We start from the raw sequence: 72,089 nt of genomic DNA, 5'->3' as shown, positions 1-72,089 counted from the left end.
AGGGATGGAATCTATTTGCATGGTGAGCATGAGAGAGCCCGCATTGACTAATACCTTTTGATCACAAGATATGGGATAAGAAAAGGGTATGAACAACGATGTTTTCCAAAAAGTGTGCGATGAAGGGTATTCACCCTCATCACCTGGTGATTAGGATGATCAGGGACTCCCTGGTTTAGGGGAGGGCCTAAGGTCATGGCTCAGCTGGTTTAGGCGTGAGCAGAAGGATTGTCCTCTCGTATAAGGAACGGTTTGTCATCCTTCACTACTTGTACTCATAAAAAGTACAACCACTTGAGGCTGTGTGGGTGGTCACTCGATCTGAACTCGTACGGTCCAACCCCAGGGTTATGAAGGCTGGGGAGCACTGGGAGGATAAGGAGGGGGAATGTTTTGTCCGGTTTGGACATGGCGGTGGCCTGACTCCTTCTGGTATAACCATTAAGGTTAGGACGTGCGAGGAAGGAAAGAGATTCGGATTCGGATCTCATTGGTTGTGAGATCGCAGAGCCGGACTAGTGGGTAAAGTGTACCCCTTTGCGCAGAGTTTAAACCTATTCGAATAGTCCTTATCCACTGGTATGGACGAGTCTGGTGTGGTATGACAATTAGTGTTTCTACAACAACCGGGAACAGGGAAATATGTGTGTGTAAGTGTGTCTCTGGAAAAGAAAATGGTGCCACGGGAGCGGGAAGCTTAGTGGTGGTTAAGCAATTGTCATTTCTATTGTTTCGGGAAAACCCTAACAACAAGTATTGCCTTTCTCTGAGAAAAAGAAGAGTGACTTCAACTCCACCATATGAAGCATGTATGATATAGGTCTCTTTCTCTTTATGGGAGCCGGGTGGGCTTGTGGAATACCTAGTGTATTCACCCAGATTTATTTATGTTTTTCAGCAGCTGAAGACTTCTTTTTTGCTATGCTTGATTGAAGGGGTTGTGTCTTCACCCAGTCCTGCCTGTGGCTTGGGCTAATTTATCTTCCACTGCGTTTTATAATTCCGGCTCACTCTCGAGCTTGTACCCCCGGTATTGTAATAACATTTACTCAGACTCTGTACTATTTGAAGTAAGGAATGTGGTTACTAGCCTTCTGGGACTAGTAATTGTGTCACATTTGAGTCCCAAAGGATCGGGACGCTTCAGGTAGCAGAATCACTTATCCGAGCGCGAGTTACTTTTCGCGGAAGGTGATGAGTGAGGTATCCGTATCCCGGAGGCGTAGGAGTCCCTTGGCTCGGTCGGCTTGCCGTTCGAGGTCTCTCTTGTTCGTTTTTAGGATTCCGTTATCGATATAGTTGAAAGGCACGAAGGTCGTTTTGGTAGAAAACTTTTCCGAGGGAAATTTTGACACAGAGGGGGTTCCCCCTTCTAGCCCCCGAGGGAGGGTCGGTTTTTGCTGAGGCAAGGCCGATCCTCCCTTGATGGTTAGACTTTTTATTTATACATGTAAAGGGACCGCGATACATGAACGACTTGAAACATTTTAAGGGTAAAAGCGACATAGTTGTTCGATGTTCCAAGTGTCCTGTAGACCTCGCCTTGATCGTTGGCCAGCTTGTATGTCCCGGGCTTCAATATTTTGGCGATGATGAACGACCCTTCCTAGGGAGGAGTAAGCTTGTGGCGCCCTCGGGCGTCTTGTCATAGCCAAAGCACCAAGTCTCCCACTTGGAAGCCTCGGGGCCGAATCCTTCGGGTGTGATAGCGTCGCAGAGACTGCTGATACCACGCTCAGTGCAGTAAGGCTACGTCCCGAGCCTCTTCCAGCTAGTCCAATGAATCCTCTCGGTTGGTCTGGTTGTTTTGGTCGTCGTATGCCTTTGTCCTCGGGGAACCGTATTCTAAGTTCGTGGGTAGGATGGCCTCGGCCCCATAGACTAGGAAAAACAGCGAGAAACCCGTGGCTCGGCTCGGTGATGTCCTCAGACTCCAAACCACCGAGGGTAGTTCTTTTATCCACCGCTTGCCAAACTTGTTGAGGTCGTTGTAGATCCTCGGTTTTCGTCCCTGCAAAATCATGCCATTGGCGTGCTCCACCTACACATTTGTCATCGGGAGAGCTACGGTGGCCTAGTCCACATGGATGTGGTGGCCTTCGCAGAAGTCTAAGAACTTTTTCCCAGTGAATTGTGTGCCATTGTCGGTAATGATGGAGTTTGGGATCCCGAAGCGGTGGATGATATTTGTAAAGAACGCCACCGCCTGCTCGGACCTGATGCTGGTTAAGGGTCGGACTTCGATCCACTTGGAGAATTTGTCAATGGCGACTAGCAGGTGCGTGAAGCCCCCGGGTGCCTTCTGCAAGGGACCGACGAGGTCCAGACCCCACACAGCAAATGGCCAAGTGATAGGTATTGTCTATAGAGCCTGAGCAGGCAGGTGTGTCCGTCTCGCGTAGAATTGACACCCTCGGCAGGAGCGTACAATCCTAGTGGCGTCGGCCACCGCGGTCGGCCAGTAGAAACCTTGTCGGAAAGTGTTTCCTACGAGGGTTCGAGGTGCTGCATGGTGACCGCAAGCCCCCGAGTGTATTTCCTGTAATAGCTCTTGTCCTTAGGTGATGGATATGCATCGTTGGAGAACGCCTGAGGGGCTGTGGTGGTACAACTCTTTTTCATCACCCAGTAAAACGAACGATTTGGCGCGCCGAGCCAGTCGCCGAGCTTTGGCCTTGTCGAGGGGCAGCTCTCCTCGGAGGAGATATTCCAGGTACGGGGTCTGCCAGTTTAGGTTTGGTGTGACCCCATTCCGCTCTATCTCGACACGCACGGCCTCACCCTCGACGGCCGAGGGTACCTCGAGCTGGGCCGAGGTCCCCTCGGGTTCAGGTGCGCCGTTGAGTTTGACGGATGGTTGATATATGTCCCTGGAGAAGACATTCGGGGGAACCGTCGTTCGTCCCGAGACTATTTTAGCCAGCTCATCTGCAGTCTCGTTGTACCGTCAAGCAACATGGTTGAGTTCCAACCCATAGAACTTATCTTCCAAGTGCCAAACTTCGTCACAGTAGGCCTCCATTTTTTGATCGCGGCAGTGAGAGTTCTTCATGACTTGGTCAATAACGAGCTACCAGTCGCCACGAGCGTCGAGGCGCCGAACCCCTAACTCGATGGCGATGCGCAACCCATTCACCAAGGCCTTGTATTTGGCCACGTTGTTTGACGCCAGAAAATGGAGGCGTATTATGTAGCGCATATGTTTTCCAAGGGGTGAGATGAAGAGCAAGCCAGCGTCTGCTCCGGTTTTCATAAGCGACCCATCGAAGTACATGGTCCAAAGTTCGGCCTGGATTGGAGCTGTTGGCAATTGGGTGTCAGTCCATTCAGCCAGGAAGTCTGCCAAGACTTGGGATTTTATGGCCTTCCGAGGGGCAAATGAAAGTGTTTCCCCCATGAGTTCCACTGCCCATTTTGCTATCCTACCCGAGGCCTCTCGGCACTGGATGATCTCCCCCAGGGGGAAGGATGACACCACAGTCACCGGATTAGACTCGAAGTAGTGTCGCAGCTTTCGCCGTGTTAGAATCACTGCATACAGTAGCTTCTGGATTTGCGGGTAGCGGATTTTGGTCTCGGATAGCACCTTGCTGATGAAGTAGACTGGCCTCTGGATGAGCAGCGCATGCCCTTTTTCTCGTCTCTCGACTACGACCGCAGCGCTGACCACCTGAGTGGTTGCGGCTACGTAAATCAAGAGGGCTTCTCCCGCAGCGGGGGGGCACCAAGATGGGCGCATTAGTAAGGAGTGCTTTAAGGTTTCCGAGGGCTTGTTCAGCCTCGGGAGTCCAAGTGAAGCGTTCGGTCTTCCTTAAGAGGCGGTACAAGGGTAATCCTTTCTCGCCAAGGCGCGAGATGAAGCGGCTCAGAGCCGCAAGGCATCCCATGACCCTTTGTACTCCTTTTAAATCTTTGATGGGTCCCATGTTGGTGATGGCTTCGATTTTCTCCGGGTTGGCCTCGATGCCTCGTTCGGAGATGATGAATCCTAGGAGCATGCCTTGGGTGACTCCGAAGACACACTTCTCGTATTGAGTTTTACGCCCTTTGCTCTTAGGCACCTGAATGTTACTTCAAGGTCGGAGAGGAGGCCGAAGGCTTTCCTTGTTTTGACAACGATGTCATCGACATAAGCCTCGATCGTTCTGCCGATGTGCTCTTCGAACACATGGTTCATGCACCTTTGGTATGTTGCACCTGCATTCCTCAAGCCAAATGGCATAGTAGTATAATAATACATGCTGAAAGGTGTGATAAAAGAAGTCGCGAGCTGATCGGATTCTTTCATCTTGATTTGGTGATAGCCTGAATAGGCATCGAGGAAAGACAGGATTTCGCACCCAGCAGTGGAGTCCACAATTTGATCGATGCGAGGTATAGGGTAGGGAACTTTTGGACATGCTTTATTCAACCCAGTGTAGTCTACACACATCCTCCATTTCCCACCTTTTTCTTTACAAGTACAAGGTTAGCTAACCATTCTGGATGGAATACTTCTCTGATGAACCCTGATGGCATTAGCTTGTGGACCTCCTCGCCTATGGCCCTGCGCTTTTCTTCATCAAAACGGCGCAGGTGCTGTTTCACGGGTCGGGCACCGGCTCGGATGTCCAGTGAGTGCTCAGCGACATCCCTCGGTATGCCTGGCATGTTCGAGGGACTCCACACAAAAATCTCGGCATTTGCGCGAAGAAAGTCGACGAGCACTGCTTCCTATTTGGGGTCGAGCTCGGAGCCGATCCTGACTTGCTTGCCGGCGTCGTTGCTGGGGTCGAGAGAGACAGACTTAACTGCCTCGGCTGGCTCGAAGTTGCCGGCATGCCGCTTCGGGTCGGGCGCCTCTTTGGAGAGGCAATCCAGGTCGGCGATGAGGGCTTCAGACTTGGTGATGGCTTCGGCGTACTCCACGCATTCCACGTCGCACTCGTAAGCGTGGCGGTATGTGGATCCGACAGTGATGATTCCCCTGGGGCCTGGCATCTTGAGTTTGAGGTACGTGTAGTTGGGGACGACCATGAACTTGGTGTAGCACGGTCTTCCCAACACCATGTGATAGGTTCCTCGGAACCCGACTACCTTGAAAGTGAGGGTTTCCTTTCGGAAGTTGGAGGGAGTTCCGAAGCAGACAGGCAAATCAAGTAGCCCAAGGGGCAGGACACGTTTGTCGGGGGCAATCCCGTGAAAAGGTGATGCGCCGGCCCGGATCGTGGACCGATCGACCCCCAAGAGCCCTAGGGTCTCGGCGTAGATGATGTTGAGGTTGTTGCCTCCGTCCATGAGGACCTTGGAGAGCCTAGCGTTGCCGATGACAGTGTCGACGACGAGCGGGTACCTTCCTGGGTTTGGTACGTAGTCGGGATGGTTGTCTTGGTCGAAGGTAATGGGCTTGTCGGACCAGTCTAGGTAGACTAGCGTTGCTACCTTCACCGAGCAGACCTCCTGGCGTTCTTGCTTGCGGTGTCGAGCCGAGGCATTCCCCACTTGCCCATCGTAGATCATGAAGCAGTTGTGGACCTCCGGGAACTCTTCTTCCTTGTCGCCCTCCTTATTGTTGTTGCCTTGGTCCTTGCCATCTTCCGCCGAGGGTCTGGCCTTATTGAAGTAACGCCGGAGCATGTCGCACTCTTCAAGGGTGTGCTTGACGGGACCCTTGTGATAGGGGCACGACTCCTTGAGCATCTTGTCGAACACGTTGGCCCCTCCGGGAGGTCTCCGAGGATTCCTGCGCTCGACAGCAGTGACGAGATCTACGTCAACGGCGTTGCATTTTGCTTGCGCCTTCTTCTTGGTCTTCTTCTTTGTGCCATGCTGGACGGACGCCTCGGGGACGTCTTCCTTCTGCCTTCCCTGAGGCTGCTTGTCTTTCCAGAAGATGGCTTCGACCGCCTCCTGACCAGAGGCGAACTTGGTGGCTATGTCCATCAATTCTCTTGTCTTGGTGGGAGTCTTGCGTCCCAGTTTGCTTACCAGGTCCCGACAAGTGGTGCCGGCGAGGAATGCTCCGATGACGTCCGAGTCGGTGATGTTAGGCAATTCGGTGCACTGCTTTGAAAACCGTCGGATGTACTCTCGCAGGGATTCCCCTGGCTGCTGGCGGCAGCTCCGGAGATCCCATGAGTTCCTAGGGCGTACGTACGTACCTTGGAAATTTCCAGAGAAGGCCTTGACTAGGTCGTCCCAGTCGAAGATCTGCGCAGGAGGCAGATGCTCCAGCCAGGCTCGGGCAACGTCAGAGAGGAAGAGGTGGAGGTTGCGGATGATGAGGTTGTCGTCGTCCGTCCCTCCCAACTGGCACGCCAGCCGGTAATCTGCGAGCCATAACTCCGGCCTCGTCTCCCCTGAGTATTTGGTGATGGTAGTCGGGGCTCGGAACTGGGCTGGGAACGGCGCCCGTCGTATGACTCGGCTAAAGACTCGTGGGCCTGGTGGTTCAGGTGAGGGGCTCCGGTCCTCCTCACTGTTGTAGTGTCCTCTGCGTCTGGGGTGGTAGCCTCAGCGCACCCTTTCCTCAAGGCGGGCTCGACGGTCGCGACGGTGTCGCTCGTTGCCGAGGCGGTCCAGGGCTGCAGGTGTCCTGTCTCCTGTGTGCTCGGTATGGACCGAGGCTTCCCGCATGTGTTGGGAGGACGCGACGTGGTGCTCCTAGGGGCATCCCCGCCTTCGGGAGGCAGAGCTCTCGGCTTGTTGGACTGCGGCGTTTTCTAGGAGGCCCTTGAGTTCGCCCTAGACACGCCACCCCTCGGTGGTGGATGGCTCCGGCATTGTTCGGAGTAACATCGCCGCTGCAGCCAGGTTTTGGCCAGCCCCATTGAAGGTCGGGGGCAGCCCTGCTCTGGCGTCGTCAATAATACGATGCTGGACGTCCCGGGCTCGATGACGTGCTCCTCCGGTGAGTGCTTGGCCTGCCCACTCTTGCTCGAGGTTTTGTCGGAGCTGCATAAGTCGCCCCATTTCTTCGTCGAGCTTGGCCTGCATCTCGCGGAGTTGCTCAAGCTGTGTGCCCTGACCCCCCGCAGGGGCCCGGGCCTCAGCTAGCTCCCGCGGGATGTCGACGCGAGACGCAGGTGCGGGGGCATCATTGTCTCTTGGCATGCCGAGGTGGTTGTCTCCGTCGTGATCCTACTGATCGATGTGGAAGCACTCGCGAGTTGGGTCATAACCCTCGTCGTCAAGGCCGTGGCCATCGTCAGAGTCACCGGAGAGGCAGTGGTCACATGCGGACATGAAGTCTCGCATGGCTCCGGGATCACGGAGTTCGGAGAAATCCCGACTGAAGTCGGGGTCGTCCTCTTCCTCGGTACCCGCAGGTCCAAAGGTAGAGGCGACCGTCAGTAGGTCCCAAGTTGACCACATGTGGTACCCTGGAAGGTCAAGGTATGCCCTTGCGAAAGCGCTCGCCGAAGTGGGGTCGCTTGGCGGATCGAAGCTGAATCTAAAGGGAACAGGATGGAAAACTGATGGTACCTCCTGGTTGGTGGATGGTGGTGAAGTTGCATCGGAGATGGAATGTGTCGCTATCTCAGGCGCGAGACTAATGCCTGACAAGTCCCTCGCAAGGGTGCTAGCGTCATCAGTCCTCCTGGGGTTGGCACGTTGCTAGGAAGCGACACCCGTTGTTGTCCCTGGAGCGAGGATAACCTCCGACATGTCGCCCGCAGGGGTGCCGACGCCGTCGATTCGCTCTGGTCCGACAGCCAACGAGGTGCTGCCTCTTGCCTGGCCATGGTTGCCCCGTCTCCCCCTCCTTTGGTGAGGAGGGTGGCGGGGCAAACTCAAGTGTTCCTCTTCCGCCCCAGGGAGATGTCGTCATCGGGTTCGCCTCCGCCGGACGAGCCGACGACCGTCGTTGCTGTCGTGCTGCGGGGGGAGGAGTATCATGTCGTAGCTGCCGTCGAGGGACATGAACTTGAGACTCCCAAAGTGGAGCACTGTCCCAGGCTGAAGAGGCTGCTGAAGATTGTCCATCTGGAACTTAACAGGAAAGTATTGTCAGCACGCAGCGAGCCCCTACCTGGCGCGCCAACTGTCGGTGTTTTGGACCCGCGGGGACCCTCAACCGACTAGTGAATTTTATGCTGCATGTCCCTGCCTGGATGGATTGATGCAAGATGAAACACAAGAGGGAGGATGAGGCTTATATTATCTTGCACCGGGGTGCTTGTAGTTGGGGTTACAAGCTTTGCGAGAGAGGGAACAGATCCCAGGTCTCTTGAGAGGTCTCACGCTGTGGAGAGAAGGTTTTTTCCTTGAAGTAAGCCATCTGAGTTAGCCTTTTTAGCATGCCCTAGGAAGGCCCTGGGCATCTCCTTTTATAGATACAAGGATGTGATCCAGTTGTACATATGGGGGTGTAGCTATGTGCTAACGTGCCCGGCGGAGAAGTGCTTGAGCCCTGTAGAAGCGTAGCTGGCGGTGCGGCCCCAGGTCCTACTGACGTTTCTTTGCCTTCGTAGAGAGCTGAGGGCGGTCGACGTCATGGGTGCATGCCTAGAATCATCATTACCTGCTATTGGAGTAATTTGATGTGACACCGGTCTTGTTCCTTCGTAGCCTGAGGTGGCTAGCTAGGGGAAGGATAGTGTTGTTTTCCCGGTTCGCGTAGTTGGCTCGAGGTCGTCTCGGGCGAGGCGATGATCTCTCCCAAAGCCGAGGCCTAGGTCGAGCGAGGCGAAGATCTCCTCCCGAGGCCGAGGCTGAGGCCGAGGCCTAGGTCGGGCGAGGCGAAGACCTCCTTTCGAGGCCGAGGCTGAGGCCGAGGCCTGGGTCGGGCGTGGTAATGATTCCTTCCGAGCCCGAGGCTGGGGTCGGGCGAGGCGGAACTTCCTGCTGCGCCCGAGGCCGATCTCGGGAGAGGCGGTGACTTACTGTTGTCAGTCTTACCCCGGTGGTTGGCACAGTGGTCTGAACGGGGTGAATAGTGTCGTTATCCTGTCAGAACGATCGTAAGAAGGGTGAAGTGAATGCGGTCATTTCGACCTTGCCAACTGAGGCGCGCGTGTCAGGACAAGGTGTCACGTGATCCCTGCATTAAATGCGCACGTGATACGGTCGGTGGCAAGGCGATTTGGCCGAGGTTGCTATACAACAAAGTTCGCCCGAGCTTTGCCTCGGGCGAGCCGGGGGTGCGGCCACTGCCTGAGGGGACCCTCGGGCGAGCCGTGAATCCGTTCGGGACTACTGTTCTTGCCCGAGGCTGGGCTCAGGTGAGACGGGATCGCGTCCCTTAGTAGATGAGTCCTTAACTTTGAACCGTGCCTACCAGTCTTTATGGTTTATTTTTAGATGTTCTCCAGCCATGCTTAGGAGTACTGGGGGTACCCCTAATTATGGTACCCGACAAATCAGCCCAGAGGAAAGTGGCCAGATGAATTGATCAAAGTGGTGTGAAGCCACAACACAACAATATCAAGGTCAACAGGCTTTACACCATTCAAATTACTGTTTGGTGACGAAGCAATAACCCCAGAAGAAGCTAAGGCAGGATCAATAAGAATAGTGGCTTCGGCAGAAGACGAAGCTGATTATTCTGTGGCAAAAGATGTTATAGAAGGGATCAGGCTTCAGGCCATGGAGAACATCAATAAATATCAAGCCGAAACAATAAAATGGCGTGATAGAAAAGTTTGGCTAAAGAACATTAAGCCAGGGCATTTGGTACTTCGGAGAGTTGCCAACCCAGATACAGTAGGCAAGCTACAATTGAAGTGGGAAGGACCTTTTCTGGTGGTATCTTCGTCAAGACCTGGTTCTTACAGGTTGAAGGATATGGACGGCAACGACATTCCTAGATCTTGGAATGCGGATGAGCTTCGGCGATATTATGTATAGCTTGATGAAATCTTTTTATTTTTCCTACGGCACCCTTTTCCTTTCTAAAGGGGAGAAAGGTTTTTAATGGGGCCATAGCATGTAATTTCTCTTTTTCTTATTTCAGCTCTACAAGAGCAAAATCCCCCAAATATGTAAATGTAAAAACTGAGCATGCACCATCGAGTACAGCGAAAAAGGAAAAAACAGGGAGAAGCTCGAAAGTCGTCCCTAAGGGGATGCAGAGCACGACGAAGCTACAAAAAGCCGTTCCTAAGGGAGAGCAGCGTAAGTTTTCTGCTCAAAAGTCGTTCCCAAGGGAATGCAGAGCTTACAGCAAAAATTCAACGCTGATACCGTCGAAATATAAGGCGCAGCGCGAAAAGTCAACGTGATACCACCAAAATAGAAGGCGAAGAAGTTCAAAAGACATTCATAAGGGGATGCAGAACTTACAGCGAAAAGTCAGCGCTGATACACCGAAAAATAAGTGGTGAAGCCGGAAAATAAGCGGCAAAGAGACTTCGGCCATTCCCAAGGGAATGAAGGCTTTGGTTGTGGATTCGTATGTGTGTGTTTGGACATTCATTTGCACGACACATTACATCATACATTTGCATTCATAAACATTCATTTAGACATACATAGGATCATCATCATCATAACATAGGCAGATGCTTCGGCTCTAAAGATAAGGCTTCAGCAAAAAGAGATAAGAAACAGTTTCATGTTTCATTGTGTACGAAAAGAAGGGAAGGTGTTTTTCTCCTTCGACTCAAAAAAATGTTAGTTTCGTTCACATCGAAGTACTTCATACGTTGATGGAAAGGTAAAAATATATTACAAGGTATGGACAAAATTTACAGAGTAAAATCTAATTCTTAAATTACAATATTCTTTACAAAGGTTATTACAAGAGTTCTTAGAGTTTTTTCCACAGCTATCTATTCAAGCTTCATCATTGTCTATTAAGCTTCGGCTTTGTGCTCTTCAGCTTCGTCATCTTGCTCCTCAGCTTCGTCATCATGTACATATTAAAGTATTATAAGGAAAATTCAAGTTTAAAGGAAAGGGTAAGCACAAGGTATGATTTTGTTACCGGCTTAAGATGACTTCGAGCTTCGTCACCAGCTATGCTTCGTCCACCCTTCGTCCATACTAGTTTTATAAATCTGTTTCCTATGCTTCGGGCAAGACTGGGAATATCAACCAGATCTGCTGGTGATAAACTAAAGTTGGGTCTATTGACAATCTTTCCATGTGTGCAACCAGATTTCAGGAAGGCGACAGCTGTGCCCCGAGAAGCTACCAGGGCACAGAAATCACCATGTCCGGTTATAATTTCATCAAGGGCATCAACTTCACCCTCGATATGTTTGAAGGCCCCTGGCAGGTCTTCAGTCGAAGGACTAAATTTTTCACAGCTGGCTCCAACCGAACTGAAGATCTGCTTCAGTCGTTGTACACATCGGCTACTGAACTCCAAACATTTGTTTTGAAGCTCTGTTAATGATTTTTGCAAATTTGAACTTTTCTCGACCTCAGTCTCAAATTTTGCATTAAACTTCTGCTTTTCCTGTTCGAAGCTTTCTGACTTTGAGAGAAGCTCCGTATTTAACTTTGCAATTTTAGCTTCAGCTTCTGCCAATAAACCTTCTGTTGTCTGTAGCTCGAAATCCTTCTTTTCAAGAGCAGCTGCTTGATCTTTTATTTTGCTTTCTAAACCCTCAATTATAACTTTATGTTTTTTATCTTCAACATCTTGTTGCATTCTCAAAGCTTTACTCAACAGCATACTCTGTGCACAAGCAACCTTCGTTAGAAAACACATTCGTTGTTAAAGACAATAAAAAGTTGAAGAAAAGTTTTTTACCTTGAAATTGGAATAGAATAAACTACCGACGATGTGCTGTCGTCGGTAGCGGCTAATGTCTGTCTCAAGCTTCGGGAAACCAATACTCTTTGATAGAGTACCGATAACCTTCGCTCCGGTTTGATCTCGAACGCAGCCTAACTTTTCATCGTCAACACCACCGAAGAGTAGTGCCCCTGGTTGATATCCACAGGATATGGCATATTCTTTTAACTATTCTTTCTCAGCCTTCGTCAACTCTTGTACAACTAAGTTTTGAAAATTGAAAATTTCCTCTTCCGAAGCATCTTCAGCTATTTCCTTCTCCTTCTCAGGTACTGTAGCCATGGCTTCTTCAGCAGCTGCGGCAACTTCTTATGTGGCCATGTCCAGAAGTATCTTATCAATGTTAGAAAGTGTGCTTTCTAAATGTACATCTTCGGCTGTGGTAGCTTCGGCAGCTGCAGCTTCGGTAGCTGTTGTGCTCTCAACAGCTGGTGCCTTTGAAGCCGAAGCTGACAGTGGTGTCCCTTCAATTACTTCTGTCGCAGTAATAATTCTTCATTTTTTCGGCTCAGCTGCCTTCTTCGTTATCGAGGGCTCCTTTTCCTTCTGAAAAAACTTCGTCAGATGCGGCCCCAGTGGACTTAGCTTGATAGGCAAAGATTCAGTCATTACCTTTAAGATTTCCTCCACGTCGGTGGCAGAAGGTGTTCGAGCAGTTTCTTCTTCTATATCAGTTGCCTTCTGTTTCGGAGCCGCAGCTTTTCTTTTCTTCGAAGCATCTGTCTTCAGCTCAGCTTCAGTTTTCTCTTTTTTAGTTTTTCTTCATCATCTTTCACCAATTTAGCAGCTTCTTTGTTCAGGACGCTAGCAACTCTCTTTCTCTTCTGTCCTTCGGCACCTCTGTCCAGTCGCTCATAGTCAGGATACTCAAAGTTCAGAGCATCCATCACCTGGTTTAACCTTCGCTTCAGACGAGTGCCGAAGGCTGCAGTCATTAATTGATCTTCTTTTTTGGAATAATTACCAAGAATCTCGTTGCACATAACTTCAATCGTGTCTAACCATTCTTGGCAAGGTTCATTGAAGTGTTTCTTGAATTTATAATAATAAGACAACCGAACAAGTTCCTTCTCTTTCTTTTTCCCTTTGAGCTTTGGCATGTCCCATTCTTTCAAATTCGGGAATACTCTGAAAGCTAAGAATTCTTGCACCAGATCTCTAGTACCAATGTGCTCCGCAACAACTCGAAATTCGCCTAGTGCAATCTGGCATGGACTCTCCGGTGACATGTTGCATTGGGGCCTAGTCTCTCCGAAGATTAATTCTAATGGACTTTGAACCAGCTTCTCCTTTTTTCATCAACTTTGACATAAAACCATTCAGTCTTCCAGCCAGTTGGCCATTTGGTACGATAGCTGATAACTGGAGACTTCGCATCTTTGCGATAAGCAAAATTATAACATCCGAAGTTCTCGTGCAGCCCATCTTCTCTAGCTTTTGTCTGATAATGAAGCTCATGTGCCCGGCAGAAGCCTTCGACAAGCGGTTCTGCCCCTTGGCTTCGGAGAGCCTAGATGTAAACGCTAAGCCTAACGATGGCATTAGGAGTTAGCTGATGGAGATAAATCCCAAACTTCCCCAAAACATCTGCAATCATCTCATTCAAAGGAAATCTTAATCCTGCTTTAAAGAAGCTTTTAAAGACTACCACCTCATCCTTTTCCGGCTTCGGAGTAATTTCCTCTCCGCCAAAGCGAATTAGCTCCTTTTTGGCCTCACTGAAATAGCCTAACTTCATCAACTTAGGCATATCATCTTCGGTAACGGTGGACCTCCCAAACTCCAGGTGGCTGGGTTTAGACGGCACGACACTATAATCATCTTCAGATTAACCTTCCTCAGCACCAACCTGCTCAGCCTCAGCGGCAGGTGCACCTTCGTCAGAACTTCCGACACTACTAGCCCCGACCGTTTCATCACTTCAGAAATCGGAGCGGTTTCAGCAGCTTCGGCTTCTTCTCCGTCGCGTATAACCCTGGCAGTGGAACGTACCCTTGCCATTTGATGATGGATTTCTCACAGTTTTTGATGAAGCTGTTGACTTTGTTAATTTTTAATTTTCCCGAAGCTCTTCCTCTTGTGACGAAGCAAAATCGACAGCAGTGCTTCAAATGAGTGCGATGGATAAGCTTCGGCTATGGTCAAATTTTTGGCAGCAAGACAGTGCAATAGCAATGAATGCTGTGGTAACTTCACAACTACCCGTCTGTTTATATAGTGCCGCAGGTGGGAAGGTGAATCGCCAAGTCTTCCGCACCGGACGAACAGTCGCCCGCACCCACTGAACGGTGGGCCACAGGACCCGAGAAGGTGAATCGCCAGGACACGTGTACCCGCTGCATGGTAGGGCCACCCCACATTCGGAATATTTTAATCGTTTCTTGGCAACGAGCTCAGGGAAGGTGTTTTTCGGACCTTTGGCATTCTGAAGCCTAGGAGACTTTTTCACGGATCAAGCTCGTTACGAAAAACGATCTAGCACCGCGAAGGGCTACTGTTGGGGGTATGCTTCGTCGTCGAAGATCCTGTAAGAAGAAACACCTTCGGCAGATCCTCTCAAAAGCAGCGCCGAAGCTATCATCCATAAAAGCTTCGGCATAGTGGCATGTCTCAAGACGAAGGAGTAAACCGACTTAAAGATGAAAAGACCAATTGACCTGTGATAACTTGTATTATGATTGCAAGCATTTGTAAAGGACATTAATGTAATTTCTCAAAGGTTGTGTCCTGTGCCTATAAATAGATGAACGGTACCCATGTACTGTTCACGCCATTTTGTAATCACTTGCACGCGACATTCGGATCATAGTCTTCTGTCAAGCCGAAGGTATAAATGTAATTAAATATTATGTTCTAATATTTAAGTTTGTATTATGAAATATACAAATAAGTTTATGTATTTAAATGTATTATCTTTCATGTTTCGTATTTTATATACTTTATCTTTCATTATTTCATAACTCTAGTCATGAAGGTATAACCTTCGTGACCTTTGCTCATGGCCTTCGTCCGAAGATCATTATACCCTTGGGAGATAATGTTTCAATGGACGAAGGGCATTAACATTTAACATTTTATGTTGCCTTGTTCTTAATTCGAAGCATTTGAGAAAAGTCCCAACAGGAGGGAAGAAACTATCCACATGACTTCATTGGAGACCCGATAAGAAATCCTAATGTGTATTTCTGTATGTGATTTGTGAGAGTGTGAGACTATTACTAAGTTAAAATATATGTGACTTATGAGTTATGATTGTATTATAAAGTTGTTAGTTGTTTCAGATTTATTTTGTCATGTTCTCTTTTGATAATTGATATATTTGTAATTGTTATCATGTAGTGAATATTTTTTGTTACAACATTCCTACATGGCCCCAAATAGAGAACGGGGATCCGCAAGATGGGGATGAGGATGAGTTTGTCCGTGTTAAGCTAAATAGGGTGATAACGAGGAATGGGTTTTGGGGAACGAGGTGTGGATGGGGGCTAGTCCCGCCCAACCTCATTGTCATCCCTAAATAGCTCCCTAGTAGCCCAAAGACTCATTCCCTTTAGGGTGCATTTGGTTCAGCTACGAGTTGTCTGTTGTGTAAAAGTTGTTGTGAGAAAAAAAATTGAAAGTCATTTAGTTTAAATTGCTATGAGTTGTCCACTATAACAAACTATATATTGTTTATATGCACTTTGTGACTATATCTCTTAATCAATATAGCTAATTGAAAAACCGATTTCACATCTGTGTTCCTAATATTTTTTATAATGAATCAATTTTACAACACCATTTTAATATATTTTATTTAATATTTTTATTCATTTACTATAACACTTAATTGTTTGTAGTTCTATTTTAGTTTCTATCTGGCACATATGTTTATTAATATAACAAACTTGATAAGTAATAAAAGCATGGTCCAAACCGCTTTCAAATTTGTACTATAAAAAGTTGTTTTTTAAATTAGTTAAAAAAAGCTAAACCTCTTTGATAAATTGATTCAGCTTTTGCTTTTTTTTATAAACTCAACACCGCGCTATACTATATTACTTATAAATGAATAATTATTTGTGTCAATAATGAACGAGTGTGAAACTTGATTTGGATTAGATTGGTAGATACGTGCATGTTGTATTGTTGTATGTATGTTTTTTTAGACGCGTGTATGTCGCATGTGCATATCTATACTACTCTATTAAGTTAGTAACGTCAGCGTCCACACTATCATGCCCCCGCCTGCCCTCGCCCCATCCGCGTGCCCTTCACCACCCCTCTGCGACCGCCCCTCCCCACGCCGCCGCCGCCCCTGAGATTGCTGCACGCCGTGGCTAGAGTTCCTCACCTTGCCCCCGCCTCTGTCCTCTCCCACGCCCGCACGTGGAACCTGCCCCCGCCACGGATCTTGTCCACAACCGCGCAGGCACACGCATGGACCCAGCCCCCGCCGCCGTGCCCGCGGACCGCGGATGCACCCAGCCCCCGCCCACGGATCTCGCCCACAACCGCGCACGCGCGCGCATGAACCCAGCCCCCGCCGCCGTGCCTGCGGAAATCGCCTCCCTCAACCGCGCATGGACCCAACCACCGAGGCACGCCCACGGCGCCCTCGCGCTACGCGACGCCGGTTCTCCGCGCGCGCTGTCGAGGTTCTCGGCCTCCTCGCTAGGTGCCGGAAGGGGCGACAGGAGCTGTGCAGGGCCCCAGCGTTGTATCCGTGCGCGTGCAATCGAGCGGGCCGTCCTCGTCCTCAACTGGATTTGCTCCGAGAGCAACCAGCAGGCACCAGAAAAAATCAAACTATAGGCTTTCGGCCTCTGTGAGGCTCTGGTGAATGATGACAACTGCAAGATCGCCAAGAACATGCTCGAAAAAGCGTAGAATCGGATTGGGTTGTGCAGATTCATCATGGGTTTTGATTCGGCACCTACTTGATTTGTTGGGTGTTGGCCTTATTGTACGAAGGTAGCAATAGCAAATGTTAACCTTTTATCTTTTTCTCTTACTCTGTTTCATTTGCTGGTTAATGGATGGTTTCTTGTCAAAATGCTGTCGACTATGTACACCAAGCATCAGACTTTGGATTTGCCCTTTCCCTTTACTGCATGAGTGAAGCGAGTCTTCTTTGCTTTCTTGTTCTTTCCGCCAGAATCACCACCTGAGTCGTCATCACTACTATTGTCATGCTTGCCATTTGGTTTCTTCCGGGAACTTGATCCATATACGTATTCCTTGGCCTTCTGTTTGGCTCTTTCTTCAGTAAGTTCATCTTCAGTTTTTGGCTTCCATATGAAAATAGACCTACAAGGACCACCTCATGAGTTGTGGAGGGGAAAAGATATAGCACTGGATAACATTATTATATACTTATGTATCGATAGGTCTACCTTGAGCTTCCTGTAGCTAGGATGTCATCTTGCGGATGTAGCTTGTTCACTGGGCTGATTGTTATTATGTCAGGGTCCATCACCTCAGCCAGAAGCTTCCCAGAACTGGTATCTATAAAATCAATTGAATGCAGAGCAACACCATTGTAGTTCTCACTTATGTAACGGCCAATCACTGCAACTGTTTCATTGTAATCCTGCAGAAAATTAACATTCCATTTTGGAATCGGGCATAGCTATTGTACCTGAAAGAGTAAGTTGGCTTTAACATGTGGATTGTCAAGGTGATGTTGATCAACTGGATACGGGACATTTCCACTGATTATTCGATTCAGATTGTCCTAAATCAGCAAAGAGCATAAGTGCAAAAAAGATCAAAACATGACAAAAACAGATTCAGGGTGAACTAAGGTTAGAGTGCATTTTTGGAATTAGGTCTATAAATTTCAATTTCTCTCCTTAATCAATACAGTGACCTCATCTTCAGAAGAAGAAAAGTTGTTTTGACTTGAATCATATGTGAAACAGAAGTTGAATAGTGCTTGTTTTCTTCTAATAAATAAAAGGTGATGTTGTAATCCATGTCTAGGATTACAAATCTGCCAGTTTAAAAAATAGAGGTAATTCAGTTTCGAAAATAACAGTAGCAAGTTTATTTTAAACAGTAGCAAGATCACTTTAATTATGTTTGTTTTAATAGTTCAGAATGGTAATGATCTATTGTTACTTATCCTCTAAACCTTCCTTGCGCCACTTTGTAAATAACAACAAATTAGTCCTACAAACATCTTTATCATTTGGTTTTGCTGCAAAGCAATCATTATGAAGTTTCTAAAATGTGCTTCCATCCACAGGTTTGGTATGCACTTCACTCTGGTTTTGATTCGGCACCTACTTGATTTGTTGGGTGTTGGCCTTATTGTACGAAGGCAGCAATAGCAAATGTTAACCTTTTATCTTTTTCTCTTACTCTGTTTCATTTGCATGTTGTACATGTGCCCAAAGGAGAACAAAAAACTGTAGAATTTAGCTTATGTTCATATCGTTAGAACCAGACAGAGAAAGGAGTATGGTTCCTGAACTTGTCAGTTAGAACTGCTTACACGTTTCAGAGAGTCACCAGATCATCATCCAGTCTGAGATTAAGTATATCTACTTATCATTTCAATTTTTCATCAGACTTTTAACTTCACAAAAATTTTGTTAACTAAATAACATGTATTTATACTTTTATATCTACGTGTGTTGTTTCTTATATAATGACACATTATCTGCTTAAAAATTACATACAATCTTGTTCATTGAAACTGATGGTTATTCAGCTGAACTGAGAGGCTTATTTTGTAAGGCTGTGAGTTATGCTTATACTTCTAGGCTGGGTTTGGGAGCAACTAGATCATCAAAGACCACTTTCTCTGGTACCAGATCTCAATTGGATGTTTGGCCTTGCTAAATTTCTTTCTTTTATCATTAAAAATACTTTACAAGACAGTTTGCATATTAGTTTTCATGTTCTTAATTGGTTGTGACAATAATCATTCGAGAGCTGTTGCATGTGGAAGGGCTGCCGGGTCCCGTTGGTGGCGTCGTGGCGTCAGCGTGATTTGAGATGAGATTGGACCCGGCTGCGCGGTATTCGCTGTGAAGGTAGACGGCCATGACGACCAACACCAAGCGCGCCTACAAGCTCCGTATCCTCGTCGCTTCCTTTGCGCTATTTCGCTTCCTTTTTTTAATTCCTTGTCGGTGTTGCTGCATAGTGGTTTTTGTATGTCGCTGCTGTCGCGGTCGCTCAACCAGTAGGGGGGTAGATTTGGGTTGTTGCATAGTAGTTTGAGAAGGAGCTCCCGACTCTTAATTTTCTGTTTCTGTTGAGTTGTTAAATAGTTATTTGGTGGTTGCGAGATTCGGCAGGTCACATTTAGCTGTTGGTGATTATCGAGTAGTTGTTACTGATTTGTCGTTGATTATCCTAGAAATGCAATTGCTGGCATTCCAGCATGTATGTGAAAATGTCTGAAGTGCTACATTGATGCAAATAATATCAGTCATCGAGGGAGATTGGGCTGTTAAATTCACACACATTATTGGAATGCCTTGACTTGCATTTGGTGTAGAGGAGTTTGTGGCGCACTCATCCAATGTTAACTGCCTCAAGATCTCCAGGGACGCCGGCTGCTACAAGGTCATCCTCGACTGCACCCCTGAGCTGCGTGCCTACTATGCCAAGTGCGGATTCGTGGAGAAGGGTGTCCAGATGGCCGTCTACTTCTGAGTTCTGATCTAGAGGTATGCTACTTTGCATTGATATGGCTCCTCTGATTAAGTGATGGACGAAATGATGTAGTTGTTCGTTGGAAAAAACATTTAGTTTTAGTAGAGCGTCTTAGGTCGACCAAGCTTTAAGCCTACAAGATTCAAATGCATCTGATCTGAGCCAAAAGCACAAACACTCCAACTGTAAGTGCATAACATTTCTTATGTGTATAGTCAGCTTGGTTTGCTGCAGGTAGCTCTGTCTGAAAATAAAAAGGGTGTATTTGTCATGAAAATAAGCTTTAATGAACTCTGTAGCTTTCATTCAAATAGCTTAGTTCTCTTCCTTTTTGTAGAAGCATATTTTTGCTAGCAAAAAAGATCTGGTATGTTTACCCACTCTTATGCTATTTCTCTTGTACTCCTAATCTCTATGGTATTTCTGCAGCCATGGACTACAATGTTGATGAATGCAGACTATACCACTCTTGTTGATTCTATCACCACCTTGGAGTCACTACTAGAAATTTGTAACTATCAAGATGTGAACCCTTAACTGGCATTGGAGAAACAACTACAGTCAAGCTCGAGTTGTTTTTGTTTTGGGCTACTGAACATAGAAAATTATAATATGTAGAATTCACACAACAACAGTAGTTAAGCTTGAGCCATGTTTGTCTTGCCCTATGAAACACAGAAAATGATGCTTTTGTGAAAACAGAAAATGATGCCTGTGAAACCAGATCCTTTGGGACCATGAACAAATTTGTTTTTGTGCATTGTACTAGGTGATATGGCAGAGGTATAACTAGGATGGCTTGTACCTTACTACCTCCATCCCGAAAAGAATGCAGTTTTGTCTATGCACCTCGACAAGCATTCCTTTTGGGATAGTGGTAGCTACAAGTAACGTCGTTACGAGAGAGACAGAAAGAGAGCAAGAGAGATTTTATTGTGCTTCCACTATAAGGTGCACTTGTTATCCTGAGAATGGTTAAATATGAGCCACTTAAATGATCTTTTTCTTTTAGTACACTGTCTGAATAGTCGTGCCACATTCCACCAATTCCCATGGTAGTTTTTAGAGGTTGGCTTTGTTGTTGTTACAGGTAATGATACATCTAATCCATTGTTTGAATTGGTTAAGGCTTCTATTATGTTCTATACTCGTGTGCTCTTGTCTGTTTATTCTTTTGTGCTACTTTGTGCATTTTCTTTTAATCGGATATTGATGAGATAATTAAGTAAAGGAAGAAAGCTAGGATTTGCATCTCTTGCTGTTGCCAGTGTTTGTATGTTTATTTCATTTGCATGTCTTCATATTGAATTTTCATGTTTGCTTGTTGAATTATGTACATACCAAATTTTTTCTCCTAGCTAACTACACATTTAACTCTTAACTATGATATATAATTGAACATAACCTCCCTAAAGGAAAATATAATGGATATACATTGACGTATAGACATAAATTCAATAAAGCAAACAATGATCAACAAGGGAATGATATTACCATTTCAACCACTAACAATGATGTTTCACAAAATTAACTATTTTGTTGATATGACAAAGGTTGTTCTTCTAAAACTTTTTATTTATATTTTTATAGTTGATCACCAGCCAAGATTGTTTCTACATGCATATGGGAAATAAAATCATAGGTGTAACTGATAAAAGACTACAGTTGCTATCTGAAGAAAGTGGAGTATTTAGGCCATGTGTCTTAACGGCACTGGTTGGCTCAAGTAGTGTTGGAAGGATGACCCATCTTGATGTTTTAGCTGGCAGAAAAACAGGTGGATGTATTGAAGGTGATATCAAGATTTCTGGCAGGTTGTCAAGGGCCTAGCCGTCTAGAGCAGGGGGGCCTCGGCTATGAAGGTCGTAGCCGCGGTTCGTCGTCTTCTCCGGCGAGGTTATACCTCTCTGTCGCAGGCTTGGTTCTAGGGTAGCAGCCCTAGGCGCTTGAGAGTCATTACAAGAGAGACAGATTGGTTTGATAATATATTCATCCCTTCTTTGTCTCCTGCGTACAGGCCTATATATAGGCCACCGGTTGACCAACTAGGCAACCACTAATTAGGCAAGTGACTAATTGGAATTATATCCCCTACAATTTAGGTCTATCAATTTAGCCACCAAATCAGTCACTTTGCTTTGCCATGCCTTCCTTGCGCGCGCTTTCCTTTGTCATGCCTTCCTTGTACGCGCTGCTGCCAGCGCCCCCTGCGGCCTCTCGCTTTTGGCGCGCATAGGTGCGGCCCCACATGAGTGACCGCTCTCTATGATGCCCATGACATCTCCCCCTCCCTTGAGAACCAGCTCGTCCTCGAGCTGCCATAGACTTACCTAACATGACTTAAGGTTAAGCCTTTTACATCTCGGCTTACCTTTATTATTTAAGACGAAAATACAAAATAATTGTGGAACTAAAAATATAAATTTGAACTACAGCTATGTCCTCCTGCCCTCCTAGATCCCAAGGAAAGAGCTGAACTGCGGCCTTCACGTTGGATGAAAGGTGGAGGAGGAACCAGTCTGTTCTTATGTTGGGTCTGTCCAGCACCAAGGCAGGTGCCCGAATGAAGGAGACGACCCTCTTTGGCCGTGCAGGGGGCTGCATACCCAGATCTCGACTTCTACAGGTGGTTCAAAAAGTATAGACGAGACCTGGTGGTTAGGCGCGCAGGCTGCGAGTTGGTGCAGCGATGAGCTGATCAGCAAGTGCAGCTTCCGCACCGCCCGCCTAACAAGGAAGTCGCGCACTGCGGCTTGCAGGCGCACCACGGCCTGCTCATGTGATGACGGCCATGGGGTGGCCTTGGAGGCCACAGCAAAGTGCTTCTCCCCACGAAGAGACTGTACCTGGCGGTGTGCCAGGTACCCTCGCGCTGCCGTCTGAAGCCGCAACGCTGCTTGGAGTTCCTTCTCTGTCTTCTCCTTGTAGCGGTGGAACATCACAACGAACTGATCCCACTTTTCTGCGAAATGACTAAAACTCTCTTCGAGCCGAGTGAATGCATCTGGAGTTGGAGAGGGCGGGTGGGAGGGCGTTGCGGCGGCTGATGGCGCGGCAGCTGGTGGTGGTGAGGGATGGGCGGCTGGTGGTGGTGAGGATAACCTGGAGCTAATACCAGGTGTCATGGACCTTTGGTCCATGGGGATAGCTGTCTTCTCCGGCGAGGTTATACCTCTCTGCCGCATGCTTGGTTCTAGGGTAGTAGCCCTAGGCGCTTGAGAGTCATTGCAAGAGAGAGAGATTGGTTTGATAATATATTCCTCCCTTCTTTGTCTCCTGCGTACAGGCCTATATATAGGCCACCGGTTGACCAACTAGGCAACCACTAATTAGGCAAGTGACTAATCAGAATTATGTCCCCTACAATTTAGGTCTATCAATTTAGTCACCAAATCAATCACTTTCCTTTGCCATTCCTTCCTTGCGCGCGCTTTCCTTTGCCATGCCTTCCTTGCGCGCGCTGCTGCCAGTGCCCCCTGCGGCCTCTCGCTTTTGGCGCGCATAGGTGCGGCCCCACATGAGTGACCGCTCTCTATGATGCCCATGACAGAACTTTTGCCAAGATAGCTGGTTATGTTGATCAAAATGATATACAGTCGCCACAAATAACAACTGAAGAGTCGTTGTGGTTTTTATCAATCTTACGACTTTTGAAAGATATAAGTACAAAAACAAGACATGTATGACTTGTACTAACTCTTTTTAATCTAGGGGCAAGTGGTTATTTTAGATAATGCACACTTTGAGCTATTTTACAGGAATTTATCGAGGAGGTTATGGCTCTGGTAGAGCTTGATCAGCTGAGATATGCATTAGTAGGGAAGCAGGGTTCTACTGGGTTATCAACAGAGCAAAGGAAGCGCTTTACTAATTTTTCAAATTATGTTACTTACTGTAGCAGATTGCCAGAGTTACCTTACTTTTTTCTTGTAAAAGAACTATTTTGTTTGTTACTGAATCTCAATTTAGGGGGAATACTTCCACAATATCTTCCCATGATATCATTAAATGTTTTTCTAAGATACTTGTTCTCCACACAAGACCCTTTTTATCTGATACTAATATTGTATCATCCAATGGGGGTAATTTCAATCTTTTGGAGGATCGTGCTTTTCTTTTGGATTTTGTCTTCAACTATCCTTGTAAGGGTTGTGTTCAGGTTGAGCTGTCCTGAATTATTTGGAGCTCATGGTTCTCTTTTTCTCTTCTTTTTTAGCATTAACCTTTAGATTTGTGTAATGGATTTCTGCAACATCAAGATTGATACTGGCAACTCCATTGATAAGACTGCATGCTCAAATAAAGCTTGGACCATGAAGTGAGATCGAGCTCATGGACAAGTAGCGATCATCTTTTATCCAATCTTAGTGTATTCCCAATAGAGCACACGTGAAGAAGAATATTTTGTTTGACTACTGTAAATGTTTAAGGCAATGGAAATTTACAAATCTGAAATAGTCGTGGTATATGCATGTTATTTAAAGGAGACTTCATCTGCAGTTTACTATTTCCTTCGGTTGCACACATGCGAGCTTACAAGTGCCGCACTTATGGTTCTGAATTCTGATCACATGAGGTGCAATACAAAAATTTAATATTGCATCTATGATTTGTAATGTTACCTTTTCTTTGCCCCTATTTACTTAGTTATGTTCCGTGTTCAGTTAGTGATGGCATAATATGACTTTCCTACAATGTAGGGACTAAGGTTATGATAATTTGATGACTTTGAGAATCAATAGATTTTATTTTAAATCTGGTCCATAAGTGGTTTTAATGCCTTCTTAAGTGGTTTTCATTAATAGGTGGTTGGATATGCAAGTTCTGTGATGATAGTCCTTCAGATTTACAAGTTTGTTTACTTCTCATGCTCTATGGATTTGCAGCATATGTGTGCTTTATGAGTTCGTTTCATCAAGCTCGATGCTTGCTCCCTCCCATCCAACCACACCATTACTTGTGCTGTCGGGCATGTTTTATTGATATTAATGACATGCTTGGGGTTTTTGTCAACAAGCAAGTTGTAAAGAAGAAAAGAACACATCAGGTGTATCCATTTGAATTATAAGACCTTATGGTAGTTTTTGAAGGTTTGTATAAGTTTGTAATTTATTGTGATAGTCTTAGCATTTAAATGATGCAACTGACATGACATTTTTAAAATCATGTATAGAAGTATGCATGGTACTGTTGATTGCAATGTAGTGATGAAATAGCTGGATTGAAATAACAAAGTTTATGTATGGCTAGGATCACAAATTAATTACGAAACATTTTCACATAACAGTATAACACAAATTTGTTCATAAGTTATCATGATATTATATGTTTCCGTTGCAACGCACGGGCACTCACCTAGTCTACTAGTAATTACAAAGCATCTAGAAAAAAATATACTAGCAGACTCAGAACATAATAGTCGCTATATCGACTGCCAAGTACCAACACGAGTTCATTTCTATGCCATTGTTAAAAGGAAAAAAATGGAATGATGTATAAAAAACAAGTACCCAGAACTAACTAATGGAAAACAAATACGCATTTTGTGTATACCATATCAATTGATAATGCACTTTAGACCTTGTTGGGTTGCAATGCAATGGATTGAAATCGAATTAAGGAGGTTAATACATCCTCTTCTACTCAATTTAAGTAGAAATGGATTTAATTTCTTGTAATTCCACTCAATTCACTCCTAACCGAACAAGTCCTTAGAGAGAGCAATCTATAGACAATTAGCCAAGTTTAAGGATAATTGTTGTTGGGGCGAAGGCGAAGACGCCACCCTTCGCTCGATGCCTTCGCCGTAATCGCTGGACCAACGGAGACGAGACAACGGGCAGGCTCACCCTTCGTCCCATACGTCACCGGACGAAGACCTGTGACGAGGTCGTCTCATCTTGCGACCTCGTCCAGCATAGAGGCCCACGTGTGTTTCAGCCCATTGTAACAGGCCCTGCGTGGCCGCTGCGCATTACGGGCCTAACTTGTAAAGGCATCCCTGTAATTACGGTCTGTAACCCCGCTTTATGGGAATATTCCGGGGATAACCTAGGTGTCTGAGGGCACATGCGTCCTTAACACAGGACGCTGGGTACTCAGATACCTATAAATACCCCCGCACAGTGCCCTTGAGAGGCTAGATTAACAGAGCTTTTGCCATCTAGTGCGAGAACCATGTTTACGTCAATACTCACCCCCGTTGGATCCCCTTGCACCGGATAGCAAGTTCCAACATTTGGCGCCCACCGTTCGTGCTACGAAAAAACCACCCGCGATGGCACCCAAGAAAGCTAGCTCGAAGGCTGACGAGGCTGCGAAGGCAGCACTGCTGGCCGCAAAAAAGGGAAGGCCCTCGCCCTCACCCACTCCACCCACCAAGAGGCTACTGAAGACGACGTTCTCCGCACCTGCGAAGACGACGCTCTCCGCACCTGCGGCCCTGAAGGACAACCGCAACCTCCCCCAGGCTTCGCCCCACCGGAGGGCACGGACCTCACCGAGGACGGCGAAGTCCTCGGCGTCTCAGCGGAAGAACAGCTACAGCTGCGCGCCTTGCGCATCAAGAACCGCAATCTCCAGAGGCAAAAAGAGATACTGGAGGCCAAGCGCCAGCGTGTGTCTGCACTAGCCAAGGTGCGGCAAATGATACGCGACGAAGAGCAGAAGGCCCAGGACCTCGAGCGGGAGATCGCGCTGATGCAGCGCGAAGGCCACCTCGGCCTACAGCACGGGCCACCCCTGCAACCGCGCACACAACTGGAAGACATACGCGAAGGCCACCTCGGCCTATAGCACGGGCCACCCCTACAACAGCGCGCGCAAATGGAAGACCTACACTTCTCCCAGCGCGACCACGCCTTCCCACACGCCGCGCCATTCCAAGACTTCAACTACCTCGACAAGCGAAGTCCCCTGGCGCCACACCTGCAAGTGACACCCTGGCCTGCCAACTTCCGGGCAGGGACCTATCCCAAGTACAACGGCAGCACTGACCCAGCACAGTACATCATGAGTTATCAGGTCGCCGTTGCATCTTCCGGAGGGGACGACGCCACGATGGCCAAGTCTTTCATCATCGCCCTCGAAGGCCCAGCTCTCACCTGGTTCACCAGGTTGCCCCCGCTGTCCATTGACTCCTGGAGAAGCCTCCAGGACAAATTCCTGCTCAACTTCCAAGGGTACCGCCCAGACACCGACGCCTTGGCCGAACTCGCACTCTGCAAGAAGCTGGAAAAAGAGACTCTGCGGGAGTATTACCGCAAGTTTCTAACACTCAAGTCACAGCTGCCCTCAGTCGATGACCAGATCGCCATCCACTATGCCATCAGTGGCCTTCGCGCCGGCGTCCTTTACAGCCACTGCATCAGAGATCCGCCCAAGAACCTCCAGGAATTATATCAGCTATTTGAAAAATATGCCAAATCCGAAGAGCTCCACCAGCGCAAGGTTGAGTCTCAGAGGAAACCCAAAGATGCTCCACAGTCCAGCTGCACGTGGACGAGGACTCCGCAGCCAGACTCCGGTCGAGACGGCCGCAATCAGCAGTAGGTGCACAACATCGCCAACCAGCACCCCGCTGGTGACGCCCCTCGCCGCCAAGAATATCCCCCCAGGGCCGCGGAAATGGAACTCACGGTAGGGGTCGGGGGCGTGCGCAGCCGCCGCGCCGATTCTACTGTCTTTTTCATGGCGAAGACTGCGCCCACCAAACCAGAGACTGCCCAGAGACGAAGGCCACCAGAGACAGGATGGCACGGGCGCAGCCAGCCAACAACCCTAGAGTTGTCGCGCACACTTATCAGCAACCCCCTCCACCATACATCCACGCCCCCGCCCCGCATCCACCGCACCACGCATACCAACACCACCAGGAAGTACAAATCGTACCTCCCCCACCCCCACCTCCACACCAGCAACAACAAAACATCCCCCACGCCCCAAAACAAGAAGACTTCGCCGATCAGCCGTATCGCGTAGTCATTCATATGATCACTGGGGGGTCCAGCACCGACTTCGACACAAAGCGGCAGAAGCGGGACCACTACCGCAGCATCAACCACGTCACCATCACCGGCCCAGTCGTGCAGACAAAGTGGTCCCACGTACTGCTAACCTTCGACGCACGAGACGTCAACCTGCGCAGTTCCCCCCACATCGACGCCATGGTTATCAACTGCAGCGTGGCAGGCTGGGACCTGCACAAAGTCCTAGTCGACAATGGCAGTCAAGCAGACATCATCTTCCTCCATGCCTTCGACCGCATGGGCATAAGCCATAGCCTGCTCAAGCATTCGGACAACCCGTTGTATGGCTTCGGCGACAAGGGCACTTTTCCTGTCGGCAAAATAGAACTGCCTCTCTCCTTCGGTGTAGCACCCAATGCCCGAAGTGAGCAAATAACCTTTGATATCGTCGATATGGTGTATCCGTACAATGCCATCATGGGCCGGGGCTCTATCAACAAGTTTGAGGCAGCCATTCATGGACTGTACCTGTGCATGAAGATACCAGGTCCGTTAGGCGCCATCACGGTCTACGACAATCAGCAGACTGCGTGCAACATAGAGCGGGACTTTGTCCCTGGGCAAAGAAATGTGCACTGCCTCACGGCCCAGCGCGAGGTCCCTGCGTCCGTCAGCCCAACCAACAAAGAACACGACAAGGCACAGCTGCAGAGCAACGACGGGACCAAGACTGTTCCCCTAGACCAGGCCACGCCCAAGCAGACAGTCACCATCAGCGAAGACCTCACTTCGCATGAAGAGGAGAAACTCCTCTGCTGCTTGTCCAAGAACAAAGACGTCTTCGCCTGGTCAGCCCTCGACCTGGTCGGGGTCAGCCGATCCATAATTGAGCACAGCTTGGGAATCGACCCTTCGGTGAGATCGAAAAAACAGCGGCTCCGCAAAATGTCCGACGAGAAGACAGAAGCCGCCAAAGCCGAGGTACATCGCCTCCTGGAAGCCAAATTTATCGAGCTAGTGGCTTACCCCACGTGGCTCTCCAACGTTGTGATGGTGCAGAAAAAGAGCAGCAAGTGGCGAATGTGCATCGACTTCACCAGTCTCAACAAGGCCTGCCCAAAGGACAACTTCCCGCTGCCTCGGATCGACAAAATAGTCAATAGCGCGGCCGGATGCGAAGTCATGTCACTCCTCGACTGCTTCTCCGGTTACCATCAAATATATATGAAGGAGGAAGACAAGGCTAGCACCAGCTTTATAACACCCTTCGACACATATTGCTTCATCAGAATGCCGGAGGGACTCAAGAACGCCGGGTCCACCTTCTCCCGGCTTACCAAAACAGTGCTCGAGGGGCAAGTCGGCAGAAACATATTCACATATGTGGACGACATCATCGTCGCCAGCAGGAGCAAGGAGGACCATCTTGCAGACCTCGCCGAGACATTCGCGAACATGCGGGACGCATGACTTCGCCTGAACCCCGAAAAGTGTGTCTTCGGCGTTCGCCAGGGGAAAATATTGGGCTACCTGGTATCACGCCGCGGCATCGAGGCCAACCCAACCAAAATTCAGGCCATCATCAACATGACGCCTCCGCAGTCCGCCAGAGACGTCCAGCGCCTGACGGGCAGGTTGGCCGCCCTCAACAGATTCATCTCCAAATCCGCTGAGCGAAGTCTCCCCTTCCTCAAAACTCTCCGCGGCGCAAAAGACTTCGCTTGGGGACCAGAGTAGGCAGCGGCCTTCGCCTCATTAAAACAGTACCTGTCGGAGTTGGCAGTCCTTACAATCCCCGACTCTTCGCTACCCCTGTTGCTCTATGTTGCGGCTTCGCCGCATGCGGTCAGCGCGGCACTGGTGCAGGAGCAGCCAGTTGAGGGCGTGATCAGGCAGTGCCCAGTTTATTACGTCTCCGAAGTGCTAACACCATCCAAATGTAACATGACGGAACTGGAGAAGATTGCCTATGCAGTTGTTATGTCTTCGCGCAAATTGCGCCATTATTTTGAAGCATTCAAGGTCCGGGTCACCTTAGATAGGAGACTAGGTGAATTGTTCAGAAACCCGGAGGCATCGGTCAGGATTGCCAAGTGGGCGGCCGAACTCTCTGGCTACCACATCAATTTCGAGCCCAGGACAGCCATCAAGTCACAAGTTCTGGCAGACTTCGTCGTCGACTGGACTGGGCCAATAACACAGCCGGACCCGTCCGCAGAGAAGGTTTGGATGATCCACTGAGACGGCGCATGGTGCCATGCGGGGGCAGGCGCCGCGGCAGTCATCATCTCACCCGCCGGGGTCAAGCACCGATACGCGGTACGCCTCAGCTTCGCTCTGGAATCTGACAGATGCACAAACAACATAGCAGAATACGAAGCAGTCATCCTCGGCCTTCGCAAGCTGAGGGCCCTTGGTGTCACCACCTGCATTATCAGAACAGACTCCAAGGTAGTTGCCGGCCAAGTCGAGAAAGACTATGCAACAAAGGACCCCGCACTTATGCAATACCTCACGGCCATCCGAAGTCTCGAGAGACAATTCAAGGGATTCACCTTGCAGCATGTGGACCGGGCCAAGAATGAAGAAGCCGACGCATTGGCCAAGGCTGCCGCCAGAGGCGAGTCCCTGCCCTCCGACGTGTTCTACCATGTTATCGGCACGCCAGCCGTCCGGAGCCCCGAAGGGCTCCAAATAACCAATGACAGCGAGGGCCACCGCATAGTCAACCTTATTATGACCGAAGACTGGCGGGCACCAACAACCCTGTTCCTACAGGGGTACTACCACCCAACCGACATCAACGAGGCCAAGCGCCTCAAACATCGAAGCCGGGACTTCACACTGATTGAGGGCCAACTCTACAAGAAGGGGGTCAGTCAGCCAATGCTTAAATGTGTCACCGAGACCGAAGGCATCCAAATCCTGCACGAAGTCCACAGTGGTACTTGCGGCTCTCACGCAGGGCCAAGGGCCCTAGCCGCAAAGGTGATCCGCCAAGGTTTCTACTGGCCCGCAATGATCTGCGCCACAAATCGGGTCACAAGGTCCTGCGAAGCCTGCCAAAAGTTTTCTCCTCGATCAAGCAGCCCCTCGCAATTCACAAAACTGATCGCCCACACATGGCCTCTCCAGCGCTGGGGCCTGGACATCGTCGGGCCCCTGCCTACAGCTCAGGGGAACCTCAAGTTCACCTTCGTCGCTGTCGAGTACTTTACCAAATGGATCGAGGCGAGGGCTGTTTCCACAATAACATCAAAGACTGCACAGAAATTCTTTTGGCAAAACATTGTTTGCCGCTTCGGAGTACCGTTCGAACTAACAGTTGACAACGGCAAGCAGTTTGACAGCCAAGACTTCAAGGATTTTTGCTTCTCCATTGGCACCAAGCTCACCTTCGCCTCAGTATATCACCCGCAGTCCAACGGAGTTGTGGAACGCGCCAATGGAAAAATTTTCACAGCTGTCAAAAAAATGCTCCTCGACGAAAAAAGGGCAGGTGGGCCGATTTGTTACCTGAGGCGGTCTGGGCGCTAAACACGACTGAGTGCAGGGCGACTGGGTTCACCCCGTTCCGCCTTCTATATGGATCAGAGGCCATGACCCCACAAGAAATAAAACATGGGTCCCCGCGAACAGTTTCGTCAGCTGTCCCCGACGTGGACGAACCCACTTCGAAGGATCTCATCGATGGAGACCGAGTCTTCGCTCTACAGGCTCTAAATAAATACCAAGCCCAGACAAAAGCATGGTGCGACCACGCAGTCATCCCGAGGGAATTCAGTGAAGGGGACCTCGTACTCGTCCGAACAGCTCGAACAGAGTCCAGGGGCAAGCTGGAGCCCAAGTGGGAGGGCCCTTTCATTGTCAAGACCAAGGCCTCCCCCAGCGCATACAGGCTCGCAACGCCAAACGGCGAAGACTTGGAGCACTCCTGGAACATCGATAATCTCCACAAATTTTTTGTTTGACTCATCAGGGCCAGTTCGCCCTTGTAATTCGCAAAAACAATTTTATTCTGGCCCGCACTCTTTTCCTCCTGGGGGTGAGGTTTTTAACGAGGCGGAGTCATGTAATATACAAGTGAAAAATCCCCCGCAAAAATCTACGTCAAAAAAAGACTGCGCCGACGGTCTTCGACATTCGACCAATACAAAGTCACCGCGAGGCCCAACGCTAGCTACCCTCGCGTGCGACAACTCCGTGCAAAAGTCGCCTAAGGGTGCAGCCGGACTAGCACAACAAGTGCGAAAAATCGAAGTCTTTCGCGAAGACTATCCGTGCAAAAGTCGCCTAAGGGTGCAGCCGGACTAGCACAACAAGTGCGAAAAATCGAAGTCTTTCGCGAAGACTATCCGTGCAAAAGTCGCCTAAGGGTGCAGCCGGACTAGCACAACAAGTGCGAAAAATCGAAGTCTTTCGCGAAGACTATCCGTGCAAAAGTCGCCTAAGGGTGCAGCCGGACTAGCACAACAAGTGCGAAAAATCGAAGTCTTTCGCGAAGACTATCCGTGCAAAAGTCGCCTAAGGGTGCAGCCGGACTAGCACAACAAGTGCGAAAAATCGAAGTCTTTCGCGAAGACTATCCGTGCAAAAGTCGCCTAAGGGTGCAGCCGGACTAGCACAACAAGTGCGAAAAATTGAAGTCTTTCGCGAAGACTATCCGTGCAACAGTCGTCTAAGGGTGCAGCCGGACCAAGCTTAACAAGTGCGAAAAAGACTACACCAAATTGTCCGCGCAAAGACCGACTACATGCGCACCAGACCAACATAACAAATACACCAGACCAAGTACGTAACGCCTTCGTGAGCATAGCCGAATGTGCGAAGGCACACAACCTCATCATACAAGCTATTACATATGTACAAGCGAGGGCATCACACTTTACATCGGCTCAACCTTCGGAATAATTCCCATCTCCCTATAGTTAAATAGCATTACCCTCAGCTCCTCACCCACAAAAAGACTTCGTAGCTCCCCCTCACCTGCACTCACAGCGGCCGGCAAGGACAACAGTTCCTGCCTGCCAGCCCTACTCACACGAAGCCGACCGCCGTCCGCCTCACTCACTCTATGCTTCGCAACAGCCCTTCGCCGCCTACGCCCAGCGCTCGGACCAGGCACAACTTCAGCATCCGCAGCATGCGGCGAAGCCTCCGCCGCTGCCACATCCAAGGCCGCAAAGTAGTCCAAGTCCTCATCCGACGACTCTTCAGTCCACTCAACCGAGCTCCCAGTGTCACCAAAATCAGAAAACTTAGATGCAGACTCATCCGATTTATTCCCATCATCCACGGTCGAAGCCGCCAAAAAATTAGCAGTAGCGGTTGCGTGCGCAGGCCCAAAATCTTGAACCTGCGCAGCAACCAAGGTTCAACAACATATCCAAAATTCCCTAACTACCCACACCCACTAAGCCACCTGCGAAGACCCAGCCGTCGCGGGATCCTCCGCAGCCGGCTCCGCCACCATCTTCACAGGATCCTCAGCCCTCGGCGCGGCAGTTGGCGACGGGCCTCCGCCGGCCGCAGTGGCTGCGGGGGCATCAGGAACACCTTCGATGGTTTCCGGGGGCGGCTCCGGGGCGGCCTCGGATGCAGCCGCCACCGGGTTCGACTCCGAGTCAGGCTGCGCGCTGTTCAAAGCCCCGAAGTTCTCCACCTTCTCGCCACGCGCCGCCTGAGACACAGCACACAGATTCAGCAAACCCACATATAACCCACATTCAACAAACACCAAACAAAAGCCAAACATTACCTGACCCCTCGCCGTCTCGGACCGCTCCCTGACCACCTCCCGACCGTGAGGGCCCCACATCCGGTCGTAGAGGGCTCCCGCGGATTCCTTCACCACAGGGTCCTCAACCTTGTAAATATCGCGCTTGAAATCCTCATCAGCTTGGTCGAAGACCTCATAGTGCCGGCACCCTCGCGGGAAAGCGCGTTCATCGCCCCTTCGCAGGTGACCAGGGAGGCATAGGACATAAACCCCTCCACGATGGCGGGGAGCGCCAGCAACTCCTCCTGTAGCCACTCGAGGCAGCGAAGTCCGGGCTCTCGGTCCGGCACTTCGAAGTCAGCGGTCCGTGCGCCCAGCTCATGGTATGAGTCCATAAGCTGTTTGCGTGTCCGCTAAGCCTCCGAGCGCGTCGAAGCCTAGGCCCTCTCCACACGGGTCTGCAGAGCGTTGAGCCGCTCCTCCAATTCCTCGGCGCGCTGCCTGGCAAGACTGCCCTCCGCCCGCGCCAAATTGGCCTCCGCCTGCGCAGACTGTGCCTTGGCGAGGGCCTCATTAGCCTCCTTCCTCTCCTTTGCCAGTTGGCGCCGGAGGTCAGTCCTCTCACCCTCCAGCGCGGCCACCTTATCCGCCAGCTTGCGACACTTGCTGTCGGCGGCCGACTTTTCCCGGACGGCGTCAGCATGTTGCGCCCGAAGTCTCTCGACTTCGGCAGACACAACTGCCGTAAGGGCCCCCGACGCCGCGCGGTCTGCGAAGTCAACCGCCTACAAGACACACATAAGACCACAGCCCCAACGAAGCCGGTAAAAACCGAAGTCTAGCTCAACGTACCTGACTTAATGCCTCCTTCAGCCGGCGGGACACAGCGCCCGCCTCGTCCCTGACGGCAGTGAGTGCCGGAATTTCGCCACCGGCACTAAGAGCACTACCCTTCGCCCTGGGCACCACGGCAGCCGCCGCGGTCGCCACGGCGGGCGGAACAACAACAAGTTGGCCTTCGCCCGACCCTGCGACGTATCAACAGATTAAAAAAAACTCGAGCCAACGACTTACCAACAAGATAATCTTCCACACTAATATCGGTGGCGAAGTCGGCAACGCGCTTGCCCGGCGGCGGCAACTCTCGGGCCTTCACGGCTCCCGCCGGGACAGACTTGACACTGCCGGCGGCAGCCACCTTCGCAACCTCCGGCACCCTGCTGGACCCAGGGGCGGCCGACTTCGCCGCCAGCGGCGGCTGGCTTCCGCCGGGGGCAGCAGCCTTCGCAGTCCCCCGCGGCCTCTTCGGCCTGGCCTCATGGAGCCTGACGACCGCCTGGCGCTTCTGCGCAGCTCCCTGACGATCCTTGTCCATCACTGCCGACACAACAGCAGCAATATTCCGCCCGTAAGGAAACACTCTCCAATCACGAACCATGCGAGATGTAAAAAAGTCTTCGCCGGCCGCGCGGGGGATAGGAACATTCTTAGGCCACCAACCCCCGGTAACCCTCAGCATCCGCGCCGAAGACTCCCGGAGCTCGGGCGAAGACATCCTTCCCCCTGGGGCCGCGCATGTCCTCATCAATTCCCTAGCAAAACCATCGGAAACCCCCAGTCCTCCCGTAGCAATACCTAGCTTCCTCTTCTTAGAGGATGGGGCGGCCGCCGGCGCGGGGTCGTCTCCAGTCTCTGTCGCCGGCTTCTTCCCGCGACGATCCACTTCGTCTTGCCCGGGATAACCGCCATACGGCAGACGGTTCAACTTGAAGACCCTATTCAAACGGTCATTAGACCCGCGTATATCCCAGCTACGCTGGTCCTCTGTCTTCGGCACGTACCGACCAACGATCCGCACCGCCCCATCCTCCGCCTCACGCACAAAGGTGGCCGGATCGCGGCTATGCAGATCCAGTGCGAAGGTGGGACTTCGCACCAGCTTCCCACCATGGGAAGGCATCTGGCGAGGGCATACTTCACCCAGCGCCCAGCCATGCGCCAAAGGCCACACCCCGTACGCCACAAACTCCTCAACCAAATCGCGCCCGCTGCTCAGGCCGGTCGCGCACCGAAGGGCCCCTTCGCTTGCATCCTCCTCCGCCACTTCAAACTGCGGGTATGCTGAGTAATAATGCGAGCACATCTCGGCCACGGGGAGCCCCAGATGGTCTTCGACTGTGCCCTCCGCAACGTAGAACCAAAACTCATGCCAGTTGCCCCATTTATTGCGGGCGCAAGGAACCAACTCAACTACCTCCATCGAGGTCTTGTCGGTCTTCGGCGTAAATGTACAGGACCCAAACTGGGCAACCTTATTTTCGATCATCCTTTTCTGCCAGTGCAGGCAATAGTACTTCGCGAAGACTTCGACCGATGGCTGTCCGCCGTACGAAGTCGTCGCCCAGACATACTTCGACAGAGCCACCATGTCATTCGGAGTCAGCTGATGCATCTGGACGTTGAATCTGCGCAGGACTTCTCCCACAAATCGGTGCGCAGGCAAGCGAAGACCAGCGGCAAAGAACGCCTCGAACACAACCAACTCGCCTTCTAGCTCGGGGACCTCCTCCGTCCCCGGGACACGAGCGACTCCGCCGCCAAAGTAACCAAGCTGCTGCATATCTTGCACGCGGACCGAGGACATCTGCGACACACCGAAATCCACTGTATCGCTGGCGCGCAATTCCTCCGCCGCCACAGTGCTCAGCGTCTCCTCAGACGGCGCGTCGGCCGGCGGCGTAGCGGCAACAGAAGAAGAAGAGGTCGGCATCGCTACGTACCATCGGCGGCGGCGGGCGGTCTGCTTCACACGGGCCAGATCTCCGGCGAACAAGAGCAAGGAGGGCAGACGAGCAGCAAGAGGTTTGAAAAGGCGGTTAGGGTTTTCGCGGAGCGCGGAAAGATAAAGTTCAAAACGCGCCGCCCCCCGTCCCCTTTTATACATAGGGCGCGACGCTTCGGGAAACCCGCAGTCCAACAGTACGGTGTCAATCAACGGTCATGTCAAAAACCCCCGCGGAACCACTTCGAGCGAGGGCAGCGTCTCCGCCATCTAGCGACGTCTTCGGCACCAGATGACTTAGTCGAACTGGTCCCTCGGAGGGCAAATGTTGGGGCGAAGGCGAAGACGCCACCCTTCGCTTGATGCCTTCGCTGTAATCGCTGGACCAACGGAGACGAGACAACGGACAGGCTCACCCTTCGTCCCATACGTCACCGGACGAAGACCTGTGACGAGGTCGTCTCATCTTGCGACCTCGTCCAGCATGGAGGCCCACGTGTGTTCCGGCCCATTGTAACAGGCCCTGCGTGGCCGTTGCGCATTACGGGCCTAACTTGTAAAGGCAACCCTGTAATTACGGTCTGTAACCCCGCTTTATGGGAATATTCCGGGGATAACCTAGGTGTCTGAGGGCACATGCGTCCTTAACACAGGACGATGGGTACTCAGATACCTATAAATACCCCCGCACAGTGCCCTTGAGAAGCTAGATTAACAGAGCTTTTGTCATCTCGTGCGAGAACCCTGTTTACGTCAATACTCACCCCCGTTGGATCCCCTTGCACCGGATAGCAAGTTCCAACAATTGTTAATAATGGCTTCAACAGAATTCCCAACATTAGAGAAGAGTTTGGTTTGATACAATAGTAGCATGTAGTTTTAATTGCTAAGAGGATAAAATATTGAATTGGACAATCGATCAAATAAACTATTCCAAATTATATTGGCATGCTTTATTATTTGCTTTCTGGCTTGCCGCAGATACTGCTACTAGCAGTTTAGACCGTCTCATCCAGGCTTACGGCCTGTTTGACGCACTGCTCGCCCGAAGGCCTGAATGACTCGACAGCCAGATTTGCTGGGCTCGACACTGGGCAGCTGCATGCCGCCCTAGAGCTCAACACGCCCTTCCCCATCCCATGGGCCGTAAGCAAGTTTGTTCCTGTTAAGCTAAACAGGACGAGGACGAGAACGAGAACTGGGTTTTGAGGAACGGGACGGAGATGGGAGGCTGGTCATCGGTCCGGCCCCGCCTCATTGCTGTTAAGTAACCCTAGTTAGGTTATGTGGACAAATATCTACTTTGCCCGTGAGGGGTCTTACATCTCTATATAAGGAACCTGTACACCCCTCATAATATATAGAAGAGAAAGAGGCCAGAGGCCCAACCCTATATCCATGTGTCTCGTGTGCTATCTGTCGTGTTTATGAGAAGAGATACGGGCCATCCACATCTTCTCACGCCTAATCTGCTGACGGGAGGGAAGGGAGCGGATCTGGCGATCCGTGGTAACGTAGTTCTCAACACGTTATCAGCACGCTCTACTCGACGTTGCTGCGAGATCAGATTTGCACCGATTCTCCGCCAAGCCGGCAGGTCCTCCGGCCTAGCCGAACTGTCCCACGCGACAGGTTTCAATTTCTCCTCTACGCAATCGAGCGAGCGGTATGTTTTCTTTCTTCTTGATCTATTCCGATCAATTGGAAGAGAAAGTTGTGCACAACAGCCACACGCCGTCGCGGAGCAGCGCCCGCGCTGGAACTGTGCCCGCTTCAACAGCCGCACCAGATTTGTGCCGACGTCGTGTTCCCATTTGCGCTGACGTTGTGACGAACACAGCAGGCCCCACACTTCCTGTGTGGGCGGACGCCTGCTGCTCGCCCCTCCCGCGTGCATAACAGAATGCCACAACGGCGGCCTGACGACACAAAAGAAGATGGCCCGCCACCATGGTTGTGTCCTCGACGAGCAAAAAAGGAACTCGCAGTTGGCGCCGATGTCGTCGAGGCCAGGCACTGATGGGATCAGGGGGCGTAAAGTGCGGCGCGCTCACAGCCTTGGCTGTTGTGCCCCAGAGGACTTGGTCCTAACGGAACAGCGTGGTGTGCGAGGAAAACTTTTGGTGGAAAGCCTGAGATCTTTTTCCTTCTGAAGGAAGCAAGTGATGGTTGTTTCACATGACGCGGAGAGAGAGGATCACGGAGGCGTCAGGCGTGAGCCGTTTCCTCTGGCTATTAAAAAAAGTCACGCCGTTTACTCTGGCTATTAAAAAAAAGTACTAGTACGTACTCTAGGCTTCGTGTCCTGCAGACGCTTGGCCTGTGGCCCCCTCGTCCCTTAGTTAGCCACTAGATGGCTATTTTTATACACAATTTTTTCTTATAAATTCCTGTTGAATTATTTCACACATGCTCGGATATAGGAAAAATACCTTCGTGCACTTGATCTGCTTATGCTTATGCATTAAATTCCATTATTATTTGTCTGTTTTATTTCTCATAGTAGATAATTAGCAGAAATTATTAAAATGTGTGAAGGATATAGTGCGCATACTCAAATCGCTCTGAATATTTGTGTTGCGTTGAGCTTTCGGACTCACACCGAGCGATTAAATTGTATAGTGGGAACTCGGACACGCCGATCAGGCTGCGTTATTAATCGGCTGAGTTATGGCATTAGCTGAATATTGACTGCGCCCTGGCAACACGACACAATATTTGTGTCGTTCGAACTTGGCTGCGTCATGTGATTGCTATGTCGCGCTCTCCATTAATCGGATCACTCCCGTTGAGTCAGACTGTCATCGCTGAGTCGCGTATTTTTTGCATGCCCTGTAGGCACTGTCTGTCTGCCGGAGCCACAATTACGCCTGTTGCGCACGTTGCGTGGATTTATCGTGTACCCCAATTACCGAGCCACAATTGCGTCTATTGTGCTTGTTACGAAGGCTTGTTGTGTTGTCGTAGCCCTGATGGCCGCACACGCATTGACGTCAGATACGCTAGAGCTTGTACTCACGTGGATTATGGTGGGTTATTCGAGCCCCTTAAGTCACATTATTTTGCAACCTTCGTAAACAATTTTGTTTGGCTCTATATTTTGTTTGATTGTGTTGTGTGGCATCGTATATTTATATATATCGTCAAGTGGCCATAACAACTATATTAAATCTGGGAAATTAATTCGAAATACAATGAAACACAGATAAGTTAATTCTCTGCTCTCTCCTCATGCATAAAGTTTTACTCGAAGTAACTCGAAGGTATATAATATAATGCATGAAAGCCTTTTTGGCGCAGAAAATATCACAAATTGAGATTTTATTAGTAAGCAATAAGACCTTATCAGATGAATAAATGCTAGAATCTCAGTCATACATTGCTCAACCAGATGTTAGCACATTGCTCTCTTTGTCGCTGGATGACATGAAGCAAACTATGAGATAAAAGGACATGTAACCGCTAGCAACACGAAGTTGCGAGTATACCGAGAGGTTATTCTGAGAAATTTTTCACTATGTTAGGGTGAAAACCATAGTGTGTTCCCGTCGAACCACTTTACTCGTTCTATCGAGGACCTCTATGCTTGTGTCGCATACATCTCTCGGAAATGTAAATACTTATAGTCACTGAATTGACTCAGGATAGTCCTTTAACAAGTTTGGTATACACTGTAAGCTAATGGTAAAGGTCAGTCCTGAATGGACACATACCTGGGGTTTATGTAGCCGAACTACACTGGATTCTACTCTTTGACATGCTTACCGTAATCTATCTCTGATCTACCAGAAGTAAGAAGAGTAGAAAATAGCCATGAAATCCCACATCGCCATAGAGCTTGAAGCGAAATTGGGCATTAATTTGTCACTGGCCCTTGGCACCGAAAGATCCATAATTCTTGACCACTAAGTTGTTGGTGTTGGTAATTTGTGATAGAAATATGAAGATATTGTAGAGACCTATTGTATCCTCTCTACTCCTGATGATTTCTTCGTATGAGAGCAGTATTATCTGTTGTTAAGGTCTGGTCCCAGATGGATACCAGTCTTGTTTCGTTCTTGCCAAGCAGATATCATCATTTGCTTCATCAAAAGCTAGTTATATGGCGATTTTTCCTAGATAAAACAAATTTTTGGCCTTGTATGTTCTATTTCAAAGTTTCTCTTTTTCTGAACAATGAAGAGATCGAAATAATGCTTTATAGAACAAATTGGTGTATAATATGAGGAGAAAAGTTTGCCTTTGGCAGCTTACACAACAAATATTTGACTATTGGTATAAGTTCTCTCTCAAAATTATTATACCTAAAAATATTGCATTAATCGATACCCAATTTAGAGCAGTATGAGTAATTGGGTAAACCATGGGTAGTGATAAAAACGAGCTGGACTATACATCTCTGCATATAAAAATCTTTGCTTGGCAGCATTGGCCTGATGTCGTGCACTTTATTACCATTATCTACACACATTTTTTCCTATGTGCTTAAAAGCACAATGCAACCAGTGAATGTCTTTGTGAGCGTTAGACCTTAATGGTCATTTTACTTGTTGATCTGAAGTCAACTAATGGCTCCAAACGACGAATGGTATTCATGAGCCCCTAAAGGGCCCTTATGGATAAAAATAGTGTTGTGCATGTTAGTCTAAATCTTAATGATTGACTATGCATTTGGTAATAATAATAAGTTTGCAAAATTGTAACCACGAAGCAACTTGTTGTTGCGTGTCTCACTAGATGTTGAGACTAATCCTTCATGTTGAAGGAAAAAGATGTAGTATTCATGCCACTACATTAATCTAAGTCCAATGCTCACTGCATAAAACCCCTATCTGTAATGTGCGTAAGATTTCCCAAATAAATCACCACAATAGCATACATTGGCCACAACTAGATGATTGTGGTTGAGGATTTTATCTGTATGCTTTTAGAACATCTCGGATTAGGGGGAGGAATGCCCATATAATGTAATGCCTCAATGTTCTATTAAACGCACAAAATCCAAACTGAACCTGTCGTTCGATGTGTACTCCTATGTATATGGAGTTTGCCAGAAATCGTTGAGGAGTAACCATATTGGTCTGAATGTTTCTACCTGATGTAGATGTGGATATACCCAGGATTAATATCATATCCACATTTGACTTATTGGAATTTGATCTATTCTCGGGGACGCCTGCGAATATGATCCATTGTGTAATACCCACTTTGTAAGGAAGAATAAAAGGAGAAACTGTTTCCTTTATATATGTATGTGTGCCTCTAGTTATCATTACATGTGACCACTCATGTAAAAAAAGAGTAGATCCTTAATAAGACACAAATAAACCATTGCATCATATTGGATTTTTGTTTATGCATTAAAAGCAATAATAATATGAATTAAATAAAATGATAATGGGAAGAGGATTTGAGGGAAAAGGAGAAAGAAAAGAAATTATATAAAATATAAAACAAAATTTACAAGTACATAAATTCAACCATATTGGTAGGATTAAAATCTATCTTTAATTTGAGTACAAAATTCAAAGCCATACTTGAGATTCAAATTGGGAATTGAAAATAGGAGAAGAAGAAAATTAAAGAAAAAGATAAAGGAATTCTAACCTAAATGGGCCGCAGTTACCTATTTTGGCCCAGGAAACCCTCTGCGCGCCCTTCTGACACCGTAGACCCCGCGCGTCAGCCATTATCCCGCGCGCACGTTGCTTCCATGTCTGGCAGGTGGGCCCTATCTTGCCAACCTCCACCGCGGGCGTGCGCTCCTGTTTCCCTCACTGCGATCGCTTACACGTGGGGCCGGGTTGTCATCTCCTTCGCCGCGTCGTTGCAACGACCGCCGATTTTGTCGGGATCGGCTGCAATCCTTGCGCGGAGTCCGGGCGTCTCGTTCAACCTTGGGATGACTATAAAACCATGCGGCAAACCCTGCCCTTCGTCTCCTCCCCACGGTACCCAGCTAACTGGGAGGAATCGAGCCGTTCGCCGTATTCATACGCCGTAGCAGGGGGGGAGAGAGATCCGCAGCCGCGGTGTCGTGCTTGCTCCATCGGCGGGGTCTCGGTGGCGGGCCAGGGAGTTCCAACAGCTACCCAAGTTGGTGTCTGTAGCCTCGCCGTGCGTGATTGGTGCACGGGGTGTTGGAGATTGCTGATCGGAGCTTCATCGTCGCCGCGGGTCTGCTTCGGTGCGTGGGCAAGCACATCTCCGCCTCCGACGCCAGTGAGCAATTCCTCCCTTACTCGTGTTTATCTCCGTGTACCCTAGTGCGTATCCGTGCTAAACGTAGGTTCCGTTAGGTCGAACGGCTGGGCACCGCCACGCACTAATCCATGGCCGCGGTCAGTGGTGGGCAGTGCTATAACGATCGCAATCCGGGGCAAAACTTATCTCAATCAATTTGGGTGGCATCGAATTTGGGTCTGCAATGTTATGGGCGCGAGTCATCCACTGGCGTGGCGAATTGGATAACGCCGGCGAGGTCCGCCGGTTGGGGGTTGGATGCGCCGCCCTGTGTGTAGCCGGGGGTTGAAGGAGGGCGGCGGATCGTTGATCTCATCTTCAACGGTCACGATTAGATAGATGGCTGAGAGTGTGGGAGCCGTAGATATTAGATGGACGGCTTAGATCGAATCCTGGCGTACCCCTTCGAGTCATTAAATCAGGGCCGTGAATTCTGGATCCAACAACTAGGGTTGAGCGCAGATGTGTAACTCGCCAGGATCTAATCTGGTGCGTCCGTTTTGGATCGGGCGGCCAGGGCTTCGCGATACCTCTTCGCGACTACAGTTTTGCATATGAACCCTCATCCTTTACTAAAATAAACCCGCAGTCCGCGTGTCAGTAGCCTGAGTCTTTCGGATTCTTGCGCTAGAGTCCCTACACTTTCTGGAATTTGATGCCCAGTCCAGAAAACTCGAAAAACAGAGAAAATAAATCAGAAATGCATTTTTAATACAAAAATAATTACTAGAACTTGTTTAATTTGTAGAAAATTCTTATGAACTCCAATTTAGTTCATTCCAGTTCCTAAATTTTGTAATATTATTGTTTATCATTTAGTACCACTGTTTTGACATGTTTATCACATTAAAATTTATATCCTATTTAATTTTGTACAAAACACATAGAAACTTCAGAAAATCATAACTCCTCCGTTTTAACTCCGATTTGATCCGTTCAAGTTGCGTTAGTCTCGTAACTTCGCGTAGATTATTTTTATGCAGTGTATTCTTATGTTTGGTGTAATGTTAATTTTGCCTATACACTGTTTGTTTGTAATGCTACGACTAGCGTGAGGACACGTGTCACCTGAAGATCATCCTGGTACCTGGAATCTCAAGTCCCAGGCAAGTTGTGCCCTTGATCACTTCTTTTTACCCACTCATGTTCTAATTAATCATAATGATCTGCATAGGTTAATTTTGATGGGACCCAATAGGTTACCCTAGTTTGATTATCTTTATACCTTGTTACCACTGAACTTTTTGGGTAGTACTTGCTAGTGCTTTATGTGGTTTTGGGTATGAAGATACATTACTCATGATTATACTTTTGTTATCCGTTGTTATTTATCGTTCATGATAAGATCATTATGTTAATTGGAACATGGAGCGACCACCCGGGAAAACAGTGCTACCACAAGGGTATAATGGGACGCCCTTGGCTGATTAATTAGGAAAGCTAGTGGAGGACTACCTTACCCGAAAGGGGCAAGGGCAGTAGGGGAGTGGTCAGTGTAGGGAGGCCCTCGGGAGGATTTTGCTGCGATGGCGGTCCTGCAAGGGAATTCCTGCATTGGAGCTTCCTATAAACTGTAGCGGGTTTTCTGAAGCTAGTGGAACTTTGTAAAGGCCTCGTAGTGTTACCCTGCCTCGCCTCCTCGGTAGAGGTGTATGGGAAGTCGCGATCCCTTGGCAGATGGGTAACATGACTTGTGGGTAAAGATGCGCCACCTCTGCAGAGTGTAAAACTGGTATACTAGCCGTGCTCACGGTCATGAGCAGCTCGGACCCTCACATGATTAATTTATGGAACTTAAATTCAATTTGTCATATGCATTGCATCGCAGGTGATGTTGTTACTTCTGTTCTATTATTTAATTGGGTTGGTATTTACTTATACTTAGTAATTGCTAATAAAATTTTGATCAACTTTAAAAGCAATGCTCAGCTCTAACCATCCTCTTTGGTAAGCCTTACACTTCACGTGAGCTCCCACCTTTGGCGAGTTCATGCACATTATTCCCCACAACTTGTTGAGCGATGAACGTATGTGAGCTCACTCTTGCTGTCTCACACCCCCCCCACAGGTCAAGAACAGGTACCACAGGATGAGGCGCGTGGAGGATGTTGCGATGAGTTCGTGAGAGGTCTAGGTCGTCGTCTCCCAGTCAACTTTGGGTTGCTGGACTGTTGTCTCTATATAATGTAATTAATTATTTTTGTATCGAACTCCTGTTATGTAGTAAAGTTGTGACATTCGATCCTGTGCCATGATTCATCATATGTGTGAGACTTGGTCCCAGCACACCTGGTGATTATGTTTACGCCCGGGCTTTGGACCCCTAAAACCCGGGTGTTACAGAAGTGGTATCAGAGGAATGTTGACTGTAGGACGAAACCTAGATAGAACTGGACAACCAATACTTACTTACCTTTGCTACTCTGATTCTTTCTAAACTTTTCTTAATCTTTTCTCATCTATTTCCGCTTTACTCTGATTATTCTTACCTTTTTCTTCTAAAGACAAATGTGGATTTCACACTTTGAAATCCTATGCCTAAAGTGACTTTAGGAATAGGAGACCTAATCTTAGGAACAAAACAAAACTATTTTTTTATATAGGTACCTATATGCTTGAGTGTTTGTTCTTATGATACTTGTCTGATTTGGATTTTTGATTGAGTGTGATGAGTTGTGGAGTAATATCCACAATTACATCTGCATATATATAGTATAAATATAAATAAATAAAATTCATAAGATGACTAAACAACCTAGATTATCCTCCATTAAAATGTATCTATTTTAAATAGGTCCATCTTATCTTAAAAGACTCTCTCTTATCTTGATAGATTCATCTTATCTTGATAGACTCTTTCTTAATAGATTTATATTCTCTTGAAGGATTCATCATATTCTAACCACTTTATTTATCTCATCCTAAGGCAACCACAAGGATCTTATCCAAAATAATGAGATCTTATCTAGTCTATCTAATCATAACAATCTAACCTAGATCTGATCTAATCTAAAGTGACTTATCAAACATGTTAGATAATACTGATGAAATAGATTAGATTCTACTCCTATAGAACATGCCTTAACTTAGTTCACCCTGCACTAAAATAAGAATGACAGACCGACTTGGCCATATGCAACTACCTTAACCATCCGATAGTTGCATAACCCCTCAATTTTAATCTAGCAAGAGATTCTAACCTACCTACACCATACAATCCATCCTACTCACATATGTCCTAGCCATATGTCCTTAACTCGGATGACAACTCCAAGAAATAAAGGCCAAAGAAGACCAACCACGTCAAAGGAAGATAAGCACCAACTCAAGTCTTCAAAGATCAAGTTGAATCGCCAGCGGAATCAAGATCCACAGTTCAGGATAAAGTCTTTCCTTATTATACCCTTACCACAGCCTCTACTGGCCATAATCGTACCTCATCTGACCTAATAAGTGGCTAGACATACAATATTCATATTTTCCAAATCATCAAAAAAAAAAACTGGAACAAAACTTTGATTCCCAAAACCAAATGAGAAACTAAAATTCTAGACCAAACTTATTGCATCTCTTTCTTACAAATCTCGAGGACGAGATTATTTTTAAGGGGGTAGGATTTGTAATACCCACTTTGTAAGGAAGAATAAAAGGAGAAACTGTTTCCTTTATATATGTATGTGTGCCTCTAGTTATCATTACATGTGACCACTCATGTAAAAAAAGAGTAGATCCTTAATAAGACACAAATAAACCATTGCATCATATTGGATTTTTGTTTATGCATTAAAAGCAATAATAATATGAATTAAATAAAATGATAATGGGAAGAGGATTTGAGGGAAAAGGAGAAAGAAAAGAAATTATATAAAATATAAAACAAAATTTACAAGTACATAAATTCAACCATATTGGTAGGATTAAAATCTATCTTTAATTTGAGTACAAAATTCAAAGCCATACTTGAGATTCAAATTGGGAATTGAAAATAGGAGAAGAAGAAAATTAAAGAAAAAGATAAAGGAATTCTAACCTAAATGGGCCGCAGTTACCTATTTTGGCCCAGGAAACCCTCTGCGCGCCCTTCTGACACCGTAGACCCCGCGCGTCAGCCATTATCCCGCGCGCACGTTGCTTCCATGTCTGGCAGGTGGGCCCTATCTTGCCAACCTCCACCGCGGGCGTGCGCTCCTGTTTCCCTCACTGCGATCGCTTACACGTGGGGCCGGGTTGTCATCTCCTTCGCCGCGTCGTTGCAACGACCGCCGATTTCGTCGGGATCGGCTGCAATCCTTGCGCGGAGTCCGGGCGTCTCGTTCAACCTTGGGATGACTATAAAACCATGCGGCAAACCCTGCCCTTCGTCTCCTCCCCACGGTACCCAGCTAACTGGGAGGAATCGAGCCGTTCGCCGTATTCATACGCCGTAGCAGGGGGGGAGAGAGATCCGCAGCCGCGGTGTCGTGCTTGCTCCATCGGCGGGGTCTCGGTGGCGGGCCAGGGAGTTCCAACAGCTACCCAAGTTGGTGTCTGTAGCCTCGCCGTGCGTGATTGGTGCACGGGGTGTTGGAGATTGCTGATCGGAGCTTCATCGTCGCCGCGGGTCTGCTTCGGTGCGTGGGCAAGCACATCTCCGCCTCCGACGCCAGTGAGCAATTCCTCCCTTACTCGTGTTTATCTCCGTGTACCCTAGTGCGTATCCGTGCTAAACGTAGGTTCCGTTAGGTCGAACGGCCGGGCACCGCAACGCACTAATCCATGGCCGCGGTCAGTGGTGGGCAGTGCTATAACGATCGCAATCCGGGGCAAAACTTATCTCAATCAATTTGGGTGGCATCGAATTTGGGTCTGCAATGTTATGGGCGCGAGTCATCCACTGGCGTGGCGAATTGGATAACGCCGGCGAGGTCCGCCGGTTGGGGGTTGGCTGCGCCGCCCTGTGTGTAGCCGGGGGTTGAAGGAGGGCGGCGGATCGTTGATCTCATCTTCAACGGTCACGATTAGATAGATGGCTGAGAGTGTGGGAGCCGTAGATATTAGATGGACGGCTTAGATCGAATCCTGGCGTACCCCTTCGAGTCATTAAATCAGGGCCGTGAATTCTGGATCCAACAACTAGGGTTGAGCGCAGATGTGTAACTCGCCAGGATCTAATCTGGTGCGTCCGTTTTGGATCGGGCGGCCAGGGCTTCGCGATACCTCTTCGCGACTACAGTTTTGCATATGAACCCTCATCCTTTACTAAAATAAACCCGCAGTCCGCGTGTCAGTAGCCTGAGTCTTTCGGATTCTTGCGCTAGAGTCCCTACACTTTCTGGAATTTGATGCCCAGTCCAGAAAACTCGAAAAACAGAGAAAATAAATCAGAAATGCATTTTTAATACAAAAATAATTACTAGAACTTGTTTAATTTGTAGAAAATTCTTATGAACTCCAATTTAGTTCATTCCAGTTCCTAAATTTTGTAATATTATTGTTTATCATTTAGTACCACTGTTTTGACATGTTTATCACATTAAAATTTATATCCTATTTAATTTTGTACAAAACACATAGAATCTTCAGAAAATCATAACTCCTCCGTTTTAACTCCGATTTGATCCGTTCAAGTTGCGTTAGTCTCGTAACTTCGCGTAGATTATTTTTATGCAGTGTATTCTTATGTTTGGTGTAATGTTAATTTTGCCTATACACTGTTTGTTTGTAATGCTACGACTAGCGTGAGGACACGTGTCACCTGAAGATCATCCTGGTACCTGGAATCTCAAGTCCCAGGCAAGTTGTGCCCTTGATCACTTCTTTTTACCCACTCATGTTCTAATTAATCATAATGATCTGCATAGGTTAATTTTGATGGGACCCAATAGGTTACCCTAGTTTGATTATCTTTATACCTTGTTACCACTGAACTTTTTGGGTAGTACTTGCTAGTGCTTTATGTGGTTTTGGGTATGAAGATACATTACTCATGATTATACTTTTGTTATCCGTTGTTATTTATCGTTCATGATAAGATCATTATGTTAATTGGAACATGGAGCGACCACCCGGGAAAACAGTGCTACCACAAGGGTATAATGGGACGCCCTTGGCTGATTAATTAGGAAAGCTAGTGGAGGACTACTTTACCCGAAAGGGGCAAGGGCAGTAGGGGAGTGGTCAGTGTAGGGAGGCCCTCGGGAGGATTTTGCTGCGATGGCGGTCCTGCAAGGGAATTCCTGCATTGGAGCTTCCTATAAACTGTAGCGAGTTTTCTGAAGCTAGTGGAACTTTGTAAAGGCCTCGTAGTGTTACCCTGCCTCGCCTCCTCGGTAGAGGTGTATGGGAAGTCGCGATCCCTTGGCAGATGGGTAACATGACTTGTGGGTAAAGATGCGCCACCTCTGCAGAGTGTAAAACTGGTATACTAGCCGTGCTCACGGTCATGAGCAGCTCGGACCCTCACATGATTAATTTATGGAACTTAAATTCAATTTGTCATATGCATTGCATCGCAGGTGATGTTGTTACTTCTGTTCTATTATTTAATTGGGTTGGTATTTACTTATACTTAGTAATTGCTAATAAAATTTTGATCAACTTTAAAAGCAATGCTCAGCTCTAACCATCCTCTTTGGTAAGCCTTACACTTCACGTGAGCTCCCACCTTTGGCGAGTTCATGCACATTATTCCCCACAACTTGTTGAGCGATGAACGTATGTGAGCTCACTCTTGCTGTCTCACACCCCCCCCACAGGTCAAGAACAGGTACCACAGGATGAGGCGCGTGGAGGATGCTGTGATGAGTTCGTGAGAGGTCTAGGTCGTCGTCTCCCAGTCAACTTTGGGTTGCTGGACTGTTGTCTCCATATAATGTAATTAATTATTTTTGTATCGAACTCCTGTTATGTAGTAAAGTTGTGACATTCGATCCTGTGCCATGATTCATCATATGTGTGAGACTTGGTCCCAGCACACCTGGTGATTATGTTTACGCCCGGGCTTTGGACCCCTAAAACCCGGGTGTTACACATTGGCCTTAGTCAAAGCATATGCTCTGATTGCAGATTCACGTGGTCTGTGATAACTCTCCTCCGATTAATTCACCCTGATGGTGATTTGCCTCATGAAGAGGTTCATCTTGATGATGAAATTCCTAGCAAAGCGCGCAATATCATTGTGCTAGGAATACGGAACAATGAATTTTCGTTTTGGGAAATGACAGAGATCATTATTAAATGTGGGAGACAAATATGTCGACACCTATCTTGCCTCTCTAGATTGCAAAAGGATCCAAAACAAAGTCCTAGGCATGAGTGCTTTAAGCTCTCTTATCGGGTCATTGATAAATGCAATCGAGGCTGAACCAATAATCGCAAAATGAAAGTCGCGAGCTTGAAGTTCAGACATTTATGGGCACTATTGAAATAATGTGTGGTGAATGCGATGGTTCAAGTGGTCTTGTGAGAGAGACCCATCCCACGTATGTGTTGAATAAACATTGTTCCGCTATATAATATATCTGGCAAATGGCATGAATTATAATATGCAGTTAATAGGATTCTGAAGATCCGTCATGAGATCCTAGGAGGACTCATATCTTTGAATTATAAATATGCAACATATAAATCTCATACCGAATAATACATTCCTGATGAATGATCACTCTCCTATGTAGGGAGAATATCTCCTAGTTGAGATTATCGTTCCCAGATGGAACCTATCCAGAAGAAACAAAGTCTGTGTTGAACACCAAAGTTTGATAATCCCTATAAATGGATAAAGACCCATACAGACCCGAAAAGGAATAAGATGAGGTACCAAAGGACTTGAAGTTCATCGAATAAGCACATGTGCATTCCATGAGTTTTACTCATGGTAATTTCTACTAGATGTGGAATTACGGTATCCTCTAAAGCCCTGATGGCAGAAACCTATAAGGTTTAGGTGTTACTGGCAAAATATCCCCATTGTGCCAGAATGACAGACTATAACGATGTATCTGATTGATGAAAAATCCCTGATGGATTACGATCTTAGATGGACTTTTGTGACACCATCATAGATGTTGCAATGGATGAACGCCTCGAGCGATGTGTCATATTTAGAATATGTACTATTGCAACTATATTATCCCCTAAGTCCTATTGAAGGACATGTTATTTGCTTTGCACAACTATGTATAAAATTGTGGTGTAAGATAGAAAATGATAGCACCCCAACCTCATACATTCTCGTTATTCCAGATGAACAATGAGACATATATCTTGAAGAATATGCTTGAGTTATGAGGGATAACGACTTTGACAAATGTCATCGTCATGGGGAGCGAATGCTTATATTGATCACAATCGTGAGACAATAAATGCCATATTCTATGCCCTGAAGGCGTGAGTTTGATGATCAATATGTGAACCTTTATGGAACTTTCTATCAAATATATAGATCCAGTCGATCAAACACCATCAATCAAAGTGGCTTATTTATATTGATACGTGCACTTACCTCGTATATACTAGAAGTGAGTTGAGGTAAAGTTCCTGAAATAGTCCTTGCAAGGATATGCAATCTGTTTGTTAAATCTTTATGTGCATATACTTTCAGAAGAAGATGTTTTGCCTTATTGATACGATTTTGCAAGGATCAGGGGGAGCACATTTCTAAAGTTAGCCCTTGTAGAAGATCCGATAGAATCTAGATCCTAGAGGATCAAAATTTGTCACGATGACAACTGTTGTACTCTTTTTCCCTTGGTGAGTTTTCTTGAAGTTTCTCACATGAGGTTTTTAACGAGGCAACAAAGTGCAAATGAAATTTGTATCAGCATGCACTCTTTCTCCATATTTTTCCCACTGGGTTTTTCAGAGTTTTAACGAGGCATGTGTTGGTCGCGGTATTCGCCCAAGGGGGAGTGTTAAGTAACCCTAGTTACGGTTATGTGGGCAAATACCTACTTTGCCCCTGAGGGGTCTCACATCTCTATATAAGGAACCTGTACACCCCTCATAATACATAGAAGAGAAAGAGGCCAGAGGCCCAACCTATATCCATGTGTCTCGTGTGCTATCTGTCGTGCTTATGGGAAGGGATACGGGCCATCCACATCTTCTCACGCCTAATCTGCTGACGGGAGGGAAGGGAGCGGATCTAGCGATCCGTGGTAACGTAGTTCTCAACAATTGCCACCCCAAAATAGCTACGTACTAGTCCAAACACTCTGGTGCGTTTGGTTCAGCTACGAGTTATGAAAAGCTGTTGCGACCTGCCTCTGGTGAAAAAGTTATTGTTTGAAAAAAACTGAAAGTCGTTTAGTTTAAAAGGCTATGAGCTATCCACTGTAAACAAACTATATATTGTTTATATGCACTTTATGACTATATCTCTTAATCAATATAGCTAATTAAAAAAAACCGATTTCACATCTGTGTTTCTAATACTTTTATAAATGAATCAATTTTACAACGCCATTTTTAATATATTTTATTTAAAATATCTTTATTTCATTTACTATAACACTTAACTATTTGTAGTTCTATTTTAGTTTCTGTTTGGCACGTATGTTTATTAATATAACGAACTTGATAAGTAGTAAAAGCGTGGTCTAAATTGCTTTCATATTTGTACTATATAAATGTTAATTATATTATTCAAAGTAGTTGTAGAAAAGCTAAACCTCTTTGATTTAGCTTTTGCTTTTAAAAAAACAAAAACGGGCTCAACAAGTTGAACCACATCTCCCCCCTACAATACACGGTAGATTTTTTTCGTCGTTTTGTATATTAGTCTAGAATATTTATAGAGTAAAGAATAGATAGCCCGTTTAAACTAAGAGAGAGGTATATAAAGAGTCAGATAGAATATTCATTGGATGACTATTTGGCGCTATGGGTCTATGAGAGGAGGAGTTGCATACACGGACACGAAAAAAAGATAATTATACAACGACACTTTTTTTCATCCAAAGATAATAGCTTCTTTTTCCAATATAGTGTGAAAAGTACCCCACCACACACGCACGCACCCGAAGCACACCACAAGTCGGCAACGCGCGGCGCCAACCAAACCGCCGGGACTCGGGCCGTTGGCCGCGCGTAAAGTGATTATTATCTACCCGAGCAGGAGCAGGAAAGGCACGGCGAGCGGCGCCACCGCGCGTGCGCCGCCACCAGCACCACCGACCCTCCCCACTCCCAACCACCGACCGGCGGCTGAGGCTCCGCTCTTCTGCGCGCCCGCGGTCGTGCTCGCCGCCGCGCTGCTGCGTCCACCTGGAGAGAGCACCACATGTTCAGGCGCGTGCGTTAGACAGGCACACGTAAAGGCAGCGATGATTGCAGTGGCACTAGAGCTAGTGCGAAGTGGAGGTCCAGAAGATGCCCGCCAGGCCGGCCGCGCGCCACGAGTGGCAGACAGCAAGAGGCTGGCCAGGGCTGCTCAGCTGTTCTACCGGCGTTGTACTGCTCTGTGTTCAGCAGAGGAAGCACGCACCGCACGTACGCTGTTCAGCAGCTGTGCTCTTGCACTGGCAGGCTACAGGACGATCAGTTGTCCTGTCCGATTCAGGCTTAAACGCCGTCGGCGTCGGCCGAGGCACTGTGATCCGGTATCGGTGCAGCAGTTGCGCTGAGCTAGACACTAGCTCTCGGCGGATTAATTGCTTCCAGATAGATAGATAGATGCAATTCCCTTCACGCAATGCAAATGAGACGAGCGAAGAAACGAGTAGCGAGACGGACGGGTGGAGAAACTCACTGGTGGGTGCGCCGCCCTGCGCCGCCGCCGCAGCCTGCTGCTTCGCGTACTGCTCGAACACCTGTGCGTCCTTGGAGCCGGCCGGCAGGTCCAGCAGCCCTGTGCGCGCCGTCGCCACGGAACAGCAGCACGTCAGTTGCAGATCGCAGCATCATAGCATCCCAGCACAAAAACACTAGTCCCTGTCAGTGTCAGACCAGGTCTCCCCTCTTCTGCTAGCCCAAGTCAAGTGGGCAGAATGATGAGGGCAGGCGCATGATACAACACGTCAACACGACCGCGCGTGACGACAGGACAGCACACCGAACCGGCATCGATCACGCTCGCAGATCACGGGGTGGCCTGCCGTGCCGTGCCGTGCGCGCGCAAGAAACCCCGTGCGTTTGGAGCCTTCTCGCAAAATAGATTGCTGAATATATTATACTACCAAACTTACTTAAAGATATAAATATCGTTAATGATTTTTTTATAAATCTACTTAATTTTTTTTGTAAACAAAATAAACCGGCGCATGATATTTATTTTGGAGACAGAAGTGGCACTGTTTCAGTTTCCTACTAGACACGGAATTCATGTGACATGTGCTGCTGCTGTTCGAGACGTCCTTCTAGGCGCTGTCGTAACGCGGCGTTGTGTTCCTCGTCGTACGAGGTGACATCGGGTGGTGCCCAAAAACTGTCGTGACGTCTGAAATGATCTGTCGGGTCGGGCTTTGCTCTGATCTACTAGTATACTACGCTAATCTAATAAATTAATTGCAACCCACACGCATGTAACACTTTTAAAACCAAACAGTTTAGATTGTTAAAATTATCTCCACTTAAATATAATAGACTATATTATTTAGATTATCTTTCCTCATTCACTCCTTCCCGATCCTCCTCCTCTTACTCAAATAATTAACAAAAACTAAAATAAATAATGATTAGTATAAGAGTTTGTATGAATTAAACTAGCTTATCCAACTAGACGAGCTAGAAAAAAATAAAAAAAAATATCTCACAGCACTACACTTACTAGCAACTAAAATAAGGGAGGCTAGAGACTGTGGATGGATACAAACAGACTACGTACTGGGGCAGTCGGAGATGTTGGCGGGCGCGTGGCAGACGGCGGGGAGGCCGAGCGCCTTGTCGACGTTGAGCTTGAGGCCTAGATTGGGGTCGTCCCGGTCCTTGACCAGCACGCACAGGCACTTGCGGCTGCTCTGCAGCACCGCCTTGAGGCCCGCGCAGCAGTCGGGCGTCGGCGCCGTCGCCGTCGCCTGCTCCTGCACGTACGTCAGGCACGTCGCCAGCCCCGCCAACTGCTCCGAGCACTCCGCCCGGTCCGCCGCGAAGTCGCCGCCCACGCCCGACGACGTCATCATCGTCAGCAGCAGCGTCGCCACCGCAACCGCCGTCACGGTGGGCACGGCCCTCCTCCTCGATTCCATGGCGCGGCGGACGGAGGTGCGTGGCAGGGGATGATATGAGGTTGCAACGAGCTGCTTGGTTCTGGTTCTGGCCTTCTGGGCACTTGCTGCGGCTGGCCGGTATGTGGCTATAAGGCTATGGCTAGAGGCGGGCGGGGAGCGGAATATATAGACGGAGGGGGTGTGGGCTGTGGCGGTGTGAGCGCGCCGGTGTCGCTGCGGCAGCGTGCGCGCGGGGTGGTGTCATGGCGGCAGGTGAGGTGGTGGAGAGATAGAGAGAGCTAGCGCGCGCGGGACCCGGGATTCCGGGAATTAGTTGTGGCCGCGGACCGGCCCGGACGCGAACGTGGCTGCCGCCTATGGGCCACGGCCGGCCCTACGGGTGCCGTTGGGCCGGGTGCGGCGTGATGTAGCCATGTAGCGGCTGTGACGTGCGTGCATCGGCGGCGGCCGTTGAGGGTGCCGATTCGCTGCTTATTTGCCTCTGTCATATGCCGCCGGCGCGTGACGAACCTGATGGACGGATGCTGCTCATAGTTCACGAGAACGGAAATAGGGAACTATCCCGTCCTGGTTCCCCACGTACCCGTCCCACGAATTTCTATACTTTAAATTAATCTCTTGACATGTTAAACTCTAAAGTAGACATCTCTTTAATTTTAAACTGTGTTTGTTTAAATTAAATTAAATTAATATAGTCAATTTATTTTTACCTCCAAAAATTGTATTTTATAATAGCTAGGGAAGGGTTTTTTTATGGAGATAAAATTTATAAAAAGCTCTCCGGTTAGCGGGGCGGATAATTTTTCTCTCCGCACGAATGGTGTGGAATGGCCATCCCTGATCCTGGAATTCCGTACTAACATCCCTAGTTGACACAAAGATAATTAATAATTAATTATGAAGTCATATAAGGATACAATTTTAACTTGTTATGATATAAACATAAATCATAAAAAGTATCCATTTACTTATGTCAATTGGTTGGATCAGGAATCATCTAAAAATTAGGCACCTCATGCCCCCCTACAACGGTGCGACGTTTGGGCGTTTGGGAGGTGTCGGACACTCAGACCTCATGTCTATGGGCCACTCGGACGCGGACGTGGCTGTCGCCTATGGGCCACGGCCCAACGGGGTGCGGTAGCGGCAGTGACGTGCGTGCGATGGCGGCCGTTGTGTGTGTGTGTGTGTGTGGGGGGGGGGGGGGGGGGGGGGGGGTGGGGGGGCTGATTCGACGACTCTGTCATATGCCGCCGGTGTGACAAGCCTGAATGCCCGACTGACGGATGCTTTGTCCGGCCTTTCTCATTCAAAGCAAACAAACAGGCCCGCCACTGATATCAGGGGACGCCAAGAAGCCTTGAAGGGCCGTCGCTCGAGCTATCTATCCAACACGGCCCAACAGTGTAACCGATCGTCTAATCGGCTGTTCCATGCTGGGAAAAAATCTCGAAGGTCGCGAGCCACAACTCGTGCGGCTCGCGAGTCGAGCCGAACCAGGTTTTCGATCTCGTTGAACCAACAAGCTGAGCCAGATTTTCAAGCTCGTTGAACCAACGAGCCGAGCCGAGCTGATCTGGCTCACGAGCTGTACTAAATTAATCAACCTACACAATAATGATGAATATTGGATAATTTTATAGATATCTGACTCGTTTCTTAATCTTTAATGATGAATATATAACAATTATAGTTTAGATTACTTGTAATGTCGTGTTGTGATTATTTATTTCACATTTATATACTATTAATTCACTATATAATGCAATATTAGTTTTAAAAGTGAAGCTCGTGAGCTGGTACCGAGCCTCATTTTACAGCTCGGTGAATAGGCGAGCCGAGCTGAATTCGGCCACTGAGCGAGCCACATCGAGCCAAGCCGAGCTGAGCTGAAGCTGTCACGTCCGACCATTCCATCTTCCCTCTAGCCTACAAAAGGTGACACTGATGAATCCACGTCACGTCCGACTATTTCCCGGCATTGTATGCATGTGAGAGAGATAGTAGTTGAGTTGAAGCTGAGCAGAGCCATTGATTTTTTCCCACTTTGTTTAGTTATTTTCAATACATATAGATTAGAGGGGATTGATATAGATTAAGTGAGATTTTAACTTACTAGGAATTGAAATCTTCAATCCCTCTCAATCTATATGAATTAGGGTAAAACCGAACAAGCCCTTAATAATATCACATCTGCATCGGTGCGGTCCTTATTTCGTCCCCTGCACTCCAGCGCCGTCTGTGAAACGAAACTACCATAATACGTCTGCATCATGGCAGTAGCCAGTCATTGGAAGTCAGTAATTTCTAAAAAAATAAAAACTTGATAAATCTGATGAGTTCTGCGAGTTTTTAAAAATCTCACTCCTTAAAATAGAAGATAATTTTACACCAGAATTTCCTGGACTAACTACTCCAACCACTTTTATACTTTCTTTGTCGTCTATTTACATGTGTATTCTTCTCTCCTCCTTCATCTTCAGTGTCTGTGTAGCGAGATCGATTTTTCCAAGTGCGGGAAGATTGAAAGTTGAGACAGAAAGTTGTGGAAGGACATTTTTTTAACAAAAAATCATGATTCATGAACGACGGCAATACTCTGTGCACGGACCACACGTACTGCTGTGCCATGTACTATATCATGAGCGATCTATTTAATTATAGTGATCAATCCCACCATGTGTCCCCTTCGTTTCAAAAATGATACACGGTTTTCTTTGTATTTCGACATAAATTAAATTACTATACCTCTGACCATTTATACAAAGTATATACGTTTCTTAGGTACCAAAAAAATGCACTAAAAAGTTATATTTAGTGCCAGTTCTAATTCATATTATGATTTATGCGTACTATAAACTCAGTTTAACTTATAATAAAATTAAAATGGCATGCATTTTTTAAAGATGGAAAGATTTTACATTTTTTGTGTCAAAATGTTCACAAATAGAGAACATATCAACTAAGTTTCATAAACATGCAACTACAACTCTCCATTTTATATACTATATAGATTAATTTCTTTATTATTTTCATTTAAATTTTGGTACACACATTCATATAGGGCATTTATTCATTTTGGGAATATAAATATATTTCTTTTGGCATATTTACTATTTTATACCAATTAAATGAATTATTGCATACCTATTTATAGTAATTGTAAAATAATACATAAATTTGGTCAAAAAATTATGTAAGTTGGCATGGATATATACCTTGATGATAAAAGCATGACATAAAAGTTTTAGAATATTTTATAATTTTATGTGAAAATGTTCATAAATGGAACACGTCTCAACTAAGTTTCATAATCATTCAACTATAGCTCTCCACTTCACACATCTACAACCATTCCTCCCATATTTCTCACTCTATCTGCACTTTCTATTATATTTTACTACATCTCCCTAAAAGATACCCCTATATATATATAGGACGTCTCCAACCATTCACCATATCCACCTCTTCCCATACAATATAACTCAATTATTTAGTATTTTTTCATTAGTTTTTGAAGTTTTAAAAAATCATAGACTATTTGTACTGCTATAATACACATAATTATCATATTACATAGTTCAAAAAGAATTAATACAACAATGAAATTAAATTAACATATGGGGTGAGATTATAGTTCACCCCATATATGGGGGAAGTTTCCTCTCTCCCCCCATATGGAGGGAACCATTGGAGGGCAATTTCACCCCTGTTCCCTCTACGACTTTGTTCGGTTGACAGGGGTTAAATCCCCAAGGGTATCCTATCTAGGGAGGGATTGAGTGGATCCCTCCCATGACATTCAATCCCTTTGGGGGTTTAATCTCTCTCCCTCTCTAATCCCTCTCTTGGAAACATGTGTTCGGTTAATGCAGGGATTGCAACCCTATGGTTGCTCAAGTTTAAACATAAAACATATCACTATATTCTCTCCAAAAAATAAACATAACAACCATACAATTCCCAATACATATGATCAATCTTTGTTCTAATTATACACATATTGCCAAATAAAAAAAATCTGAAATCGAAAATGTTCAACATTCAGCAAATATTAGATATGCTAGAACAACACATGATGTGTATCAACCGACATGTGTAACATCAAGTGCTACAAACATCAAGCATAAAGATGCCTCAACTGGCAGGGTGTAAATTTACTTCCTCTCTTTCTCTGATTGCTTTCTCCTCCCTATAACACCATGAAACGAGTGCATGAATATGTACAATAAACCAAAGTAGATTGCAACAAGAAAAGTGTATGAGGCAATAATACAATAATAAATGGTCCTATAATATAATGGACATATAGCTATTTTTCAAGTGTATAAGTAGTAGTAGAAAAATGAAAAAAATCATGAGTAGGTTAATGAACGATTTGCTACACTCATTTGTGGATAATCATGCCAGAGAAATCGTCCTAAATTACTGCAAGCTTTAGTAGTGCAACAATGCCAATATGCTATGCACCCAACACATTATCAAGAAAACATATTATCTGAATCAATCGATAGTTTTTTGGGGTGCAGAAGCACATATTAGAAACTCAAGAACATTACATGTTGTATTTTATTGATTTTTTTCATGCCTTATGCACAACAGTACATTGGACTGGTCCTTGGTTCGGTTACTTGCTTGGCCACGCTAGGTGGTTGAAGGAACAAGGGATCTGAACAAGTAATTGACTACAAAAATGGTGTAGTTTTGGCAACTTGTAGTAAAATGTAAAACTATCATCCTCCCTTAATCTCAACTTGGTTCTCTGACCAAGTTTAGATTGCCTTGAACTTTCAGTTTGTCATAAAACTATACATTGGACTTAGTCTTGCTGGAAGAGCTTGAGTAAAACTATATGCTAATTAATCTTTCAAAGGAATAATTCAAACTTACAGTTCTTTCTTAGCAACTCTTTCTCAAAGAATCTGAAAATCTATCTCAATATGAAGGGGAGACTTCGTGTTTTGCCATGATACATACTTGTGTCATTTTAGGATAAATCAATTTAAATCTAGCCTCATGCGAACATATAGATGCACTTATTATTCTCTGAGCTTAGTGCTTTATATATGGATTAAATTAACAATGACAATATGTTGTTTGGAAAACAACACTAACCTCACCTTCCAGCAGCTTCAGGTAGCCTCCCTTAACCCTGCAGGATTCGAGGGAGTCGTCGAGCCTTCAATTTATCCGGCACTCGCTGGTAACTTCCAGGAGTCTCGAATGATTCTGACACCCTCTTCAGCGCTTCTAATAATGCTAACATTCTAGACCCACTACTGGTACTTGCTAGATAATATAGGGTTGATATGATCATGATGCATCACGGCATGGCGATTAGAAGAACAACAAATTGGACCTGGGAGCCACATCCGAAGCCAAACGCATGCCGTTGGGCCAAAACAAGCAGAGCTCGCATGCAAGCTGTGTAACACCCTGAAGTTGGGGTATAAAATTTCTTTCTAATGATCACCCAAATTCATGTGTTACTCTTCTCTCTCACCCTAGGTTCTATCTCTCTCTAGATTCTCTCTCCCTTCTACCCCTTTTAAGTAGAATTAGCCTAAGTTAGTGGGGTTAATTATTTATTTTTGCCAAAACACTATGGGTCATGACATGTTGCATCATGCTGAGCTTAAATATTCTTTGAATTGTTGCACATGTTTGAATTAGTTTGAATTTGAAACCTAATTTGAATTTGGAACTGAAAATCCTAGAGGAAATAAATAGAAAAGGAATTAGGAAATTCAGGAAAAAGGAAAAGCCTTTCTAGCCCAAACCAGCCTAGCTCGGCCCAGATAGGCCGCGCGGCCGCGCGCCTGCCACCCCTGACAGGCGGGCCCCGCCTGTCAGCGGCAGTCTGTCCCGCGCTCCCTTCCCTCCCTCTCACTCGCTGCCCAATGGGGCCAACTTGTCGGCGCTAGTTGCTTTGCCCGCGTGTCCCTCTTCTTTCTCTGTCTCGCGGGCCCGCTCTGCCAAGCGTCGAGCCGTTACCCCGTGTGCTCCTTCTCTCTCTCTGCGTCGTAGGCCTTCCCTGTCAGTTCCGCTCTCCTCGTGCCCGCCGTGGACCAGCGAGCGCGCACTTGCGCATGTCGCCGGTATCCTTGGCCACGTCGCTCTGCCCACGCCCCCAACCCTTTTTAGCCCCGCTCATGCCCGCACTCACTCCCCCGCCTCAATTCACGCAGTCCCGCCCTCGCTCGCGCTCTACTCAGGCCGCCAGACCTCGCCGGAGACCCGCTCCCGCCTCCTCGGCCATCTAGCTCGCCGGAGACCGCGCCAAGCCACCCCGAGCTCTGCCCCGAGGTGAGACACCTGTACCTGTGCCCAGTTTTCCCAATTACACTCTATGGTCGGCTAATTTCGGCTTCGCCGGAGTTCGGCCGTGGCGGTCCGCCGCGCCCGCACGGTGACCGGCCAAATTAGCCCGGCCTAGTACCCTAGTGTTGATCCCTAAGGTACCCATCCCTCTACTGAAGCTATCCCAAGCCTTAGTGCGACTCAAGTCCCCTCCCCATGGCCGAAATCCTTTGTCACACCCGGTTTTGGAAGGTAAACCGAATGCGAACCATGTACGTGCCAGGATCAGAAACCCACGTACACAGCGATTACATAATTGGACATCATCACACAATGCTCGAATTAAATAACGGAAAGGTACTTTAATTACATCAAGATGTCAAAGACATCCATAGAGTCTAGTACATAGTCATAATGTTCAACATAAATATCAAAGTGCAGAAATGCGAAACGTAGAAGCTGTAAGGCCCAAAATTTATATAAGAAAAAAATATATAGTAAAATAATAAAACAAAGAAATAAGAATATCTATGATAGAGATTTTAGAATTTTAAAAAAACCTTCTTGGATTGCTCATGCCTTTGAATGTTTAACTTCAAAAAGAAAAGAGGAAGGAATTTATATTAAAGTCATCTATTAATGCTAGAATTAAATGGTGGGAATAAGAATAAATAATAAATAAATAAGATTTTAAAGTGTAAAAGTATTATTCAAGAGAGAATTGTGAATTCAAAGTTCAAACATGTATTTAAATTTAGTTTGGAAATTAAGAATAAGAGAAAGGAGAATAGAAAATAAAATAGAAAAGGAGGAGGCAAAGGAAACAAAAATGCTTAAAATAAATATATAAGTCTCTAAAAATATAAACCTTGCCTTCATGTTGTTATTCTGAATGTTACAATTAGATGAGAATTGGAAATTCTATTTAAATCTGAATTTTGAAGGTGGGAATAAAAATAGAAAAGAAAAGGAGCAAGAAATAAAAAGAAAAAGAGAAAAATGTTAGCTGGGCCCAAAACCACTGCTCGCGGCCCATCTTCATTCTTATCCCGCGCGGCACACTCATGCGTTGGCGCCGACAAACGGGCCCGCCCAGTCAGTCTCCATGTCGTGGGCGCTCCGTGTGGTCGCCGCCAGGTGGGGCCCTCGGGTTGGTCACAGCCACGCCGTTCCTTCCCCTTCTGTCAACCCGGGCCGGTTGGTCAGCCTCAAACCTCTTTCTCACGCGCTTGTAGGAAACGGGTGACGCCTAAGAGGGGGGGGGGGTGAATTAGGACTTCTAAAACTTTTACTAAACTAGGCCACAATTAAATCCCTAGAGCAAAACCTATGCAAATAATCAAAACTAGAATGTGCAAACTAGGTTTTGTCTAAGTGTTGCTATCTCTACCGCAAAGGCTAAGTTTCAATCTACACTAAATAAGTATGACTACAAGATTGAAACTTAAATGCTTAATATAAATGCGGAATGTAAAGAGCTAAGTAGAGAAGCAAACTCTTGTGGATGACGCCGGTATTTTTACCGAGGTATCCGGAACCACGCAAGGTCCCGACTAATCCTCGTTGGTGCCCCTACGCAAAGGGAAGCCCACGCGAGGGCCAAGCACCACGGTCAAGTAACTCCGTAGAGAGCCGCGGGCCTTCTCCACGCGCAAGTGGTGCTCCACTTCCGGCTCCTCTCGGACGCTCCCCGCCGTCTCCACCATCGAGCTTCCGGCCGAAACGCCGCGGGCCTCGTTCCCTCCGGTACACGGTGGCGGCCGTGACACAAACGCGGTTGTCACGGTCTCGCAAAACTCTCGCCCCACTCGGTACAATTACAACGACTCACGCAAGAGCCGAGGGGTTGTGTGGTTTTACAAAACTCACTCAACTAACTAGGATTCACCTAGAGCAAGTGCTAAAGCGGTCTAACTAACCTAAGCACTTCGTAAAGCACCTACGCTAATCACCGAGTGATTCTATTAAGCACTTGGGTGTTTGAGCTCTTGGAAATGTGCACTATATGCCTTGGTATGTTGCTTGGGCTCTCACACTTGAGAATGGCCGGTTGGGGTGGTATTTATAGCCTCCACACCCCCAACTAGCCGTTGGACAGAAAGCAGCAGCTTTCTGTCGTCGGGTGCACCGGACAGTCCGGTGCACCACCGGACACTGCACAGTAGATGTCCGGTGCACGCCACGTCAGCCGACCGTTGGCGCCTGTAGCAGTCGACCGTTGGATCCGACCGTTGCCTTCTGCCCGTTGGCACACCGGACAGTCCGGTGCACACCGGACAGTCCGGTGCTACAGCCAGAGAGCGCATGTCTGCGGCCTCTCTGCGCAGACTGTCCGGTGCCTCACCGGACAGTCCGGTGCACACCGGACACCAATGTCCGGTGCGCCACCAGGCACTGGCTGACAGCCCTCATCTTGGATTTCTTCGCTGATTTCTTCGGGCTTCTTTGTTCTTGAGTATTGGACTCCTATGCATCTTTTTATGTCTTCTTTTGAGGTGTTGCATCCTCATTGCCTTGGTCCAATTCTCTTCGCATCCTGTGAACTACAAACACAAACACTAGAAAACTTATTAGTTCACGGATTGTGTTGTTCATCAAACACCAAAACTCAATTAGCCAAATGGCCCGGGGTCCATTTTCCTTACAATCTCCCCCTTTTTGGTGATTGATGACAACACAACCAAAGCAAGCAAATAATACAAGTATTTGAGTGAAAATATGCATTTTACTTGCTAAGATGCATGATTGTCCCCACAATGTGATATTATGGACTTAAGCCTCCTCTTAACTCCATAATTCACTTACTTCCTATTTTTGGACCAAATAACCAAAACCACTTGAAAAGCCATTTGTAGATATAAATTTTAAATTGGTGGTGTTTGGTGTTTGATATAGTTTTCATTGCTTTGGTCCCTAAACTTCTCCCCCTTTGGCATCAACCACCGAAAAGGAAGACATTAAAAGCATGTAGGAAGTAAATAAAAGCTTGCCCTCATCAAGAATTGTATCAATGATATCACTAGAAGGATATTAAATTAAGCCATGAATGATACCAGTTGGGAGTCCTTAAAAGATTACTCCCCCTAAATGAGTATTCTCCTTTTAGAAAGAGTTTTTCTCCCTCTTTAGAGATGAAGAAATACTCCCCCTGACAGAGATCCTCTACTTAGGAAAAAGCATGTGAAAAAAAATTAGAGGTGAAAGACATGATTTGAAAAGACTAACTTCCCTTATGCATAGGTAACAGAATATGAGTTAACTACTTATGCATTTTTGCAACATGGAAGCATATGATATGAAATATAGTCTAATCAAATTTAGGAGAAGACATGTAAATGATACTGAATGTAGTCTCAAAAGATACCAATTGAAGATCAATGGCGAGCTTGAGAGACATGAGAGTTCTTGGAGATTTTGCAGTGGAAGATTGTTGTCTTTCTCCGGGGACTTCATTTTCCTTACAATGAGACTATCACATGAAATAGACTTGAAAAGGTGTTAGTCTCAAAGTATTAGATTATAGAGTAACCTCCCCCTAAAGGTGTGCATACAAGTTTTGAATACTTGTAGGAGACATGCATTATGATTTGATATCAAGAGGGGCAAATTATCCATAATCCAAACTTTGGCACATATAAGTTAAATGATACACTTTGTAGAAATCAAAAATTTTCAATTGATGCATCATTTACTATGGAGTGATATAAAAGCTATGTGCCGTGCTTAAATAAACATTTTAAGCCATGTAGGTTTGCTTAAGTATATGAATTAAAAACAAGCAATCCTACCATATGATTTACCTAGTATGCATGATTTTGAACAAAAGTACATAACAAATGTAATACTAGGCAAGAAAGGTAAACTAGATAAAAGATAAATAGATACGCATATCTAAAAACGAAGAATACAATAAAAGTAGTTACCTTAGTCATGGGTGGGAAATTTGGGTCCAAAATTTTCACTAATCCACTTGGAAATAAACTTGATCCAATATGATGTATCCCATGATATACATCCCAACTTTGTCAAGTCTCCAAATTTCCCGCAGACCTTCGGTCCACTCACTTCCCTTTCGGGATCCAAACCTTCTTGGTGCTTTTCATGGTTGAAATTATCTCCTTTGGCACCCAGATGCGTTTGGCCCCCTTTCCTTTGTTGGCTTGCTTGTTGGCCTTGATTGCTATCACCTTTCCGTTCTTTTTCTTCTTGATCAAATATGGTGTAGCATCCTTTTTGTTCACCTTTTTGATGTAGGAGTTGGAGATTTTGCTTGATGGCTTTTGCTTGAGCTTTTGCCTTTGTATATCCCCGGTCATCGCCTTGCATTGAAAAGACTTGTGGCCTTCCTTGTGGCATAGCCTACAAATCACAGTTTCTCCCTCCATAGGCTTGTTCACTCCCGCAGTGGTGTTATCCTGTGGAGGTCGGATTTGTTTGGCTTTGCCTTTCTTGTCATACAAAGCCTTCCCAAGGTGAGCCACTTCTTGCTTTAATTGTTCATTTTCCTTTGCAACCTCATCCGAACATGTCTCTACAACAATATTCTCAACAACGACTTGGTTGCAGGGGTTAGAATCAACAATTAAATCAAAGCAGGAAGTAGAAGCATCTTTCTTAATTATTTCAGGCATTTCAACTAAAGATGCTGCTGGGGTGCTACCAATGTTTTCTAGCTTAGTAGTTAGCTCATTATTGTGTATGCTAAGAATTTCCATTTTCTCTAGCAAATTTTCAATAGCTTCTTGGGAGCTAGCTAACTTAGCCTTAAGTTTTTCATTCTTTTTAATAAGGCTGTCATCGGTAGCAGTGGATGGAGCACTAGATTCTAATCGCTCAATTTTAGTTGATAGCTCACTATTTAAGTTTGCAAAAGTTTCAAATTTTTCTAGCAAACCTTTGTAATCATTTTGAGAGCTAACCAACTTATTTTTCAAAGTTTTAAGTTGAGCTTTTTGCTTAGTGCAAACATCCTGGAAAAAATTTACGGCTTCCGCAAGTTCTTCTAGAGAGGCCTTTCCCTCACCTTCATCATCACTACTACTTTCATCACTAGAGGATGGAATGCTTTTGTTACCTCTTGCCATAAGGCATTTGTGTGATGACCGTGATGATCGTGACGAGGACCGGTGACTGCGCGTCCTTGGAGGTTCATCTTCACTTGAAGAATCATCCCAAGTTCTAACACTTGTTAGCGCCTTGCCTTTGCTCCTCTCCTTTTTGGGTTTGGCCATATTTGGACAGTTGTCCCTGAAGTGGCCCTTCTCCCCACATGCGAAGCATCCTCTCTTCCTTTGCTTTTTCCTGTCAATGTTAAAGAGAAGATCCTCGACCTGCAGGGGCACACCCATTAGATTAATCTTGCGGATCATCCTCATTACCTTTCCGACGCGTCGGATTGTTTCTTCGTCCTCGGAGGATGATGTGCATGGTTGATTATCTTCATCATCATCACTTTCTTCTTCTTCCTCTTCTTCACTTGAGGAACTTGGAGTGGGAGCCTTCTTTTTGCCCTTCCTTTCATCACATGCAAAAGCATATGGCTTTGAGGAAGTTGGCTCCTCTCCTCGACTCATTTTTCGCGACATCTCAAAGGCCGCGATTTTCCCAATCACAATGGTCGGGGTCATGTTGCTCAAATCCTCCATGTTGTGAAGGATGGTGATGATGCTCCCATATCTTTGTTGTGGTAGCAGGGAGATAATCTTCCTCACAATGTCCGCATCACCTAGCTTATTAATGCCAATAGAGTTGAGCTCATTGATTATTAGATTCAAACGAGAATACATGTCTCTAACAAGCTCATCATCTTTCATGGCAAAAGAATTATACTCATTTAAGACTAGGCAATGTTTTTGCTCACGGACATTGGATGTGCCGTCATGGAGCTCATGCAATTTTAGCCAAATCTCATTAGCAGTTTTCAAGGTAAATACTTGATTAAAAATATCCATGCTAAGAGATTCATACAAGCAATTTTTGGCTCTAGCATTAAAATGGATTTCTTTTTCCTCACTCGTGGTGGGTTTCTCGGGATTCTTGATGGGTTTCATCCCGTCACGAGTGACTCTCCAAACACCTAGATCAACGGCCTCTAGGTAACAAGCCATTCTAGCACTATAATATGGGAAGTTAGTGCCGTCGAAGTGTGGTGGCCTATGGGTATCCATCCCTTCCTCTAAAAAGCGTCGGCTCTTTTAGCGGTGAAGCTAAAGCGTTTCAAATGAGCCAAACCGGGCTCTGATACCACTTGTAGGAAACGGGTGACGCCTAAGAGGGGGGGTGAATTAGGACTTCTAAAACTTTTACTAAACTAGGCCACAATTAAATCCCTAGAGCAAAACCTATGCAAATAATCAAAACTAGAATGTGCAAACTAGATTTTGTCTAAGTGTTGCTATCTCTACCGCAAAGGCTAAGTTTCAATCTACACTAAATAAGTATGACTACAAGATTGAAACTTAAATGCTTAATATAAATGCGGAATGTAAAGAGCTAAGTAGAGAAGCAAACTCTTATGGATGACGCCGGTATTTTTACTGAGGTATCCGGAACCACGCAAGGTCCCGAATAATCCTCGTTGGTGCCCCTACACAAAGGGAAGCCCACGCGAGGGCCAAGCACCACGGTCGAGTAACTCCGTAGAGAGCCGCGGGCCTTCTCCACGCGCAAGTGGTGCTCCGCTTCCGGCTCCTCTCGGACGCTCCCCGCCGTCTCCACTATCGAGCTTCCGGCCGAAACGCCGCGGGCCTCGTTCCCTCCGGTACATGGTGGCGGCCGTGACACAAACGCGGTTGTCACGGTCTCGCAAGACTCTCGCCCCACTCGGTACAATTACAACGACTCACGCAAGAGCCGAGGGGTTGTGTGGTTTTACAAAACTCACTCAACTAACTAGGATTCACCTAGAGCAAGTGCTAAAGCGGTCTAACTAACCTAAGCACTTCGCAAAGCACCTACGCTAATCACCGAGTGATTCTATTAAGCACTTGGGTGTTTGAGCTCTTGGAAATGTGCACTATATGCCTTGGTATGTTGCTTGGGCTCTCACACTTGAGAATGGCCGATTGGGGTGGTATTTATAGCCTCCACACCCCCAACTAGCCGTTGGACAGAAAGCAGCAACTTTCTGTCGTCGGGTGCACCGGACAGTCCGGTGCACCACCGGACACTGCACAGTAGATGTCCGGTGCACGCCACGTCAGCCGACCGTTGGCGCCTGTAGCAGTCGACCGTTGGATCCGACCGTTGCCTTCTGCCCGTTGGCACACCGGACAGTCCGGTGCACACTGGACAGTCCGGTGCTACAGCCAGAGAGCGCCTGTCTGCGGCCTCTCTGCGCAGACTGTCCGGTGCCTCACCGGACAGTCTGGTGCACACCGGACACCAATGTCCGGTGCGCCACCAGGCGCTGGCTGACAGCCCTCATCTTGGATTTCTTCGCTGATTTCTTCGGGCTTCTTTGTTCTTGAGTATTGGACTCCTATGCATCTTTTTATGTCTTCTTTTGAGGTGTTGCATCCTCATTGCCTTGGTCCAATTCTCTTCGCATCCTGTGAACTACAAACACAAACACTAGAAAACTTATTAGTTCACGGATTGTGTTGTTCATCAAACACCAAAACTCAATTAGCCAAATGGCCCGGGGTCCGTTTTCCTTACAGCGCTGACTGCCTTTCACTGACGTTGGGCCGGCCTTGTCAGAGCTTTCTCCTCCATTGCAACGACCCTGCGCGGATTTCGCTCCTCGTCGTGCGCGCACCATGGAGCGTCAGCGTGAAATCTAGCCGGTGCTGGGGGGCCCACTTCGTCTATGGATACGCCCCACCATTTTGATCACGACTACCTCTCTGTACTCTCCGAGAACCCGAGTTGTGGACCGGTCAGCCACGGCCATGCCGCCAATGCCGCGCGCCCGAAATCTCGGCCAGCCTAACCACCTCGCCGGGGTCTGCTCGGCACTAACCCTTCGCACCCCCGCTTCCTATATAACACGACCAACCCCCTCCCTCTCTCCTCCTTTGCCCCACCGACACCGAGCAGCGAGAGTTTGGCGAGGGGAGGAAAGAAAAGGTCCACCATCGGTGCCGTGTGTCGTGGACATCGCTCGAGCTTTGGGTAGGGGTTCAGGGGTATCTGTGGACGCGGTGGAAGCTTACCAGGGGCAAGGCTCGCGCGTAGAATTGGCTACGCTATCGGTAATTGCTCACCGGAGCTCTTTCATCGTCGCCGTGCCGCTCCACCGCGTGGCCCGCACTACTGGGACTATAATCGTCGGTAAGGATGCCGCCATCATGCTCGCTTATTCCTCCTCTCTGTTAATCTCGGGATTCGCTGGGAATTAGGGCGCCTGGTTGTGGTTTGGCGAACTCCGGCGAGCGTGCCGCCATGGGGGCTCTGCTCTGCCGCGCGGGAGTGCCTGCTAGCTTGGGTGGGTCGTGGGCCATTGGATGAATTGTGGTCGGCCTTGATCGATCGCGTGTACCCTTTCGCGCAGTCGACGCTTGGTCCGCGCGATGTCAATCCAAGGGTAGAAACAAACTTCGCGTCATGAACTAGCCTGAACCGTTGATTTACGATCCGGTGACCACGATTTCGTACCGCTTCAGCGTGAGTAGTGATCTAATCTGTGCCATTTGGTGGTGATCCAACGGCCGAGAGCCTTCCTTACCTCTTCCGCCCCTGCAATTTTATAAAAAAGCCCTCTGCTTTCATAGAATTGAACCCGCCATCCGTGCCCTGTGTAGAGTAATTACAACCATGCCCTGGAAATTCATAAATTAGCCCCTACACTCTGAAGAATTTGTACCAGCAGTCCTTAGCCCTTGTCTTCAGTAAATAGAATTTTAGAAAGTGATTTATAATATAGATTAATGTTAGAAAATTCATAACTTTCTTATTTTAATTCTAAATTGAACCATTCCAGTTCCTATAATTTTGTTTTAATATTGTTCTTCACTCAGTACCACTGTTTTAGCATGAAACACATAATATAATTTCCCTCTTAATTAATCTTGCATTAAACATATAAAATCTTCAGAAAACCATAACTCCTTCGTTTTAATTCCGAACTGACTCGTTCCAGTTGCGTTAGTATCGTATAAATATTTACTATGCAATAACAACATTTATTATACCGTGTCCCATTATTTTATAATTAGATCTTTATTTAACTTATGTTGGTTAGTCTTGTTAATGTGCTCATCATTATCTACCAAAATATAATTTATGGTAAATTTATAACTTAGATTAAAGTTGAGATAATTATTTATGGAACCACTCAGATGATTTACACTAACCAATTTATAATATAGGTTAATATTTTAATCACATAGACCCTCTATAGAATCGTAACTCCTTAATCATAACTCCGACCTTAGTAATTCTCGAACCCACGATCTCGTAGCGACGCGTAGATCATTATTATGCAGTATGTTCTTATGTTTGGTGTGATGTTAATTTTGTCTATACCGTACCATGTCTGTTTGTATTGCTACGACTAGCAGTGCGGTCACGAGGATCTGAAGAATCACCCTGGTAACTGGAATCTCAAATGCCAGGCAAGTTGTGCCCTTGATCACATTTGTTACCCAATAATGTTCTTTATTATCACTTATTCAATGCATAGGTTTAATTTTGATGGGACCCAATAGGTCACCCTAGTTTGTTTATCCTGTTTACCTTGTTTATCCCTGAATCAATTGGGTAATTATGCTATTGCTTTATATGGTTTCGGGATAATATTTCATTACATCCATGTTCCAATTATTTTGTTATGTTATTTATGTTCATGATAAGATCATTATGTTAATTGGAACATGGAGCGACCACCCGGGAAAACAGTGCTACCACAAGGGTTTAATGGGATGCCCTTAGCTGATTAACTAGGAAAGCTAGTGGATGACTACCTTACCCGAAAGGGGCAAGGGCAGTAGGGGAGTGGTTAGTGTAGGGAGGTCCTTGGGTTGATTTTGTTGCGATGGCGGTCAGGCGAGGGATTCCTGCACTGGAGCTTCCTATAACTGTAGCAGGTTTTCTGAAGCTAGTGGAACTTTGTAAAGGCCTCATAGTGTTACCCTGCCTCGCTTCCTTGGTAGAGGTGTATGGGATTCATGACCCCTTGGCAGATGGGTAACACGGCTTGTGGGTAAAGATGCGCAACCTCTGCAGAGTGTAAAACTGGTATACTAGCCGTGCTCACGGTCATGAGCGGCTCGGACCCTCACATGATTAAATTATGGAACTTAAACTCAATTTTGTCATTTGCATTTGCATGAGATTATTTATTAATTTTGTTCTATTATTTATTATGGTTTGGTATTTACTTACATTTAGTAACTGCTAATAAAATTTGACCAACTTATTAAAATCAATGCTCAGCTTTAACCCCTATTGTTGATCAGCTTTACACATCACATGAACTCCCACCTTTGGTGATTTCATGCCACATTATTCTCCACAACTTGTTGAGCGATGAACATGTGTGAGCTCACCCTTGCTGTCTCACACCCCCCACATGAGAAGAACAGGTGGTTCAAGTGGAGCCACACATCGAGGAGTTCGATTCGATCTAGGTGGCGTCTCCCAGTTGACTTTCTGGAGCCAAGGATGGATTTTAGATCCTGTTATATTTATCTTTTATTTTGTAAGTCTTCCGCTATGTAATAAGTACTCTGATTATATTATGACATTTATCTCTATACACTCTGTTATTATATATGTTGTCTTCTTTGGCGCATGTATGAGATGCACCCGGCTTTGTCCCTTAAAACCGGTTGTTACAGAAGTGGTATCAGAGGAATGTTGACTGTAGGACGAAACCTAGATAGAACTGGACAACCATTACCTACTTACCTTACTCTGATTCTTCCTATACCTTTCTTGATCCAGTCTCATCTTCTACTATTCTACTCTGATTAACCTTACTTTTGCTACTCTGATCCTTTTCTAAACTTATCTTAATCTTTTCTCGTCTATTTCCACTTTACTCTAATTATTCTTACCTTTTCCTTCTAAAGATAGTGGATTTCACACTTTGAAATCCTGTACCTAAAGTGACCTTTAGGAATAGGAGACCTACTCTTAGGAACAAAAACAAAACTATTTTTATAGGTATCTATACGCTTGATTGTTCTTATGATGCTTGTTTGATTTGGTTCTTTGATTGAGTGTGATGAGTTGTGGAGTAATATCCACAATTACATCTGCATATACATATAGACATAAATAGAATTCATAAGATAACTAAACAACTTAGATTATCCTCCATTAAAGTGTATCTAATTTAAAAGGATCCTTCTTACCTTAAAAGATTATTTCTCACTTTAATGGATCCCTCTTAACTTAAATGAATCTATCTTATCCTCATAGGTTCATATTGTGTTAAAAAAATCTCTTATCCTCCTAAACTGTTGATAAGATAAACTAGACCAACTAGAATATATCAAATGGATCTATCATGTCTCGAAGGATTCTCTCTCATCTTAAAAGATTCTTTCTTAATAGATTCATATTATCTTGAAAGGTTCCCTCTTATCTTAAAATAATCCATCTCATCTTA

At 46.8% G+C, this 72,089-nt stretch overlaps 2 protein-coding genes across 2 annotated transcripts; both read right to left on the bottom strand.

Annotated features, from left to right (window-relative positions):
- Positions 1–16,532: 16,532 nt before the first annotated feature.
- LOC103632092 (DNA damage-binding protein 2-like) lies at positions 16,533–17,287 on the bottom strand. The gene is made up of 2 exons (XM_008653943.3): positions 17,101–17,287; positions 16,533–17,014 (listed from the first exon to the last, which is right to left on the bottom strand). The coding sequence occupies exons 1-2, from the start codon at positions 17,178–17,180 to the stop codon at positions 16,786–16,788; spliced, it is 309 nt and encodes a 102-aa protein (XP_008652165.1). The 5' UTR covers positions 17,181–17,287; the 3' UTR covers positions 16,533–16,785.
- Positions 17,288–51,999: 34,712 nt separating this feature from the next.
- Positions 52,000–54,742, bottom strand: LOC100285826 (lipid binding protein). The gene is made up of 3 exons (NM_001176841.1): positions 53,890–54,742; positions 52,816–52,914; positions 52,000–52,331 (listed from the first exon to the last, which is right to left on the bottom strand). The coding sequence occupies exons 1-3, from the start codon at positions 54,248–54,250 to the stop codon at positions 52,171–52,173; spliced, it is 621 nt and encodes a 206-aa protein (NP_001170312.1). The 5' UTR covers positions 54,251–54,742; the 3' UTR covers positions 52,000–52,170.
- Between the last annotated feature and the right edge of the window lie 17,347 nt (positions 54,743–72,089).

The sequence above is a fragment of the Zea mays genome, chromosome 7, assembly GCF_902167145.1.
Source record: "Zea mays cultivar B73 chromosome 7, Zm-B73-REFERENCE-NAM-5.0, whole genome shotgun sequence".
NCBI classification, from domain to species: Eukaryota; Viridiplantae; Streptophyta; class Magnoliopsida; order Poales; family Poaceae; genus Zea; species Zea mays.
The sequence above is the reverse complement of the archived record's forward strand: the minus strand, read 5'-3'. Positions and strand labels throughout refer to the sequence as shown.

Excerpts from the sequence above, each read along its gene's own strand:
- LOC103632092 (XM_008653943.3), bottom strand. The coding sequence starts at position 17,180 with ATGGACCCTGACATAATAACAATCAGCCCAGTGAACAAGCTACATCCG. Across the intron at positions 17,015-17,100 it reads CTAGCTACAGGAAGCTCAAG|GTCTATTTTCATATGGAAGC; the intron begins GTAGACCTATCG and ends TGGTCCTTGTAG.
- LOC100285826 (NM_001176841.1), bottom strand. The coding sequence starts at position 54,250 with ATGGAATCGAGGAGGAGGGCCGTGCCCACCGTGACGGCGGTTGCGGTG. Across the intron at positions 52,915-53,889 it reads CAACATCTCCGACTGCCCCA|GGCTGCTGGACCTGCCGGCC; the intron begins GTACGTAGTCTG and ends CGGCGCGCACAG. Across the intron at positions 52,332-52,815 it reads GCAGGGCGGCGCACCCACCA|GTGGACGCAGCAGCGCGGCG; the intron begins GTGAGTTTCTCC and ends TGCTCTCTCCAG.